The 72089-nt window shown below is 36.3% G+C and overlaps 4 protein-coding genes and 4 long non-coding RNA genes across 16 annotated transcripts in view; 1 reads left to right on the top strand and 7 right to left on the bottom strand.

Annotated features, from left to right (window-relative positions):
- Nucleotides 1-8527, bottom strand: part of LOC110805442 (putative protein FAR1-RELATED SEQUENCE 10) — a 10039-nt gene extending 1512 nt beyond the window's left edge. The window contains exons 1-5 of one of the 8 annotated variants that reach the window (XM_056837365.1): nt 8324-8525; nt 2079-2136; nt 1623-1909; nt 80-1534; nt 1-5 (exon numbers count right to left, since the gene is read on the bottom strand). The exon at nt 1-5 is cut by the window's left edge and continues 439 nt beyond it. In XM_056837365.1, the coding sequence (XP_056693343.1) occupies nt 1-5; nt 80-1096 (1022 nt within the window). In that variant the 5' untranslated portion in view covers nt 1097-1534; nt 1623-1909; nt 2079-2136; nt 8324-8525. Of the gene's footprint in view, nt 6-79; nt 1535-1622; nt 1910-2078; nt 2137-8323 lie in introns of all 8 variants that reach the window. The other 7 variants (XM_056837366.1, XM_022011044.2, XM_022011043.2 and 4 more) reach the window with 7 other exon arrangements.
- A 10156-nt stretch (nt 8528-18683) lies between these two features.
- Nucleotides 18684-22288, bottom strand: LOC130468024 (uncharacterized). Of its 2 annotated transcripts, XR_008928313.1 has the most exons (3): nt 21330-22288; nt 20820-20886; nt 18684-20387 (listed from the first exon to the last, which is right to left on the bottom strand). It is a non-coding gene; the product is annotated as an uncharacterized lncRNA (long non-coding RNA). The 2 variants fall into 2 exon arrangements; XR_008928312.1 differs by having other exon boundaries at nt 18684-20886.
- A 10370-nt stretch (nt 22289-32658) lies between these two features.
- On the top strand, nt 32659-38011 carry LOC110805447 (putative pentatricopeptide repeat-containing protein At5g09950). The gene is made up of 4 exons (XM_022011052.2): nt 32659-36180; nt 36298-36569; nt 36705-36742; nt 37591-38011. The coding sequence occupies exon 1, from the start codon at nt 32822-32824 to the stop codon at nt 35981-35983; it is 3162 nt and encodes a 1053-aa protein (XP_021866744.2). The 5' UTR covers nt 32659-32821; the 3' UTR covers nt 35984-36180; nt 36298-36569; nt 36705-36742; nt 37591-38011.
- Nucleotides 37102-41964, bottom strand: LOC110805445 (LRR receptor-like serine/threonine-protein kinase GSO1). The gene is made up of 2 exons (XM_022011051.2): nt 38244-41964; nt 37102-37929 (listed from the first exon to the last, which is right to left on the bottom strand). The coding sequence occupies exons 1-2, from the start codon at nt 41641-41643 to the stop codon at nt 37562-37564; spliced, it is 3768 nt and encodes a 1255-aa protein (XP_021866743.2). The 5' UTR covers nt 41644-41964; the 3' UTR covers nt 37102-37561.
- A 3687-nt stretch (nt 41965-45651) lies between these two features.
- On the bottom strand, nt 45652-47672 carry LOC110805451 (alpha-1,6-mannosyl-glycoprotein 2-beta-N-acetylglucosaminyltransferase). Its single transcript, XM_022011058.2, has one exon. The coding sequence runs from the start codon at nt 47218-47220 to the stop codon at nt 45919-45921; it is 1302 nt and encodes a 433-aa protein (XP_021866750.1). The 5' UTR covers nt 47221-47672; the 3' UTR covers nt 45652-45918.
- Nucleotides 47673-48463: 791 nt separating this feature from the next.
- Nucleotides 48464-49091, bottom strand: LOC130467097 (uncharacterized). The gene is made up of 3 exons (XR_008927266.1): nt 48952-49091; nt 48782-48839; nt 48464-48690 (listed from the first exon to the last, which is right to left on the bottom strand). It is a non-coding gene; the product is annotated as an uncharacterized lncRNA (long non-coding RNA).
- A 4487-nt stretch (nt 49092-53578) lies between these two features.
- Nucleotides 53579-55497, bottom strand: LOC130467096 (uncharacterized). Its single transcript, XR_008927265.1, has 4 exons — nt 55368-55497; nt 55216-55282; nt 55011-55118; nt 53579-54450 (listed from the first exon to the last, which is right to left on the bottom strand). It is a non-coding gene; the product is annotated as an uncharacterized lncRNA (long non-coding RNA).
- Nucleotides 55498-62820: 7323 nt separating this feature from the next.
- Nucleotides 62821-64739, bottom strand: LOC130467095 (uncharacterized). Its single transcript, XR_008927264.1, has 4 exons — nt 64610-64739; nt 64458-64524; nt 64253-64360; nt 62821-63692 (listed from the first exon to the last, which is right to left on the bottom strand). It is a non-coding gene; the product is annotated as an uncharacterized lncRNA (long non-coding RNA).
- Between the last annotated feature and the right edge of the window lie 7350 nt (nt 64740-72089).

Here is a 72089-nt window from a genome sequence, read left to right as displayed (position 1 = left end):
ACCGTCTGTTCAACAAATAAAGATTCAATGACAAAAGAAAAGGATGTTTAAGTAAAAAGAAAGAGAGATAGACATTAACCTGTATGGCCCACACAAATGCATGGGGATTTTCTTCCTGGACGAGAACACAGGCAAAGAAAATTGGCTTGCCATGATTATCTATACCAGAAAGTAAACCCAGAAGCATCCCATAAGTAGTGGACTGATAAGTAATGTCGAATTGAACAGCATCACCGAAGAGGTTAAAGGCACGAACAGAATCGCCATAAGACCATGCTATGTTTTCGACTTTGCCATTTGCATCTGTTAAAAAATCAAAGACAAAATCTACGTCCCTTTCCGACATGGCCTTGCAAGCTTCGAGCAGCTCCATCATATCAGTTACCCTTTTCTCAGTAAGAAGGGCATCATTTTCTTGAACAGTTTTCTTGCATGTTCGAAGAAAGTTTCTGATGTCTTTCTCTATGAATGGCAATTGTCCGGGTTGAACACCCTTTTCCAGTTCCAAGATATTGATTATCCTGTTGACAGGAAAACCAGCTCTTGAGAGTAAAACAATCCTTTCTTGATCAGCTTCTTGTATTTTCCGGTATGCAGGGAGAAGACGCACTTGATCATCTTCTAGTAATTCATGGTTATGTACATTGCTGAACTGGGAAACGTACCACTGAGTAACACCATTCACAATTTCCTTAGTCAAGTATAGTTTTGCATCACATCCACAACGTACTGATTTGCGGTCTCTGGGGTGCTCTACATTAACCTTTTTTCTTGGTTGATTGAATCCGGAACGATAACAAACAAAATCCCTTCTATAAACCCCTAGATTATGGCTTTCGGTAGATCGTGCTTTCCGGATCGAAAATCCGTTCCTACGAGCAAAGTTACTGTAGAACTCAAAAGCTTCATCATCACTTTTAAAAATCTGACCCACATAAGGTGCAAAGACAGCATCAGAAGAAGATGATGAAGAAATCCCATCTTTTGTTGGTTGACAAGCTTCACCTTGTTCTTCCACTTCATATTTGATAAAACACTTCCAGTCTCCACATGGGCATTGCTCCTTTTGAATCCAAATATTGTTTGCTGGTTTCATTGCCAATCTACGGGTAGGATGTGAATTTGCAAATCTCCATTCCCACCAGCATAAGAAATCCAAATCGATTTATCTGGTGCTAAAATCTTAGAAGTGTCCTCAAGACATAGTGGCCCAAGCTTATTCGCGTTCTTTATATGTTGACAAATGGCATAAACATGCAGTTCAACATCCAGTAGGCATACTCATACACCCCATAAACCATAAGACCCCATGAGTAGTTTTATAATCATCCAGGCTTCATCAATTCTCCCTCCAATTTGAATCAGTTACTTTCATTCCTGATCAGGGATTCAACCTAACATATTATTAAGATAAAGAGGAATATTTATTCTATATCAAAGAAATAGATCCATCAAAAAAGGACATAGAGTCCTCTTATGGGCCCAACAAAAAAAGTATGCATGCCTAAAGCAATGAAGATCAATTAAATTTCACCTGGAAATACAACCATAGAAAAATACCATGAGAAGCAAGAAACACAACTCTATCCCACAAAGACTTCCCAATGAGAAAATTAGCTTACTTTAATTCAGCCCCTGCTTTCCATCCACATCACTTAGGGATGCTGATCCCTTGTGAGTACAAAAGCATAGTGATATTGCTGAACATGCAAATGCTCCAACAAAGTTTATATAAGAAAACCTGTCTAATCCCAAAACTGCATATAACTTGTTCCAAGACACAAGATTCCACACTACAGAACAAAAGATTAGGATGTGGTCTTCAATGCTCATAGAAAGCATGATAAACTCTAGAAGAATCTCCTAACCAAGTTCTCTGATCCACAGACCCCTGAAAAAGGAGCGTCCTCTAACAAACAAAACAAATTTGTAAGTTCATCCAATTCTCAATCTACAGGATTTAACTAAAATGCAAATACCACAACGAACTGTACCCTCTAACTAAAGTTCAAAATCCGGAGCATTATGAAAAGTAAAGAGTTTATACAGATGAGGGAAGAAATTGAAAAGGCTATTACCAATATTTCTTATTTCCTCCCAAAACTTGATCTTATCCTGAACTCTCCAACTTTAGACCTGAACAGGAAAAGTGTGGATGAAAGTGTAAGAAAAAGCTTTTCATGGTATATAGCAGGAAGCATGTGTGCCAACAAGGGGCATACTATACACTCATCTGGACTCCATACTCACATCTGATAACTCAATGGCTCAATGCATAGTTAATCAAGTCCAAAGTTGGATAATCCATCAACCCAGTTCTTATGTGTTGAGAAGTAGCAATTTAAAGGGAAAATTGTTGTTTGTGCTGATCTTAGGTGGCAAGGTAGATTTGTTTTTAAAAGGTGTGGGTAATGTTGTTGCCGTGTGTCTAGGTATCAAGATATAATTAACAATGCCAAAAAAAATCCTAGACGCTAGAAAACCGGTTGTCTAGTAGCAAGAGTGATACTTCAGTAGGAACACTTGACAAGAGGGGGGGTGAATTGTTTCTTGGGAACTTGAGTAAGTTTCTTGCGGAATTTAAACAATAAAGAGACCGAGAATAATGAGCGAAGAAAGATATAAAACGGAGGAACCTTCTTGATCCTAATCAAGAAGAACCTCACTACTCTTTTGTATTAATGCAATAACTCTATTACAAATACACTCTTTAACTCGAGTTCCTCTCGAACACGAGTTCCCCACAGCAATCCCCTTCGATTATTGTGCTACTCTTACTCTCTCTGACTTAACTCTAAGTCGCTCCTTTTCTCTTTGACTTAACTCTAAGTCGCTCTTTTTCTCTTTGACTTAACTCTAAGTCACTTAATGATCACTAAACCCTTAAACCCAAAATACAATATGATATAAAACTCTAGTACGTAATAAAGCTTATAGCAATAAGGAACTCAAGGGACACTCTTTTGAAAACTGATTCTCTTTTAAAACGTTTAAGCTCTTAAGATATATTTTGCAAAGATCAGTTGTGTGTTATGAAAAGCAAAAACTCTTCTCCTTTTATAGAAGAGTTAGGAGAAGAGTTTTACCTAAGGTTGGATACCCATGTTCTCCTCAACTACCCACTAATTGTTACTGCTCAGTAACATGGGCATAGTTGGAGAGAAACAAGGGAGACCAAATCAAAACACTAAGTGCACGTTTAAACAGAAATACGTGGGAGAGTTTTAAGGATCATGGAAAATCTTTTGCTTGAGAAACAAGGAGAATGAAATCAGATTCCTATGTTTTTATTTATTAATTAAATTCATTTTATTTATTAAAAAGATTTTCTAAATTAAAACTCTTTTATTTATTTATCTTTTGCTTGCTTTTACAAGATGTTCATTGGTCAACACATCAATCTTAATTTGAGCAGTTGCCCGTTTCACATCCAAATCAAATCCCTCATTAGGAACTCCCAACAACTTCGCAATATAATTAGCATTAAACTCAAACGAAGTTCCATTCACACAACTAGAACATACACTTTATGGGATTTAAGTTGTATCAGATGGACGTCAAATGTGCTTTCTTAAATGGCTAATGTGAAGGTGGTTCCTAAGGTGTCTAAGGATGTTACTCGTGGTAAACGTAGGAGCATAAGGGTAGCTACTAGAGTTCCTAAGGTCCATGATCCTCCGGTGTTTGTTGATATATCATGTGACAATGAGGATGATGATGAGAAAGTTGAAGTATTGGAAAAAACTGTTGAAATTGAAAAGGAGGAGGAGGAACCTGCTATAATTGAAAAAATATCCACCCCTGTTCCTACACCAAAGGTGGATAACCCTGTTCCTCAACCAAGGTACATCTCTGTTCCTCCACTCCTACTGTTCCTTCCTCCTTTACTGACTTTGGTGGGTTTGCTGCTTTTGGTTCTTCGAGTTCCTTAGGATCTCATGATCCCAATAAGGAGGAACTCAAGGAACAAGTTCTCAAATTGAGAAAGGATATGGATAGTATGATACTGCTTCAAGAGTCCACAAATGATACGATACTACAACTACAGGATTAAGTTAAAGCACTATTGTCTGTAGTTCAACCTATGGATTCAAGTCCTTCCCATGTTTGAGGATCTCATTGCCAAATTCTAAACTTGTTCCATCCCATCTTCCCAGATCACAGTTTGTTTTTGTGTGTGTGCTACATTACGCTTTATGTTTATTTTGGAACTTTTTCTTTATTTTTTTTGGTTTGTACTCCTCTATTGGGCTACATTATAACTTTTTCTTTCCTTTTTTTTTAGTGGAACTCATACATAAACGTATCTCTAAAATCATGACTAGTTATTTATTATGTTTTATATTCAAATTTAGTACGTTGGACCTTCACTTTGAGGCTAACTTAGTTTGCCAACCGTTGATCGGAGGGCGCTCTAATCGGTATATATTAGTATTGTGTATTTCTACTTTTTGTTAATGCCAACAGGGGGAAATGAATGCAAACTTGCCTTAAATTGATCACTTAAGTCCGTCTCACTACTCTCGTCTCGATGTAAGTTTTAAAAATTTTGTTTTCCGTTTTAATTTAATTTCGTTTATTAAAATTAAAATTAATTTTCCCTTAAATTTATTTAGGAAGTTTAGATTAATTTTTAATAAACTACTTTATTTATTTTATTGCTTAATATTTATGCTAATTGATTATTGTTGCATTTAGTGAAAGTTTGCTTTTGTTGTCATCACCAAAAAGGGGAATATTGTTGACCCTAAAGTTTTGATGATGACAAAGCAAACTCCTGACTATTGGTTAAGTTATGTTGCATAATAGGTTCCGAGATCCTTAGAGGGATAATGTTAAGTTAAGGAGATCCTAAGTTGGATAAACTAAGCAACGTGGAATATAAGCAAGTAATTGATCAATGTCAGACACTATATTGAATAAATAATCATTAAACAAGTTTACAAAGGCGAGTTTCTAAGGCGAGATCCTCATATATTATGTGGATCCTCGATGTTCCAGAGAAGGAACAAATTGGGAAGTCTTCGAGTGAAACTTCTAAAGGTGCAACATGACGACTACAACATATGAGTTTATGTTTTAGGATTTATGTAAGCATTTAATAATGTTTATACGTAATTTGGAATGAAAGGGACATAAGTATTTTGGTACGTTTTAAATGAAATATATTAACTGTAATTATAAAAGAGTTTTAATTTAGAAAATCTTTTTAATAAATAAAATGAATTTAATTAATAAATGAAAACATACATAGGATTCTGATTTCATTCTCCTTGTTTCTCAAGCAAAAGATTTTCCATGATACTTAAAACTCTCCCACGTATTTCTATTTAAACGTGCACTGAGTGTTTTGATTTGGTCTCCCCTGTTTCTCTCCAACTATGCCCATGTCACTTAGTGTTCAGGCCGAGAAAGGAACACTTGACAAGAGGGGGGAACCAATGAGCGAAGAAAGATATAAAACGGAGGAACCTTCTTGATCCTAATCAAGAAGAACCTCACTACTCTTTTGTATTAATGCAATAACTCTATTACAAATACACTCTTTAACTCGAGTTCCTCTCGAACACGAGTTCCCCACAGCAATACTGTGCTACTCTTTCTCTCTCAGACTTAACTCTAAGTCGCTCCTTTTCTCTTTGACTTAACTTTAAGTCGCTCTTTTTCTCTTTGACTTAACTCTAAGTCGCTCTTTCTCTCTTTGACTTAACTCTAAGTCACTTAAGGATCACTCAACCCTTAAACCCAAAATACAATATGATATAAAACTCTAGTACGTAATAAAGCTTATAGCAATAAGGAACTCAAGGGACACTCTTTTGAAAACTGATTCTCTTTTAAAACGTTTAAGCTTTTAAGATATATTTTGCAAAGAAAAGCAAAAACTATTCTCCTTTTATAGAAGAGTTTTACCTAAGGTTGGATACCCATGTTCTCCTCAACTACCAACTAACTGTTACTGCTCAGTGACATGGGCATAGTTGGAGAGAAACAGGGGAGACCAAATCAAAACACTCAGTGCACGTTTAAATAGAAATACGTGGGAGAGTTTTAAGTATCATGGAAAATCTTTTGCTTGAGAAACAAGGAGAATGAAATCAGAATCCTATGTATGTTTTCATTTATTAATTAAAGGAAAATTTGGTAATATTAATCCAACCTTTGGCCGGTTTTCTTTTATTAATCCCACCTACGACATATTTTTTAATAATCCCACCTTTACTACCCAACGACTTTTATTGGGCTTAAGTGACCGATAACTGGTGAAAAAATCATCGAGATGGTGATGAATTGATGATGATGACTGAATACATCTAGAGAGAGTACTTCCACGTAGGGATATATTACCGCCGACAATAGGTTTATGACGTGTTGGGCCCAATAAAAGACGTTGGGCGGTAAAGGTGGGATTATTATAAAATATGTCGTAGGTGGGCTTAATAAAAGAAAATCGGCAAAAGGTTGGATTAATATTACCAAATTTTCCTTAATTAAATTCACTTTATTTATTAAAAAGATTTTCTAAATTAAAACTCTTTTATAATTACAGTTAATATATTTCATTTAAAACGTACCAAAATACTTATGTCCCTTTCATTCCAAATTACGTATAAACATTATTAAATGCTTACATAAATCCTAAAACATAAACTCATATGTTGTAGTCTTCATGTTGCACCTTTAGAAGCTTCACTCGAAGACTTCCCAATTTGTTCCTTCTCTGGAACATCGAGGATCCACATAATATATGAGGATCTCGCCTTAGGAACTCGCCTAAGGATCTCGCCTTTGTAAACTTGCTTAATGATTGTTTCTTCAATGTAGTGTCTGACATGGATCAATGGATCAATTACTTGCTTATATTCCACGTTGCTTAGTTTATCCAACTCAGGATCTCCTTAACTTAGCATTATCCCTCTAAGGATGTCGGAACCTATTATGCAACATAACTTAACCAATAGTCAGGAGTTTGCTTTGTCATCATCAAAACTTTAGGGTCAACAAAGAGAAAGGAGAAACTAATTAAACCATCAACTTCAATGATGACATATGGCAGCTGGCAGATGGGGGGTGGGTGGTGGGGAATAGACCCCAGTTCGTAGACCTTTAGAAGAGCTAAGCTCATATCGCGTTCATTATTGAACCCAACTCCACTCAACCTAAATCCTCATGAAGTATGGTATTAAGATAAATAAGGAGACGGTTATTAAAAAATCTCAAATGGGTTCTTCAATCACAAAACTACTTGCTAGTTGCTACAAGAATTATTTAAAACCACCTTTATTTAGCATTTCTGCAATGAAATGTCCACTCCATAGCACATCTTAAGTGTATTGCATATTTCAATATTTGCATTCAACTGGATATCCTAAAGTGTACTCCTTATTTGAAGTGCACAGCAAGAATTGAAGGGTGGATTTGTAGTTGAACACCACACATAGAGGTGGATTTTGGGTTAATAGTTTGCTTCAACCGTAATATGGTAATGTATTAATGTGTATATCGACTACAACAAATCTCTCTGATAAGCTTTTGACGACACAACTTAACCACGAAATTTCATTAAAAGCGAAAAACCAAAGAATAAAGAGCTCTTTCCAACTCCACTCTGTAAATATTCTCCGAGCACAATTTCCTTGCATATGACCATCAATGTATCCATAACAAATGAGATGAATGACCATATTTAGACGAGCCCTCTACTAACAAATTTTGCTAGCTTAAAGAAATGGGAGAGGGAACTCAAAGAGGCTTCTCTTACTATAACCAGTTAATGGTCACAATTGAAGCCATTCAAGCTCAGAAGTAAAAAAAACCAGACTATCCCCTTCAAATTAACTCCAAATTTACAAGACAAACATCGAAATCGACCCAATCTTCTCATACCCCTCTCCTTCCCCCACCTCCACCACTTCCCCCAACAAAAAAAAGGGCATACTTTTACAGAAGGTCCATAAAGATGATCAAAACACTAATAATTTCAATAATTAAGAACAAATAACATGTAGCCAAATCCAGTACTTAGCAACTAAATCCAGTAAATTAACATCAATAAAGAAAGCTAAACCCAGTTATACAAACCAAAAGCTCACTGGAAACAAAACATGTTCAATAATTTCAAAGAACAAACAAAAATCAGGAAAATAGCAAGAAGACAATTTTACAATGTGCATAATCAATTAAAATTACAGGGAGATAGTCTTGTATAGTTACTAGTAATTAAATGGTGTGGAAAACTTAAAATCTTACCAAGAAATTAACAGGAAATAACGAAACAAAAGGCAATTAAATTGGGGGGAAGCAACATTAACAAATAACGCACCTCGTTCAAAATGGGGAAGTGAGAGAAGTACATAAACCCCCAAAAATCCATTTGTTTTGGGTTTACATTTTACAGATATTAATCTCAATCTTCCATTCTTCCGGTGCACTGCAGAGATATGGCCGTCTTAATTTAACCAGAATTTGGTAAAGACTAGAGCTGGGCACGTGCCGTGCCGGGCCTTGTGCCTCATGCTCCAACAACCCATGCCTAGAATGGACAAAGAAAACGTAGGTTGGGCTTGTGCCATTCTTCTATAAACAGGGATCACCGAGTGTTGTGTCGAGTCGGGTGGTGTCATTTCTGTCAGTAATAAAACAATTGGAATAATTTATGTGGATGTTACGAATACAACCTGAACTAATATTGCGCCGTGGCCAGTGACTGAATCACTGCTTTAAAAGACAATTTCGTACTACCCCGGTGTAGTAGAACGCTTGCGGTTGTCCTTCGGGGTTAACATGACACCAAGGATTACACTCACAAGTCTTAATTAGAGACCATAATATTTGCCCAGAATAGAAGAGAGAATTTGAGAGAGAATGAGTTTCCAGTTTCTTTGTATGTGTTTATGAAAAACCAGAGAGAAAAAGAATACACAAGTCCACAAAACCCACCCCACGCCCCTGAACCGCATTCGCAAGAGCCCATGACCCACGGTCCACGGCCCGAGCCCGACCCAGACAGCCAGCCACGCACGCGCGTGTCTATGTTATGTGTCCACTCATACCACTCTCGCACTTTCTTAAACAAGTATTGCACTCAAGCCCCAAATATAAATAAGGAATAAAGTTGACATTTTATCAATGTTGACTTTTCCCTTTCGAATTTTTTCCACTCTCTTCTTTTGCACTTTTAACAAGAATTTTTAACAATTCCCCACAGGTTGCAGATGAGAAGAAAACAGAATGAAACAAAGGAATTGAATTTCTGAGGAAAACAAACAATTGAATAAGTATCAATGTCGTGCGACTTGAATTAACACTTAGTGACATTCAAGCTAGGATCTCTTTCCTACCAAGTGACTTTCGTTTTGAACTTAATATGAGGTTAGAAACCTATTACTCAATGCACACGATTGAACATGTATAGTATTCTGAATCTCCGCATATAAAAGTGATGCATTATACTAGTCATACGTCCATAACCTGGATGCTCATAGGTGCTCTATAGAATAGCCCATGCAATTTTCATAGGAAACGACCTCACTTCCACACCTAAGTAGGTGAATCCCATCAAGTGTGAATTACATCACGCCACCAAAAATATGGATATGGATTCATTAAGAGTCGTGTGCTTAACCTCGTTCCAAATAGTAGCAAGCACATAATGAATAAACGTTTAAGGGATGGACAAAACAAAAATTTGTGCTTCTGAATTATTACATGATGTTCCCCTTTGAACTCATAGTGAGTAGGAGTTCAGTATCTTACAATTCATAGTGAGTAGGAGTTCATTATCTTACAATTCATCCAATGGGCCTCAAGCCCATCCCCTCTGACGTTTTCAAAACTAGTTTTGTTTACATAGGCCTTTCGTTAATGGATCGGTGATGTTCCTTTCAGACTTAACATAGTCTAGTGATATCACTCCACTTGACAACAATTCTTTGGCAGCTTTGTGCCTCAACGAATATGTCTCTTCTTCCCATTGTAGGCATGGTTGTTTTCCACAGCAATAGCAGCTTGAGGATCACAATGAAGTGCAACTGAAGGAGCTAGCTTCCCCCATAGTGGAATATCTACCAGAACGTTTCCTAACCATTCTGCCTCATGACCTGCCAATTCGAGAGCAATAAACTCAGATTTCATAATAGACATAGTAGTACAAGATTGTTTACAAGATTTCCAAGAAACAGCTCCACCCCCTAGGGTGAAGACATAACCACTGGTGGAGTTGACCTCATCATTGTCAGATACCCAATTAGCATCACAAAATCCCTACACCACTCCAGGAAACTTGGAGTAATTCAATCCCCAATCCATAGTACCTCTTAGGTAACTAAGTAAACGCCTCAAAGCACCCCAATGCTCATTGCTTGGGTTGTGAGTGTACCTGCTCAACCTACTTACAGAATAAACAATGTCAGATCTAGTGTAATTCATAAGAAACATGACACTACCAATAATTTTAGCATACTCAGATTGACAGACAAGATCACCTTTATTTTTCTGTAAATGGATGCTTATATTATAGGGGTCTTGATTGAATCGACATTGAATGAATCAAACTTTTTAAGAATTTTTTCAACGTAGTGAGCATGAATAAGATATATGTCATTTGGAGTTCTAATAATTTTTACTCCCAAAATCACATCTGCCTCACCCATGTCTTTCATTTCAAATTTTGAACTCAAATATTCTTTTGTCTCATTTACTCGATCCAAATCAGTACAAAAAATTAGCATATCATCCACATAAAGATAAATAATCACACAACCAAATGAATCATGTTCACTACAAAAAAAAGCTCATATAGCGACGGACCAAATCCGTCTCTAAATTGGTCAAATCCGTCGCTATGTGTGCTTAGTGACGGATTTAGGGACGGAATACATCCGTTATTAAAAACCTTGTCGCTAATTCAATTTAGGGACCGATTCCATAAAATCCGTATCTAATATTTAGAGACGGATTTTTGAATCCGTCCCTAAATTTAGAGACGGATTTTTGAATCCGTCCCTAAGTTTAGGGACGGATTCAAAAATCCGTCTCTAAAATTAGCAAGTAAAAATAATTACTACCTATTGTTAGATGTTCGGTTCAACTCGGTCCCATTACCGGTTCGAAATCTCGCTTAGGTCAACCCGGTCCAGCTTTGCAAGGGGAAGGGATAAGGGGAATCGAACTTGTGACCTCAAAGTCACGAGGAGAAACTCTAACCAACCACACCAAATACAACTTGTATACTTCTATGTGTGAAATTGATAATAAATTAAAAGAAACATTAGAAACGGATCTAGAAAATCCGTCTCTAAACTAGGGACGGATTTAAGATTCCGTCTCTAAATTAGAGACGAATTTAAAATTCTGTCTCTAATTTAGAGAAATTGCTAAAACACATTAGGGACGGATTTTAAAATTCCGTCTCTAATTTAGAGAAATTGCTAGTGGACTTTACGTTTTGGAATTGGTAAAACACATTAGGGACGGATTTTGGAATCTGTCCCTAACTTAGAGACGGATATCAAAATCCGTCCCTAACTTAGAGACGGATTTGAAATCCGTCCCTAACTTAGAGACGGATTTTGAAATCCGTCCCTAAATTAGAGACGGATTTATAAATCCCTCGATAAAAGTATCGACGGATTTCCAATATCCGTCCCTAAATAAATTTAGAGACGGATGTTGAATATTCCGTCTCTAAATTAGAAACGGATATAAATCCGTCGCTATATATCCGTTGCTATACGAGATTTTTTTTGTAGTGGTTTAGAATAAACACAAGAGTCACCTTAATTTACATGATAGCCATTACCAGTCATTGTCTTGTCAAACTTGTCATGCCATTGCTTAGGAGTTTTCTTAAGCCCATACAATGACTTGACCAGTTTACATACTTTTTTCTCTTGATCTGCGACAACAAAAACTTCAGGTTGAACCATATAAATCACTTCATCCAAATCACCATTCAAAAATGCAGTTGTTACATCCATTTGGTGCACAACAAGATCATGGATGCAAGCTAGAGCAATTAAAGTTCTAATGGTTGCAATTATATTGACAGGAGAATAAATATCAAAATAAACAATGCCATGTTTTTGAGTAAAAAAAACCTACCACAATCCTGGCCTTATACTTGTCAATGGATCCACAAGATTTCAATTTTTTACTAAAGATCCACTTACAAGTAATGGGCCTGCAACCTCTAGGCAGATCAACCAATTCCCAAGTATTATTGCTTAGGATTGACTAAAGTTCACTATCATTAGCCTTTTTCCAGAAAACTGCATCAACTAACCTATTGCCTCTTCGTAGGTTCTACGGTCGTCTTCTAAAATAAAGACATACACAAAATCATCATTAATCAATAAAGGTCCAGTGATAAAAGAAGTAATAAGCTCATCACCATAGTTTGTTTCCTTTCTTGCCCTCTTGCTTCTCCTTGGCTCCAAATCAGAATCATTATTAGTAATGGAAGAAGGAGAAATAGGCAAAGAATTAGAAGTGCTAGAAGATGGTACATCATTACTGATGCAAGATATTTTCAAAGGAAAAGTATTTTCAAAAAACTGAGCATCTCTCGCTTCAATAATGTTACCACCTGTAAAAGAGTTGTTAGCACCCTTAAGAAGAAAACGATAAGAACCATTTTGATAAGCATAACCAATAAAGACATAATCAACTGTTTTGGACCAAACTTGTCCCTCTTGAAACTGAGTATGCCAACTTTTGCTATGCACCCCCACACTTTCAAGTATTTCAGGCTTGGTGTTCGACCTTTCCATAGCTCGTATGGAATCTTGTCTTTCTTCTTGTGAGGCATCCTGTTCTAAATATAACAAGCTGAAATAATAGCCTCCCCCCCACATATTATCACGAAGCCTAGAACTAATAAGCATTGAATTAATTATATTCTTTAAAGTCTTGTTCCTTTCAGAAATCCCATTTTGTTCGGGTGTGTAAGGAGTCGTTGTTTCGTGAACTATACCATTTTGTTCACAAAACTCCTTAAGAGTGTTAGGGTCATACTCACCAGCCATACCATTCCTAAGTCTATTGATTTTCATGTCTAGCTGTTTTTCAACTTCAGCCTTGTATTTGAGGAACATTTCCTTAGCATCTTTTCAATTCCATCGGTCTAGCATCAATGGGCTTAGTAAATATCAAGTTATGGCCCCAAAGTGGAGGTCTTTCCGTTTTGGCAAGCCCAAGTAAAATCCTTATAACTTATTTGTTTTAAATCGGATTTGGGCTTATGATAAGTCTAAGATGAAAAGCTTATTCTAAGGCCTATACAACCATGTAGTGTGGATAGTCCAAATCATAATTTATAATACTAACTTTTACTTTGTAAGGGCGTATCATTTCCTAACGAACTTATTCTAAGAACTCATGAGCATGTTTAAGTAACTTGGGTTAACATTTACATGTGTTGTGTCTAAGAACTCTGAGTTCGGTAAATGTTATTGTTCAATCTATGTTATTCTAGAGCCTGAAGGTAAACACAAGAACACTATGGCGCGTGCAGGTGAGCTGCACGCAGGCAATTACATTCATCTTTATAACGATGTGCAACGACGTATTAAGGCGTATCGGGATGCGAATGCGACTAAATACATGTACAGTCTATTTTAGGAAGCTTTATATTTTTGGAAGTTACGATATTAACATGTTCTGCTCCGGATTACCTCTTCAGTCAGTCGAGGATCGTTCTTTATCTAATTAGAGTGCATTGTTGACAAGTGGGTTATAGTTTCATTATTGAACCTCCCAATACGGTATGAGGGGCCAAATATAGGCGTTCACCAACCAACCTATAAAAATGAATTTCAGAGGAGTTGGGGAGTTACAAATAAGCTTCTTCCATGGGACTTTAGCAGAGTTGCCAAGAACATTATAGACCTCTTTTATGGAGAAATTGTCATTTGTGATTAGGTTAGTCCCATCCACTATATGATCAACATAAGAAATAGAGCCGAATATCTTCTTGATGACCCAAAAAGCTTGCGAATGCATAACACAATACTCCCTCCGTCCCGGAATACTTGACCTGTTTTCCTTATCGGGCCGTCCCTTAATACTTGACCTGTTTCTAAAAATGGAAATATTCTAACAATATTATATTATTTCTCACTCCACCCATATTAACCCACCTACCCCTACTTCATACAACAAATAATTAAAAATTCAACCCCTACTCTCCCCCAACCCCACCCCTTTACATATTTCCCACTAACTACAATAAAATAATACCCCACTATCAACTACTACCTATTAAATTAAATAAGTCAATTCAAATCCCTTAAACTCTGTGCCGGTCAAACCGGATCGAGTATTCCGGGACGGAGGGAGTAAGTCATTTGAACTTTTTGCTCATTTGAAATATTTTTTCCCTTTTGATTTTTTTTTTTTGATTTTTAATCAAATTTGTTAATTTGAACAAAATTAATTTTTGTGGACTTATGTGCAGGATATTGAGTTTAATGTATGAAGAAAACATAGTCATGTGAGATCTCATTAGATTCATTTTATTATATATTAAAAATATTAATTTTTTATAAATTTTATTTACTGATAGTTTAAAAAGATTAATGGTTGAAGTAGTGCATTGGCAAACATTATAATAATAACGTGTCAAATGAAAAAGAACAGAGAAACAATAGAGATAATTAAAGAATCCACTGAGTAACAAATATGATCATACCGCATAATAGGAAATGCACGTCTCTTTCATCATGAACAAGAATAATGGTTTTATTAACTTTTATTATTGGTATACTCGTGAAAATTTAACTTTTTTATATCAATAACAACAACAAATACCAGCTCCGCTACATACTCCAGGCTCGTAACCCATGTCAATGCACCCGCTATTGCACATATCTTGATTATGACAATGGATGCAAGGTGTTGTTTGAGGAACTTCAATACTAATGTCACCTGCTTACATAAAACAAAATATTACAAAGAATGAATATATGAATAGAAAATGAAATGCTACGAAATATAACTACAGGTTACAATTAGGCATTTTGGATCAGTAATTTTATCTAGTTTGTACTTTCACTTAACTATACAAAAATACAACAAAAATTAAAAGACATAAATTGCAAAAGTGGAATTTTTACTCACCACGAGACATATAAGTCATCATCATAAGAATTAGAAGGATATAAATAAAATATGTCTTTCCTGCCATGTTAATATTTTATACCACAATTAACTTTGGTTCCTCAAATTTTAGAAAATTTAAGATGTGTATGGACTTACTAACCACTTTGGTTCCTTATATACATTTGAAGGGCTTGTTTTTATTATGGTCGGATTTGATTTTTTTTTAATGAAATCTTTAGTTTTGGAGATGAATATGAATATGAATATGTGAAATTAATTACTATAGATTTAGTAAATTGAAGTATAACTGTAATTTTATTGATAATTCTATTTATTATGGTTAAGGAAAAAATATTTATTTTAATTTCATTTAGAAGATCCTTATAAAGAGAAGGTGATAAGTAATCCGAATCATTCACATGGATGATCAAGATTAAGTAAGATTTGCTCATTTGCATAATTTACTCATTTGTCCAAAATGAGAAACTTTTGTGGAGTTATTTCATAATGAAAATGTAGATTTCTTTTATTGAATTAAATATGTAGTTGATTATTTATTAGATTTTTTTGGAATATATTCTTTTAAAAAAATCAATTAGAATTAGATGACATGGATAATTGTTCTAAGTACAAATATTTGGTAAGAAGTTTGTGTTATACATATAAGACCTTCATATGTATATAAGTTTTTTGATACTTGTATTTACCTTTGACAAAAGCGTATAATTCGTTTGGATCTTATCGCCATTCAGTTAATATCGCTTATTAAACGAGACGATGAGAATTACTTAGTGTAGAAGAGTCTTTAAGAGAGAGAAAAAAACCCAAAGTGGAAATCCGAGCCGAATGTGCGATTAAGAAGTCAAAATAAATAATGACATTAATACTTTCTATCAAAAGAGACGTTAAGAATTTCTTGGTGTGGAAGAGTTTTTAGGATAGGAAAAAACCCGAGGTAGATTGCCGAGCAAAATGAGTGGTTAGGGAGTCAAAAGAAAACTATATTATTAAAGCAATGTTGTGCTGAACGAGAGGACTCCAAACACCAATCTTCAACCCACCCGATTCTCCAAAAAAGAAAACCTGATAAAAAATAATTAGGACATATCTTCAAAATAGGAAACTTAAATAATAAAGAATATAATTAAAAAAAGCTCAAAGAGATCTTCAAAACTGCTAAAAGTGTTTTGAAAAAATTTCATTCAATCCAATGTATTTAGGAAACTTTAGTCAAATAACTTAATTCGGAAAATCGTACCGTATATTCAAGTAAACTAAAATAAGAGTTATATTTACCCATCTTAGCTCCCCCCACCCCCAAAAAAATCAGCCTAAATAGCAATATTAGGACATCAATCACCGACAAGTAAATAAAAGTAATACTAAGTAATAACGTATCAATTTTATCAGTAACCAATATATATCATTTTTCAAAAGATATTATTTTGAGACACAAGCGAATGGTGCAATGGACTTAATTTTCTTTTACTGCTTGGATACATATCAATCAAAATTATTAATTTTCTAATTTGTTGAATTTGTGATGATTATTGATTTAGATTCTTGATAAAAGTTTCTCACAAAAAACGAAGGTAGTACTATGTATGATTAAAAAAAACTCTCATTTCAAAGTTTCTCAGACAAACTACACTAAAATAAGCAATTAAATTAAAATATAAGAAAAAATAATAAATAAATAAAAACATTGTGGAAAGCGGGAAAAAGAAGCAATTATTAAATCATTAAGTTAAAGGGAAAAAATAGTCTGCAAAAATGGTACTTGACCTCTGCATAAAAAAATCAAGAAAAATAATATATTGTTGGAGAAACTTTTAGCCAATTTCAAGATAAACTTCAACCTATTTTGATTATCTTTTCACATTATGAAGAGATATATAAATGGCAATATTTTATAGGGTATTATGGCAATCTTATACATTGTGGGTGATTTTTATTTTATTTTTCTTTTTGTAAAAAATAACTTTAGAAGTGTAAAGAGAAGGTAATTGACTTTCATTTTATATTTGGTGGCTTTTGATCATTCGTAGAATAATACTAGCCTTACATTATTAATTTGTACACCCACAAAGTTTGTGAATAATGTTTTGACACTATAAAATAACAATAAGGGTGTGTATAGAAATGAAAAAAGTAATTACGTTGCACTATTTGTGATTACATGATCTAAAATTCCTAGCATTTATGAAATAGGGAAAAAGTATTCCGCACTTATTGCATGTTAACTAAAAGAAAGAAAGGAATAACATGTCATCATAATATCCCATTTTATTACTTTAAAATAAAAAAACATAAGGAGCGATTATGCGAATCAACTAAAAGTTTAAAATTACTTCGTATATGAAAATACATTAATACTGTTATTTTTTATTGTAGAATCTAACATTTAATTTTAATAAATTCATAAATCGACGTGAACTCGATTTTTTCCATAATTTTCAATTAATAATAAAATTGTAACATTAATTAGAGAACTGTTAAATGTCACCATTACGTATGTGATATGAAAAAATTCTAGCATAATAGATATCCCGTGCATTAGCATGGGTATAAACTAGTATTAACATTAAAAATGGTCGATCGAATTGGTATTCTGACCTCTGTATAAAAAAAAATCATGAAAAACATTCAAATGTTTTTGCCACAGGTTTATAATAATTTTATTGTACTATACTATGTTAGAGTAACTTGTAACCAGCTTCAGAATAAACTAGTTTTAAGCCCGTGCGATGCACGGTGCGCTCTATTATTTCATAGTTTGAACAACAAACATCATAGTCTCAACGTAATATCAATTTAAATTTGAAAAAATAAAATCATTTTAGAAAAGTGTTTGTTTTATTTATTTTATATATATTTTATTGAATAATAGTTATGTGTTTTTCAATTTGAGATTTTTGCTGTAATTGATTTTGGGATATTTTTGTCATTTAACACCTTAAAAAAATCAATTTTTTTAAGTTAACAACTTATTTAATTTTTATTATATATTAACACCTTAAAAAACAAAAAAGTTTAAAAATGGAGACCATCCTTAACGTTTTCCTGCAAAAATTACCATGGAGGTCTTTGTTCAGAGCTATCATATTAACTGATGTTCAGAGCTATCATATTGACATTCAAAAGCTCAACTTCGTCCACTTCATAGTTAACAAAAGTGTAGTTTCCTGAAAATCCTTTATGTTAATGGGTCTTCACCTAGCAGAGTCGTCATATTTCAAAGCGTATCAACTTTAAGTCTTAAACTAACAAATAAGAATGCTAAAAGGAATCATCACGATACTTGTTGAGTTGCCGGCAGGCTGCAGTACAGATGTACATTATGTTTTGGCTCATATATGTATTAAGAAAATTACATACGGAGTAAAGGAAACATTAAGTGGTGACGATTTCTAAACTTTTTTATTTATTTTTAAGATGTTAAATTCCAAAGCCGAAGTCGAGAAATCGGAAAAAATGAACTCATAGAAAGACGATCGTGTTTTTTTTTTGAAAATTTTCAATTTATAGAATAATAATTTGTTGTATTTACATAGAAGTATTTAATATGTCTAATAGTTACTACATCTTAGTTAAATTCTTTGTACAATACATGATTAAAGTTTTAGTATTACATTCTTTAAAAGTTATTCCTAACATAATACGGAGTAGATAAAATCAAACAGATTAGTTACAATCAAAAAAACTATTCTTTAATATAAGAAAAATTATAATTGCGTTGTTGATGCCCTGCATTCCACACCAATGACCTATTCCTTTGCTATGTTGTCGATGCCGATGTTGTCGATGCCTCTTATTATTTTCCCTTTAATCTGCAAAGGAACGATATCAGTTATCAATTTGTTTTTATTTATAACTATTAAATAGGTAAGTCTTCTATAGGACCATCTTACACATTAAACCGCCAACGTCAGCATTAAAAAAAATATAATTGTACGATAACAAAATATAAGAAGTATATGACAAATAATAGTAATGCCACATTGTTATTATAAAGCATGCACTCTTAATTGAATTACACATCAATTAGTTCTCAATCATTTTAAAAAATGGGTACATTTTCTATAAGAACGCCTTACAAATTAGACCTTTATCAATATCAGCATTGAAAAACATAATTGTACGAACAAAACATATGACAAATAATCGCAGAGCCATATTGTTATCATAAAGCATGCACTCCTGACTCCTGACTCCTGCTTGAATTTCACATCAATTAGTTCTCAAGCAAATACTTCGTATTGATTTATAACGAATAAAATAATAATTCTTTTTGGCCGTACTTTCTGGTCTTTTTGCGTAAGAAGATGATCATTGATTTTATAGAAATTGGACTTGATTGTTCATCAGATTACATTTGGATCATGAAATATTGAAATATGTATAGGTGTTATACTGGTTTAAGCTCCCTAGTCAGGGACTTTCTAGCATAGGCCACTCATTCTAAGTTGCACAATAATTAAACAGAATGTGAACATGATATAAGCAAGCTAAACATAAAACATGCTATTTAATGAAGGGTAAAGAATCTTCATGCCTGACTCTTCTGTGTTATGTAGATCATTTCTCCCCTTAGGCCCTTATAGTGTTTGCATCAACAAAGGACCTGCTGAGTGCTGATGATTGGACAATAATCCCATCCCGAACAAAGGACCTGCTGATGGTTGGACAATAATCTCATCCCAAGGCTCAATTACAACATTAACAATTGCATATTATCTAATGCTAAGACAGTGACTCAAGTCTAAGATATGTCTTACTCTCACTTATCCTAACATTCCACTTACTGTCATACTGTATAATATAACGTGTAAACATTGAGAAATTAGTTGTTGGTCAATAAACACTGAGAGTTTGAGAGAAAGGAATAAGAGGCAGAGAATAAGTAAGGTGTTAAATTACAAAAGCTGAGGTCGAGAATATCTACTCTTAAGTTGAGCCAATCAATTTCTGTAAAGTGAGGGCGTATTAGACATAATCCATGTCATTATCATTATTATGCCAAGGGCTAGTGATGCAAATAATATTGAGGATAATTAGCATAATACCCTTCAAGTCGAAGGAGCCTCCCAAATTTTGTAAGCTGAGGTACGGCACAAAGTCGCCCATCTAATGCTCTTGAGGATCGAGCAGGCGAGTGAACACAATAACCCGAAGGACTACCAGATAAACCCTAAATAGAAATTTTCACCGATGTACAACAGCCCTGATGTCAAAACTACAATCTATCTATCTACAATTTACTGAAATTAGGAAGCAACTCACAACACCTGCAAAATCACGGTATATCAAAAATTCACAGCAAAACCATAACCCCCATTGAATAAACAACAAACAGTACCTAAATTCTAATGCTAGCAAACACATAATTGAATGACCCTTTTCAGTGTGGCATTTCGCCGAACATTTAACATGCATTAACAAAGAATCCCCATGGACTCAGTAACAAATAGTACCAAAATTCTAATATGCTAGCAGAGAAAGAAACACATAATTGAATGACCCCTTTCGGCGCGGCATTTCGTCGAACACTTAACATACATTAACAAAGAAACCACATTTAACGAAGATTCAATACCAATAATCCCACTAAACAAAGAGGGGTGATGGTGCATTATCAAGAATTATACACCCACAAATATGAACAGATAATTTATATCTCAATTGATTCAATTCAATACTTATACTAATGATCAACATACCGCCACACGCATTTGATTAAGTCCATCATTTCAGGACACCATAAGATAACCATTGTTCTTATGAACCCTGGAAAAAAAAAACAATTGCATTTTTTCATAATCAGCCTAATTAAACTTGCTTCCCAAAATACAACTAAATGCAATTTCAAAACAATCACATGATTAAACCAACAAAACTACCAAATTGCACAAAGTTAATCAAACGGTAATGACAACTGATATAAACCCCTGAAAAAAACAATTGCATTTTCACATAATCAGCCTAGTTAAACTAAGAAACCACGTATCCTATTTGTAACAACTTCTCATTAAAAAAAAGTGAAGAAAACTCTTATATCATTCTCGACAACTACTTCAAAAATGAATGAAATAGAAGAGATAAAGATATTCATCGCATTCCACACAAATTGAATTGGACTATAATACTTCAGAAACGAATGAAACAACATGGATATAATAATGTCCCGAAATGCCGAAAACAAAACCCAATCTTGAAATTAAAATACAAACCTTGTTCTGCATATATTTAGGGCTTGTCTTTAGTGTCATAATTTCCAATCTGGAAAATCATCTTCTTCTCTAGATCCTCTTGTCTTTGAATTTCCACCATAGAGAAAAATATTGATCACATTCCACACAATTAAATTGAATTGAACTATAATACTAATACTCTGTAGAAAAGGAGGAAAAGGCGAAAACATAGAGAAGGAAAACTCTTGAAAAGTGAATTTCAGATTTACTCACTTCCATGTTTTTGCAAAATAAAAACGTTTGAATTGAACTCGTACGAGAAGGAAGAGAATTATGAAAGATTAAAGAGTAGTTAGTTTACAGATGAATTTCATAGCGAAACGACGGGATGAAAGAACAGAAAAAGGTAGAGAATCCAAGGGTTTTTTATTTTTTATTTTTATATAATAAAATTTTGAAATTCTAGGAGAGTACCACATGGCTCTCCAACCTCCTGCTATTAAATATTAGAATAGATTTAACCTATACTTTTATGGGAAGGGGAGAAAGTAGGATTGTTTTCTAAATAAATAAATACAGAGTTATTAAACAAAACAAACCTTCTCCCTCTCCCTCTCCCTCTCCCTCTTCCTATCCCTCTCCTTGGTGTTCGGTTGCTCTCCACCCCCCCCTCAACGTCGGCGATGCCCTCCCCTCACCGCCACCACTATTCCCCCCTCCAATGGCTCCAAACCCAGAAAAATAAAAATAAAAAAATCATCAAGAAACCAACAAACCTAGAAAACCATAAAAATCATTAGCATATCAAAACCCAGAAAAATAAAATAAAAAAGAATCATAAAAAGCCATCTAGAAACCAACAAACCTAGAAAACCATAAAAATCATCAACAAATCGTAAAACCCAGAAAACTCAAAAAATAATAAAAAATTATCAACAAACGAATAAACTCAGAAACAAAAAATCATCAAAAATCACCAACAAACCATGCATAAAGTTATGACCGGTACCGGTTCTTGATTTCTTGGACCCGTTTCCTAGTGGGTACCCGATGGAACTGATTCCGGGAGTATACATAACGCGTTTTGAATAACAAAATCTCCTATAGCCATTTTACTTAAATGTTGAACTTATTTTTAGGTTACTTTAGCATAATAGGTATACAAGGTTGGCCTAATCCACTATCAAACCAACACTTATTCTGCCACACAAAGTTAAAACCCTAGATCTATCTTTCAATCTCTTTCTCACCTTCACCTTTAATCTCTCTCTCATGGTCGAAACTCTCATATGCTTAAATTCAAGATCCAACAAACAACAAGAAAAATTAATCCAAGTTCGTTCGATATGTTCTTTCTCATGTCATCTCCACCAAATCAATGTATTTTTTCGTAACTTATTTTGAATTGAAGCATCAAGGAACAAAAGAACTTAATCATGACTTTTTTGTTTGTAAAATTGAACACTTTATTGAAGCATCAAGGAAATAAAACTTATATGCATGAAATTTTATCATGAATCTTATGATATTATAGTTAATGTACCTAATCAAACTACTCTTAAGAATTTTATTATTTATTTATTTGAGAAACAAAGAAAAATACACTAATGAAAATCATTTGGACAACCAGTTATGGAACCGGTTCTGAAATTTTTTTACTCGGTTTAACCGGGACCCTTTCCAAAAATTATGGAACCGGTTGTTGAGAGTAGTGTTGCAGATGGTCCAAGCCCAAGTGTTAGAGTGGCCCAGTTCAAGGCTCCAACTTGTTGACTTCTTTTCTTTACTATCCTTTTCTTTTATTCTTTCATAAAGTTGCTAGCTATATAAGCTATGCACAGTTGTTCTATTAGTTAGTTTTTTTGATATACTCTGCTTGTATCAAACGCATACACAATTTTTCCTTATTGAATTAGTTTTAGTACCTGAGCTCAACATCTAAGGATGGAGCAGTGATGGTGGAAATCTGGTGTTCTTCTTTTTCCATTTTCACAAACTTTAACATGGTATCAGAGCGAGTGTTCTGCGCTTCCGCGATATTCGGTATTTGATCGGAGGTTCTAATTGCGATTCTTGAGTTCGTCAAGCTGTTCGAATTTTGGTTTGATTTCTTGATTTCCTCAATTGATTCTTGATTTCCTCAATTGATCTCTTGATTTCGTGATTTTGTGTTCGGTTTTTTTTTACTGATTTCGTTGACATATTTGGAGGATTTCGATTTCGGTGTTGTTGTTGAGGATATTTCTTTTGATTGCTTGAAGTTTTTTGGTGATTAGGTTGAATCCTATTTTTTTTTGGAGTATTTTCCCCAATATTAGGCATACTTTTTTTTTTCCAGCCCTAAAATTTTGGTCGTAATGGGGGACGAAGAAGTTGTTGATAATAGAGTTTTGGAACCAACACAAGACCCTAGTACAGTCTACTACATCCATCCTAGTGATAATAACAATCACAAGTTTATTTCTGAAATTTTTGATGGTGAGAATTACTCTTCTTGGAAGAGATCTATGATAATTGGATTGTCTACTAAGAATAAGATGAGCTTTGTTGATGGCACCTTGCCTATGCCTCTTACTACTGATGTTACTTACAAAGCATGGATTAGATGCAACAATCTCGTGATTGGATGGATTTTGGGAGTCTTAGGACCAATTACAAAGAAGAGTGTGTTCTTTTACAAGACTGCTAGGGAGATGTGGATGGATTTGGAAGAACGATATGGTCAAGTATCATCTACTGAATTGTATGGAATACAAGAGGAAATTAGTGCTGTGAATCAAGAAAATGAGGAGATAGCTGAATTTTTTGCAAGGATTAAGGTTCTTTGGGACCAACTTGACGACGTTAATCCAATTCCTGTTTGTACTTGTAGTGGTTGTGTGTGTAATGTGACTGGAAAGTTTGTTAAGATTCAGCAAGATTACAGACTTCTTCAGTTTTTGATGAAACTCAAAGATGAGTATAAGCAAGTTAGAAGCAATGTTTTGATGATGCAACCTCTGCCTACCTTGACTCTTGCATACAGAATGCTGCTACAAGAACAAAAACACAAGCAAATCAGTGAACAATCAACTGCTAATGAAACATTTGCCTTTGCTGCTGATAGAAGAAGATTATATGACAATAAACCTACTAAGAATTTCAATCAGATTGGTTTTCAGTCTCAGAATAACAAGGTTGGTTATCAAGGAGATAGAAATGGAGGAAAGCAAATGGTTGGTTATAAGAGAAATTTCAATAATCTGAACTGTGAGCATTGTAAGAAGTCTGGCCACACTATCGAGAGGTGCTACAAATTGCATGGTTATCCAGCTGACTTCACATTCAACAATCAGAGAAGATTTGCTAATTTTGTTCAAGGAGACAATTCTCGTGGGGATTTGGATAATGGTGGACATTATCAGGATGAAAATATTACTGCAACCTTTACAAGGGAACAATATACCAAGTTGATGAGTATTTTGGATGATTCAAAGGAAGTGGCAATGCCAAGTTCAACAGCTCAAATGAAGGCAGATGATAACAACACGAGTGGAGCATATTTTGCAGGTAAACTATGTCTTTTCTCTCTTTTTAAAACTGGTTGGATTGTTGATAGTGGTGCAACAGACCATATATGCCATGATTTGACTCTGTTTGACACTTACACTACACTAAATAGTGATGACAATACCATTACCGTCCCGGATGGTAGGAAAGTTCTGATTTCTCATATAGGCACTATCACACTAGAGAAAAATATCATCCTTAAAGATGTGTTGTATGTGCCTGACTTCCATTTTAATCTGATATATGTTCATAAGTTGTGTAAGGACATACATTGTTGTGTGAAATTCACCACTGATTCCTGCATTATACAGGGTCTCACCTTACACCGGGAAATTGTTCTTGGTAAGCTGAAATCTGGACTTTATCATGCCGATGACAGACTTTATGACAATAAGTTTGAAGAGAATACTCCTCACATAGTGAATGCTGTAAGTGGTGAAACAGCTTCTTATGCTTGTACAGTTAATAATAATGCTAGACTTTGGCATTTAAGGCTAGGGCATTTACCTTTTAGTCGAATAGGCCATGTAATCCCTGATGTAAAAAGTAAAGGCTTGTGTGATAATATGTGTCAAATCTGTCCTCAAGCTAGGCAATGTAGGATGCCCTTTCCTCGTAGTCAAATAAGAACGACTAAACCTTTTGACATGCTGCATGTAGATGTTTGGGGACCTCTAAGGTTCAAAACTCATAATGGTTGTTCAATGTTTCTGAGTATAATTGATGATTTCAGTAGATATACTTGGATTCACATGTTGCATTTCAAAACTGATTCTGTTCAGACTTTAGAAGATTTTGTTACATTTGCTGAGAAACAACATGATTGTGTTGTTAAATGCATAAGAACCGATAATGCAAAGGAACTTTGTGAAGGAAAGATTGTGGATTTTTATAGGAAAAAGGGAATAAACCATCAAACTAGTTGTAGTGGGACTCCTCAACAGAATGGTGTAGTTGAAAGAAAACACAAACACCTCTTAGAAACAGCTCGGGCTCTATATTTTCAGTCTAAACTTCCACAAAAATACTGGGGAGAGTGTGTGTTGTGTGCAACTCATTTAATTAATAGAATGCCTCTATCAGTGCTGAACAATGCCACACCCTATCAGAGACTTTACAATACTCTCCCAGATTTGAGTCACCTTAGGACATTTGGATGCCTTTGTCATGTGTCCACTTCTACAGTTGGTAGATCTAAGTTTGACCCTAGGGCAAATCCTTGTGTTTTTATCGGCTATTGCCCTACTCAAAAGGGATACAAAGTTCTTCACCTTAATGATAAGCATATTACCACCAGTAGAAATGTTCATTTTCATGAGCAATATTTCCCCTTCCATATTATTCATTCTGAGCCGAAACAGCCTTTTCAATTTTTTTTGCCTAATACAAATGACACACACATTTTCAATAATCCATTTGATGATTTCATAGATGGATATCCCTCTCCTACTCCAAACACTTCCTCTCTTCATCCATCCATATCTTCTTCAAATACTTCCTCCGTTCACCAAAACACAAATTCTGAACCTGACACTACTTCCCCTTCACACATTTCTTCTTCATCAGATATTTCTTCTTCCTTTTCTCCTTCTACTACTTCTCAAATTCACACTCTGGCTCCAACCGAAGTTGCTGATATTTTTTCTTCAACTAAGCCCGAACCAGGACCTAGGTTCTCTACTAGACCGAAGAAACCTCCAGCTTGGTTGGGTGATTATGTTTGCAAGACAGTAAAGAGAGCTGCTAATGGGTCTCATTGGTGTAACCTGGTCTGTTATAGCACTATTCCTCAGTCTTACAAAGCCCTGATTGCTCATTCTTCCACAATTTCGGAACCCAATTGTTACAGTGATGCTTCTAAGGATCCAGAGTGGGTCAATGCAATGCAAAAAGAGCTTGATGCCTTGATGAAAAACAATACTTGGGAAGTTGTTGATCTTCCTCCCGGGAAGAAAGCAATAGGATGTAAGTGGGTATTTAAGGTAAAACTAAAAGCTGATGGTACTATAGAAAGGTTCAAAGCTAGGTTAGTTGCTAAGGGTTATACTCAAAAGTATGGAATAGACTACGCAGAGACTTTCTCTCCTGTAGTGAAGATGGCAACTGTTAGGAGTGTTATCGCCTTAGCAGCCAGCAAAGGATGGGACATGTTCCAATTAGATGTTAATAATGCGTTCCTACATGGGGATCTTAATGAAGAAATATACATGAAGTTACCAGAAGGGTTACCGGCCTTGGGAGGGAAAGTATGCAAACTCAAGAAATCTTTGTACGGTCTTAAGCAAGCATCACGACAATGGTTTGCTAGGTTATATTCAGAATTATCTGCTCAAGGTTTTGATCAGTGCAAAAGTGATGCTTCTCTGTTTATAAAAAGGGTGAATGATGATATTACTATTGCTGCCGTTTATGTGGATGACATTATTTTGACCGGCAGTAATATTGACACAATCAACAGTCTCAAAACTCATCTAGACAAGACCGTTACCATAAAAGACTTAGGCAAACTCAGTTTTTTTTTTGGGTATTGAAGTCAGTTATTTGGATAGAGGAGTAGTCTTAACCCAAAAGAAATTTACCCGGGAGTTATTGGATGAATGTGGTATGCCTTTGGAAAAAGGTGCTGTGACCCCTCTCCCTCAAAATCTGAAACTTCAAACTGATAAGGGGTCGTTGCTACCTGATCCAACTCTTTACAGAAGTCTAGTAGGGAAGTTGAACTTTCTTACTCATACTAGACCTGATTTGGCTTTTACTGTCCAGTGTCTAAGTCAATTTATGCAAAGTCCCAGGACTTCTCATTTGGAAGCTTTACACCATACTTTAAGATATGTTGCACAGACAGCGGGGCAAGGAATTTTGTTGCAGGCATCAGACAAGTTGACTTTACAGGCTTTTAGTGATTCAGATTGGGCCTCTTGCCCTGATTCAAGAAGGAGTATAACCGGATATGTTCTGCAACTTGGAAGCTCCCCTATTAGTTGGAAGTCTAAGAAGCAACCCACTGTTTCAAAGTCTTCATCTGAATCTGAATACAGGGCCATGGCAAGTGCTGCAGCTGAAGTAACTTGGATGGTAAGGTTACTTAATGAACTTGGCCTTACTAATTTACAGCCTGTTACTTTACATTGTGATAACCAGTCTGCAATTCACATAGCCAAGAATCCTGTTTTTCATGAACGCACTAAACATATTGACATTGATTGTCACTTTACAAGGGAAAAGGTCCTGGAAGGTCTGATTCAACTTACTTATTTGCCTACTAAGTCTCAGTTAGCTGATGTTTTCACGAAGATTCTCCCTTCTGCTCAATTCAATGAGTTGTTGTCCAAGCTCGGTCTGTTCACACCACAGCCAAGCTTGAGGGGGGATGTTGAGAGTAGTGTTGCAGATGGTCCAAGCCCAAGTGTTAGAGTGGCCCAGTTCAAGGCTCCAACTTGTTGACTTCTTTTCTTTACTATCCTTTTCTTTTATTCTTTCATAAAGTTGCTAGCTATATAAGCTATGCACAGTTGTTCTATTAGTTAGTTTTTTTGATATACTCTGCTTGTATCAAACGCATACACAATTTTTCCTTATTGAATTAGTTTTAGTACCTGAGCTCAACATCTAAGGATGGAGCAGTGATGGTGGAAATCTGGTGTTCTTCTTTTTCCATTTTCACAAACTTTAACACCGGTTCTGGGTTTTTTGACCGAGTACCCTATTTATGCTAAAAATATGTAGTTTCCAATTTTAATACTCCATATGTGACATTTCACCTTGACATGTCATTGCGATACAAATAATTTGTTGCAAGTTGCGACCTTTATCACTTTACTTTTATTTTTTAGGTGGTAAAATTTAAAATTTAAATAAGTAAGTGGTAAAAAAAGCAAATTGGTTTATTTTGTAGGTGGTAATTTATCTTTGTTTATAACATCTTTTTAATCCAAAATATAAATCGTTATATAACGCATAAAGGTTTGTTAGATATATCTAACACAATGTTGCAATATCCACAACGTACATGATGACCAAAAAAAAAAGTCTTACACGACGATGAATAGAGACGGATTCTTGGTGGGTGGTTGAAGAAGAAGAGTCATTCAAGCTAATGACTTTGCTTGTTTTTGTGCAATCATTGTTGGGGGTTCTCAAAGATGAAGACGACGTCGAATAAACTACAAGGGAATTACTTTGCTTAAAATACCCTATTGTATTTACACTTAATTTCTCCATCACCTTTAAATTGATAATGATATTTAACGGACCTCTAAGTTAATAATCCTGATATAAAACCAATATAAATATCTGATCGACTTCAAACTTGTTACAAAACAAATAGTTTACTACTCCGTATGTATTAAAAAGTTTTTGTATTTAATCTTCCGTGAACCAATAAGTATTAAGAAAAGCAACTAACTAGTGATGTTGTCCAGGTTTTCCCGTTTTAATTTTTGGCCTTGGTGGTTTCCTTATTCTGAGTCCCCGCGTCGCATCTTCCCTAAGGACCTTGACCTGATCAATCAAAATTGTTATTAATTACATATTACTTTTAGGATAAATTGACTTTTATCGTTTAAAAAGAACACCAATTTTTTTTTTATCATATAGTAATTTCAAATTTTGATTTTATCACCTAAAACGGTAAATAAATAAATTATGCCACTACTAAACATATTCCGTATATAAAAACAATAGTGGGGGCCTACATCTTTGTTTATCCTTATAATTTCCATGATTTTTCTTCATTTCTCCCCTCTTTCACTACAATTCACTTTTTCTTAACATCAATTTACACAAAAAAATCAACCTCCCTTATTTCCTTTTATGCTTACTCTCACCTACCGCCTCGTGTTATATGAATGAAATCATAGAAATCTACAAGCAAATCCTAAAGTAGCCATTATAGTCAGTGGCGGATCTTGACCACTTTTCTTAGGGGGGCCGAGTCGGAAAATAAATCTCTATTTTATAAATTCAAGTCCATACAAATACCATATTTTAACTCTATTATGAACATGTAACACATTATTGTTAATGTAGGTTAAAGTAAAATATTATTAAATGAAACACTTCGTGTTACGGAAGTTCTCATATCACAAATTCACAATTTCTTTTTTTTTTGAAAGGGCACAAATTCACAATTTAGTTTTGGCTACTCAGTATTTTTTCTTTCTCTCTCTATATATTACTCTCTTTCTCTCTCTTCTACTCTCATTAGTCATTAGTTTCACAGTTTTACTGCTCCTTCTCTTTTTCCTCAGTTCATGTCTCTTTCTCCCCCTTTTACTGGCACCTTTATGCCTGGGACCCACCAAAATTTAGCACTTTTATTAAAGAATCAGACGTAAATACTCCGTATTGTTGGAACGCGCTACTGTTGCCAAGTTTTCGAGGGGCCAAATACCATGTGTTGGGCCTAATTTACTCATTTACTTGTTACTGTTTGGTTTGGGCCAAGATTTGAGGGGGGGGGGGGCAAGCCCTTGCCCGCCAGACAGAAGATCTGCCCCTGATTATAGTAGCCCCACAAACAATTCCGCCATTTTTTCTGTTAAAAGGTGGTATTTTTTTTTTAAAGGTGATAAAATTAAAAATTGACATTAGTAGGTGGTTAAAAATAAATTGATGTGTTTTTTGCAGGAGGTAAATGTCTAACTTATCCTTACTGATCATCTTTTTAATCCAAAACATAAGTCGTTATATAACATAAATGTTTGTCAGATATAGCTAACGTAATGTTGCTATAGCCACATTGTACAAGATGACAAAGAAAGATAAAAGAGTCTTACAGGACGATGAACAAAGACAGATTCTTGGTGGGTGGCCGAATTGAAGGAGGAGAGTCATTCGAGCTAATGACTTTGCTTCTTGTTGTGCGGTCATTGTTGGGGGTTCTCACTTCTCAGAGATGAAGATGACGTCGAGTAAACTACAAGGGAATTACTCTGCTTAAAATACCCTATTGTATTTACACTTAAATTCTTCATCACCTTTAAGTTGATCCTCATTCTTTCGTGAAGAAATTACCTTGTATCGCTTTTCGAGAGTGTTGATTAACTAAGAAGGTTGATCATGTTTCAAGTAGTTTGTTTAATTAAGTGGATGTCTTGGAGGGATATATAATATGGATTAATGGTGGAGTTGTTAGCATCCGACAATATTTAGCTCCTTAAACTATAAATACGAAGTACATAATTAGGTCAGTATCAGTAGGTGACCAACTGACCATATACATTGGAGCTTTTTGATTAAGGTTTTCCTTGTGGCTTATTAGGAAGTTTAACTCTACTTGTAGTTTTAGTAATTTACTAATACTCACACCTGTTTTCAGACATTGATTTTATTTTCTCACAAAAGTGATTTAGGGTTTTAATTTTCCAACTTTTTTCTAAAAGGTTTTTTCTCACAAATGTGACACCATAAAATGTCTTTACTAACAAATTCCAATAAAAGGGATTGAAATCGAAGGGGAAAGGGAGATTTTGGTTCCCTTGTTGTTTTAAGGTCACGAGACGTGCACGTGATGAGCTAACGCTGGAAAGTGATGGTCAATGGTCATTTTCAGACTTAGAGTCAAAGTCAACAACAATAAACTTAATTTAACGTTTCATTTTGCCACTTTGCTTATATAAGTTCCTTGCTCACAGAGACGATTTCATAAATGATCATTTCTATAAAAAAAATCCTAAAAATTACACACATGATTCATGGGTTGAAACATCGATTACTAAAGAAAAAAAGAATAGATTTCCCTATTTATTCGGTACGTTGGGTATCATGCACGCGATCGATTTAACAAACAATTAATGTGGATAATTTTTTTTACTTAAACAATGCAAATTATGTTTATTAATGTTAATATTTTCAGTTTTATTCAATATTTGATATTGGAATAGTGAGAAAGATTTAATGTTAAAATAGAAAAATATGAGAGGTTTAACGGCCCAAAGAATTTGATTGGTTTAGATAACCACTTGCCACCTTTTTTGACAGAATATTAGGAACTCTTATGTTAATATAAATGGAATATTCTAAATGTAAAGATAAAAATGGGACATCCAAAATGGAATATTTAAAAAAATAAAAAAGGACGGAGAGAGTATGTGTTCTTTTTTGATAAAAAAAAACTCATTTACAGTGTGTTTTTTCCAAAAACTTTTGGGGGAGGAAGTATTTTGCATAACACTTATTTAAAAGAAAAAACATAACATGACAATTCTATAAATACGTTGAACTTCCAATAGAATGAAAAATGAAAGCAATGGTATAAAAAAAAGAACAATGGTATAAAGAACAATGAGCGATTTCCGACAATATTGCTAAAAACATGTTAAAATTTCCAAAATACGCCCCATTTTCTAATGATTCTCAATCTACCGTCCACGTCATCAACAAAACCGATTTAATTTTTTTTACGAGTCAACGCTACATCGCCAATTGAATTAGTGATAGACCAGTAAATCGCCAATTCAAATGGCGATGTGTCACTTTTTATTGGTTTTAGTTACTCTTTCTCATCCTCCATTTGCAGAATCGTGAAAAATAATTTCGAAAAAAGGGGCAAAATCACCAATTCAAATGGAGATGTGCTCTAGAAACATTATTGGCGACTTTGCCTTATAAAGTTGTCAATTCAGTTGGCGATTTATCGCTGAACCGGGAAAAAAAAAAATCTTCATGTCAATGCTGACGTGGACATTAGATTGGGAATTAATAGAAAATGTAGCATATTTTTGAAAATTTGACGTCTTTAAGTATTATTGCCGGAAACCGCTCGAGAACAATGGCATTCAAAAAATGATATACGGTACCCCTGTTATATAATACAAAATTACCAACGTATCCCGTAGTATCACAGGATGCCGCCACTCCACCCCAAGGTTTTAAAGGCCCACTTTCAAAGAGAAACGTGGAGGTTGGTCCGGACTCCGGAGGTAGTTAAACTTTGGCGCGAATTAGAAGTATGAACCAATTGTCCACCAATTAAACGGTAAATGTCTCTCCGATTGCTCCTACGGAGTTTTATCACATGGCGCTCCTGTCGCTTCACTACACTAGCCGCCACCTCTTTGTGTCCCGGAAACAATTGCACCGCCGTTTTCGACCACCGTGATCCTTTTCTTTCTCTCTCCTCTAACCCGCCTCCGCAACCCACTTGTCGCTCTGAAATTCGGGACTTTTTCGTGTATCAGTACCAGCATTCTTGTTCCTCAGTTGAAGCTAACCACCTTCATCTTGGAATTTACAAACATGGGTTTGAAGCAGATTTGTTTCTTCTTAACACCCTTATCAATGTGTATTTAAGATTTGGTGATCTTGTTTCTGCACGCAAGGTGTTCGATGAAATGCCTGAAAGAAATTTGGTTACTTGGGCTTGCTTGATTTCGGGTTATGTTCAAAATGGTATGCCAGTTGCAGCATGTGCTACTTTCAGGGACATGGTTTCTGCGGGTTATGCCCCGAATAATTATGCATTTGGTAGTGTCTTGCGCGCTTGCCAAGAGTTGGGGCCCGATTATATGAAATTTGGTATGCAAATTCATGGTTTGATGTCGAAGACGAGCTTTGCTCAAGATGCGCTTGTCGGGAATGTGTTGATATCGATGTATGGAAGTTGTTGTCTGGAGTCGATGGATCATGCTAGGAGAGTGTTTGATGAAATAGATGGGAAGATCCCGGTATCATGGAATTCTATTATTTCAGTGTACTCTGGAAGAGGAGATGCAATAGGTGCTTTTGAGATGTTTGCAAGGATGCAACATGGTGGTTCAGGGTTCAATTTTAAGCCTAATGCTTACACATTGAGTAGCTTAATTGCTGTCGCGTCTTCGTCTGCACATTTTGGTACATTCTTACTTCAGCAAATGGCTTCAAGAGTGCAAAAATCTGGACTTTTGGATGATTTGTACGTAGGAAGTGCCTTAGTCAGTGGATTGGCCAAGTTTGGTTTAATTGATGATTCATGGAAGATTTTCGAGTGTATGAGTGCTAAAAATGCTGTCACTATGAATGGCTTAATGGTTGGGTTAGTAAATCAAAAGAGAGGAGAACAAGCTGTTGATGTTTTTAAACAGATGGAACATTTGGTTGAAGTCAATACAAACTCTTATATGGTCCTCTTAAGCGCTTGTGCTGAATTTAGTGAGTTGGAAGAAGGGAGAAGAAAGGGTAAAGAACTTCATGCATATGCAATCAGAAATGGCCTAAGGGATGCTAAGGTTGCAGTTTCGAACGCCATTATCAATATGTATGCAAAATGTGGGGCTATACATAGTGCTTGTGCAGTTTTTGAACAAATGGGTGAGAGAGACTTGGTTACGTGGAACTCACTGATAGCTGGTCTTGATCAAAATGAACGGTTTGAAGATGCTGTGTTTAATTTCTTCCGTATGAGGAGATCTGGGATGAGGCCCACGAATTTTGCATTGATAAGTTGTTTGAGCTCATGTGCTAGCTTGGGTTGGCTGAGGCAAGGGGTGCAGGTACATGCTGAAGCACTTAAACTTGGACTTGGTTCTGATGTCTCAGTTTCGAATGTACTTCTTTCAATGTATGCAGGTACAAGAAGTTTCAATGAATGCAAGAAACTGTTTTCTTTTATGCCAGAGCATGATCAAGTTTCTTGGAATTCTATTATTGGTGCATTGGCTGACTCAGAAACGTATGCATCTGAAGCTGTGATGTATATCCTTGAGATGATGAGACTAGGGTGGAGTCTTAATGGGGTGACCCTAGTGAATGTTCTTTCTGCAGTATCCTCTGACTCTCTTTCACTTTCTAAATTAGGTCCTCAGGTTCATGCGTTGGCATTCAAATATTGCTTCACAAATAACATAACAGTTGAAAATTCACTTATCTCTTGTTATGGAAAATGCAGCCGGATGGAAGACTGTGAATTAATATTTTCAAAAATGTCTAAGAGGGATGAAGTTAGTTGGAATGCCATGATATCTAGTTGCGTTCATAATGAGCAGTTATCCAAGGCTGTTGATCTTGTATGGTTCATGATGCAGAGTGGTCAGAGGTTAGACCACTACACCTTTGCCACTGTTCTTAGTGCATGTGCCTCAGTTGCTACTTTGGAGCGTGGGATGGAAGTCCATGCTTGTCAAATCAGGGCTCATCTAGAATCTGATGTTGTGGTGGGAAGTGCAATTGTTGACATGTATGCAAAATGCGGAAGGATAGACTATGCTGCAAGATTCTTTCAACTGATGCCGGTAAAAAATTTGTATTCTTGGAATACCATGATATCAGGATATGCACGTCATGGTTTTGCCAATAAAGCTTTAGAGATTTTTGAACAAATGAAGGAAGGAGGTCAACCACCAAATCATGTCACTTTTGTTGGAGTCCTATCAGCTTGTAGTCATGGCGGATTGGTTGAAAAAGGTTATAAGCATTTTGAGTCTATGAGCAGCGAATATGGATTGGCTCCTCAAATGGAGCATTTTTCATGTATGGTCGACATTCTTGGGCGATCAGGTAAGTTAGACAAAGTTGAAGATTTCATCAACAAAATGCCTATGAAGCCAAACAATCTTATTTGGAGAACAGTTCTGGGGTCTTGCTGTCGGACAAATGGGCGCGACAGTGAATTAGGTAAGCGAGCGGCAGAGATGCTTTTACAGCTGGAGCCAGAAAATGGAGGAAATTATGTACTACTTGCCAACATGTACGCTGGTGGAGCAAAGTGGGAAAAATTGGCCATTACTCGGTCTGCAATGAATTTAGCTGCAGCAAAGAAGCAAGCTGGGAGAAGTTGGGTCACTATGAAGGATGGCGTTCACGTGTTTGTTGCTGGAGACAAATCACACCCTGAGAAGGATGCAATATATGAAAAACTTGGAGAACTTATGAGAAAGATAAGGGAGGCTGGATATGTACCACAGACAAGCTTTGCTTTGTATGATCTTGAACCAGAGAGCAAAGAAGAACTCCTGAGTTATCACAGTGAGAAACTAGCCATTGCTTTTGTCCTTACTCGCAAATCAAATTCCACTATCAGGATAATGAAAAATCTCCGAGTATGTGGTGATTGCCACTCAGCTTTTCGATACATATCAAAGGTCATTGGTCGACAAATTGTGTTGCGAGACTCTAACAGATTCCATCATTTTTCTGATGGCATGTGCTCATGTGGAGATTATTGGTGATATTTTGTCCACAAAATGTTGACTTCTTCAAGCCTTTCAAGTTTTCAAACATGAGATGGAAGTGGAAATAATAATGCTGTCTCTGGATTCGTATTACTTCATATGCTTTGAGCTTAGGAAGCACTAAAATGATGAGTTGTGGGTGACGCAGATTAATCTTATAATCTTGTTTCACGGACTGCACTTGAACTATGCAGGTAAATCATAAGCATCAAAGCTTTTTTTTTTCCTGGTACAACATTAACGAAGCATGGAAATGATTTAGATAACAAATGAACTTTAAAACAATGTTCAACATTTCTTGTGCGAAGTAGGTTTTCACCGGAACCAAGAAGAATCAACTAGCAAATCAATTGCATTACTCCTTGAGCCTAACAACAAATGAAGCCAGCCAAGAGAGTTTGTGGTAAGTTGAAACATGATTCTTGGAGTATGATGTTAAACAAGAGAAAAACGAGAACACCATTTTTACAGGTTTCGCAAAGCATACTATCAAACCCATGTCTGGATTTGCAAGAGTAGGGAGCACTATTTCTTGTCAATCATGCTCCAGGCCAAGATTTTGTTGCTTCACTTATGCTATAAGGTCAGCTGTTGGACTCAACTGCTCTTTCTTTATCTTTAGCGCAACCAGTGGAAATTGCTTTTTCCATAGAAGTGCCTAATGTTTAATCAATTTTCGATGATGCATCTACTTATCATGCTTCTTTTACATGAACAGATTGGCCATTGAAAGCTCAATTGCCTATTCCTCACCAGGTGATGTTTTTAATAGCCTGTTCAGGCATTTCTCAGGTTGTTTTGTTGTCCATTTTGAATTTTTGATTTTGTGGTCTTGGCACCATTCTTCTCAACTTTAAAAAAAATACAATATTTATCAGCAGTTCTATTAGTAAATAGTGTTCTTAATAGCTTTCAAATCGTCCTACTTTACCCAATGGCAATAAGCATGCTCTCTTAGTTCTAACTCCTGGATTTCCATTTCTTATAAGGTTGCATAACGGGACATAGAAATAGTTAAAACCTTGAGAAGAAAAAAAAAAACAAAATAAAATCACCTTGGTTACTTCAATGAACAGAATCAAGAATCACCCGTAATCAAGAAATTGGCCATTTTGCCATGCCTACCAAAAATAATTGACTAACAAATGTTACACAACTGCAATCAAATTCATAGGGGAAAGAAAGTGTTTCCATAATAGGAGAGAAGAAGGGGAATTAGAACAAGGGATGGAAAAGCTGAAAATTTTAGATTTCTAAAGAGGTTCACTTCAACCTAAATCAGCAACCCAGTTCTGAACTTTAAAGGCAGACAAATCAGAATCCCATTTTCTCAAACTAAAGTTAAACCTAAATTAGAAAGCCACGTGTCCCTCTATGCATGAACTTTTTTTTGTTTATTTTAAAAAATATGAAACACGTGGTTTTCTAAATTTCTCAAAGTAAATTTTTTTATTTACATCATAATAGCTGCAGCCTGCAAGCAGATTACAATAATAAAATCATCATCTAATCAGTCTGTTAGAACAAAATACTCTTCTTTGAAATGTACCAAGGAACACTGATCCAGCTCGATTTTCACACTAAGACATTATCTCTGTTTGCAGAACCAACTTTCCTGTTTCTGTGAATTTGGAGAAGTTGGTCACAGATTTGGCGTGAAGATGGTCTTTCTGCCGGGTGTGTCTTAGTGCACTGGAGTGCAATTTCAAGAACTTGGAGAGATGCATATTCTTCATTGGCGGAAAGAGGCTTCAAATTCAGGTCAAACAGCTTTTCTCGCTCTGTTCCTTCCATCTCAATATGTGTTTCTACCCATCTAACCATGTCTATATCTGTACCTAAACTTGAATCTGTTGGCATTCTTCCGCTTACAAGCTCCATTAGTACAATTCCCATGCTGTAAACATCACTCTTTTCTGTTGCCTTCAATGAGTACGCGTACTCTGCCAAATACAGAAAAACCAAAAATCTTCAAATACTATGAATTGAATAGACATCTTCTTAACAGTGGCTAACTGCATCACATATTTTTGGTTTGCTGCAGCTTTATGCGTTTCTTTTGCAGTTTTAGTAATTAATAAGCTCCATTATTTTTTATTTCTGTGGAGAAAGTTTCCCAAATTGATTGTTTATACGTATACAAATCCAAGTATGTGCGTAGTGTTTGGTGACATATATCATAGAAATTAATAAAATTTAAGCTGAAGAGAGAAATACCCATCAAGCAGATTGATGAGAATTGGGTTCCAAATAATACCTGGGGCGATGTATCCATAAGATCCAGCAAACCAAATACTGGATTCTGTTTCATTAATAGATTCATAATTGGCATGAATCTGCTTTGCCAATCCAAAATCTCCCAAATGAGCCTCCATGTTTGAATCCAACAGCAGATTACTTGATTTAATGTCCCTGTGAACGATCTTCGGAACACAATCATGGTGCAAATATTCCACACCTTGAGCTAACCCGACAGCTATTCTTAACCTCGTCTCCCAATCGAGTCCCTTTGATCCTCCCTTCTCGCTCCTACTTTCTTGTCCATGGAGCCAGTCCCACAAACTCCCATTCTCCATGTAATCATATATCAACAAATTCGAGCCTGCTCCTTTGTTACTGCAATACCCAATGAGCTTCACCAAATGCCTGTGCCTTATTCTCCCAAGTGTTTTTATCTCTCTTGCAAAGCTCTTATCCAACAAGAGATCATCTTTTCGTGGTATCTTCTTCACTGCGACTGTCTCTCCGCATGCTAAGTCAGCCTTGTATATAGTACCAGAACCACCCGAACCAATTATAAAAGCATCACTTAGATTCTTTGTTGCTTTCATAATGTCATCCCACGTATACTCTGATTGCCTCGTGGGGGATTTGGGATTGAGCAAACGACGGTTCGTGTTGGATCCCGAACTGTTTGAGAATGTGCTTCCTGCTTCCCGAGATCTCTTCATCATTTCTCTCTTCCGTTTGATGCAGATGGTTACTCCAAGTACTAAGACTACAGCAGCAATAACAGCAAGTAATAAACAGAGAACTAATGCTTCCAATGTATGCTTATGGTTGCTTGGGTTGTCTGCACTGCATTGTTCAAGAGGCTTCCCGCATAGGAGGTTATTCCCCACAAAAACATCAGCTGGCCATTTTGAGAGCTGTTTACCAACTTTTCCTTCAAGGTGGTTGTATGAAAGGTTAAGAGTGCTCAAGCTGCTCATTTCACCAATCTGAGGAGGAACCTCACCAATAAGCTGATTATGAGATAAACTGAGAGCTTCAAGCTTAGAAAGCGATCCGATTTGCGGTGGAATTTTTCCAGTAAGATTGTTGTAACTGAGATCAAGCATGATTTGGAGATTCCGGAGTAAAGAGATCTCAATTGGTATATCACCATTTAAGAGGTTATAAGATAGTCTGAGCTCATAGAGCTTGCTTAGTTTACCAATCAATGGCGGGATAGAACCAGAAATTTGGTTTTTACTGAGCTTAAGAACATTGAGAGCAATAAGATCACCAATTTCTGTTGGCAGGGTACCATTCAACTGATTGTCCTCCAGAGAAAGGACAAGGAGTTTAGAACAATTGAATAATTGAGGTGGTAAAGGACCAAAAAATAAATTTGAGGACAGTTTAAGCTCACCCAACTGTGGCAAACTCCCAAACCATGTTGGGATTTTGCCTGTGAGATGGTTTCCATTTAGATCAAGATGAGAAAGTTTCTTGCAAAATGAAAGTTCAAAGGGTATAAAACCCGAAAGAAAATTCCCTGAAAGATCTAACAACGATAATTCGCGTATGAGTCCGAATGTTCTAGGAATTTCCCTGGTAAAACGGTTGCTTCCTAGCCTTAGCCTTTCAAGCAAAGGTGAATTCCCCAGCTGGGGTGGAATGTCATGATCAAATTCATTGTTAGTCACATCAAAAGAAAGCAAAGAAGTTGAACTACATAAAGGAGCAATGCTACCATTCAGTTTGTTATTTGAAAGATTCACTCTTGTCAGATTAGACAGGCTTTTCAGTTCATTAGGGATATTACCTCCAATGGAGTTGTTGTACAGCATAAGCTGCTGGAGAGACTTTAGATTGCCCAATGTCGCTGGAATACCACCTGAAAGGCGATTATCGGCCAAGTCCAGAATTGTCAGCTGTTGGCAGTTCCCCAAAGTGAGTGGAATATCACCCATCAGATCATTCTGTCTGAGATGCAGGAAATTCAATTTCTTAAGTAACCCCATTGTAGAAGGTAACATTCCAGTGAATTGATTCCCATAAAAATCAATCATTTGCAAGTTTGAGCAGTTGCCAATTTCCAAAGGAATATCACCAGATAATTGATTGTTATAGATGAAAATCACCTCAAGACTTCCCAACGTACCAATCTCTTTAGGCAAACTTCCCCCTAGTCTGTTCAGGTAGATTGCCAAAGTCTGCAAATCGCTGAGATTTCCAATGGCAGGAGATATTGAACCAGTTAAGCTGTTGTTATACAGATACAGATCAGTCAGATTAACCAGACCATATAACTCGACCGGTATTGATCCATTGAGTGTATTGTTGGATAAATCAAGGGTTCTCAGTGACTGACATCTCCCGATTTCTGGTGGGATTTCACCAGAAAGTCTAGTATTTGAAAGATACAAGCTTTGCAGGTTAGTTGTATTTGAACAAATACTGGGTGGTAAAACACCAGGAAAACTGTTGCCTGACAAACCCAAGGTTACTAACTGCTTCATTTGGCCAAATCTTTCAGGAATAATTCCAGTGAGCTTGTTCATTGACAAATCAAGGGTTAGGAGATTACCCAATTTAGTTAGCGATCTTGGGATGGGACCCACAAGCTCATTTCCCAATAAAGAAAGATAATTAAGCTTACCCAAATCACCAAATTCTTCAGGAATTTCCCCAGAAATGCTGTTATTTGCAAGGTTTAAAGTATGAAGATTCTGAAGCTGACCGAGTTGCGGAGGGATGGTACCATTCAACATATTTCCAGCAGATGCAAAAACTGCAAGACTTGTGCAATTCCCAAGTTCAGCTGGTATAGGACCCACCAAAAAATTATCCAGCAAAGCTAAGGTCTCAAGTTTGGTTAACTTTCCTAATTGGGAAGGTATGAAGCCAGAAAGTCTACATGATGCTAAACCAAGAGTGACCAAATTAGAAAGTTGACCAAATGAAGGTGGGATTGGACCAGTGAGTTCATTGTCACCTATTCTCATAACACGCAAACTCGTGAGTGAGCCGAGTTGAGTAGGGATGGGCCCACTGAGTTGGTTAGAGAACAGAAGCAAAGATACTAAGGTGGAAAGGTTTGAGAGAGCAGTTGGGATTGGCCCACTGAGTTGGTTCATAGATAGGTCAAGGTGGATTAGGTGCTGTAAACCACCGAGTGAAGGTGAAATTGACCCACTGAGTTGTGACTTGGAAAGGTTAAGACTCACTACGTGTCGTGCCGAGTTACATGTGATTCCTTCCCATTTGCAGAAATCTGGGTTTGTTTCTGACCAGGTGTTCAATACACCATTTGGGTCTTCAGAAAATGATTCCTTCACCTTCAAGAGTGTCTCTAGAGTGGACTCAGCGGAGCACGAAACATATCCAAAATAGAAAGTTACCAAAAACAGAGTGAAAAAGAAACTGAAAACAAACCTTAAAACTGCCATTTCTATCAATATTGATGGAGAAAGCTCAAAGGGTTATTTTTGTGGTGAAACTTTTGATTATTTAGTAGAGTGAAGAAAAAAATAAGGATTGATTTCTTTCTTCGAAGCTCTGTTTGTATTACCTTCAGGCTCTGTTTGAGTTAATGCAGTCTGCAACTGGAAATGTTGGGGTAATGGAAAATTTTAGTAGGGAATTGACAGGTAGGGTGATATGGGTGAGAAGGAAATTTATTTACATGCAGATCATAAATGAGCGCCGAACTAGTGTTCCATTCATCGATGGAGAGAGAAAGAGAGAAAAAGGAGAGAGAATTTCACAAGTCAGAGTTATGGAAAAAGGTTGATGACTGTGTTCTGTGTTGTGTATTGCATTAAAAAACCAGTTGACTTTTTCCATGTAACTGTAACTGCTAAATTACGTATTCAACATCCTCTGTTTTCTTTTTAGATGTACCTAAAACACTCGTGCTGATTTTTACCTCTATTTTCGAGTGGGATTGATTTTTTACTATTCCCTTCGTCCGGCCATTTGACCAAATTGGTAAAAAAAAAAGTGGACGTTAAGCGACTAATTGGTAAAAAAAAGTGTCTCAGGCGACAATTTGGTAAATTTAAATCACAACGGTGACGAATAAGTCATAAAACTTGTCGGAATTTGAAAAACCTAACACGCTCATAATATTGTTTTTTTTCAATTTTTTTTTCTTTCATTTTTCTCCAATTTAATTTTATGATTAATATTCCAAATTACCAACTTCATTTTTATTATCTTTCCCTATTCTTCTTCTCCTCCATTTTCCTGCCACTGTCAAACCTAACTTCTTTCAGAGATGATAATTGTTTAATAAGGTTCATGAAATGTGGGAAAGTTAAAAAGGTTTGATGTAAGGCCCTGTTCTTTTGGACTTTTTTGCAGTTTCATTCAGTTCAGTTCAGTTCAGTCCAGCTCCATTAAGTTCAGTTCAGTTCAGTTCAGCTTCATTCAGTTTAATTCAGTTCAGTTCAAAAGAACGGATTCATCTTTCTTTGTAATTATTTTTATTCTTGATATTGCAATTAAAATTGACATTTATTACTTATATATAACTAGACTATGTAAAGTCTGAAATGAACATTGCAGATCCGTTAACGCCTGTGTAGAAAACTAGTTTTGGAAACAAGGGGAGGGGTGGGCTTGAAGCCCGTTGAATGAATTGTAAAATAATGAACTCCTACTCACAGAATTCAAAGGACGACATTATGTTATACTTCGGAAGCGCAAAATTTTATTTTTTGTCCATCCCTTAGATGTTATTATGTGCTTGCTACAATCGGAAAGAGGTTGAGCATATGGCTCTTAATGAACCCATACCATATGTTTGGTGGTGTGAAGGTGAACACTTGATGGGATTCACCTATGTAGGTGTGGAAGTGTGGCCGCTTCCTTTGAAAATTGTGATGTGAGCTATTCTCTAGAGCACCTATGAGCATATCCAGGTCGGACGTATGGCTAGTATAAGGCGTCACTTTATTCGCAGAGTCAGAATGTCATACATATTCAGTTGCGTGGTTTAAGTGACGGGTTTCTAACTCCCTATCAAGTTCAATACGAAAGTCACTTGGTAGGAAAGAGATCATAGCTTAAATGTCACTAAGGATTAATTCAAGTCGAAAGACATTGACATCTATTCAATTGTTTTGTTTTGCCCAAAACCAATATCCTTCTCTTTCTTCTTTTTTTTCCACATATTCGAACCTGTGGGGGATTGTTGGAAATTCTCATTGGGAAACACAAAGAAAAAAAGAGAGTGAAAAATAGGAGTCCCACATTGAAAAAACTATCCATATTCTCCTTGTTTATTAATTGGGGAATGGGTGTAACTCTTGTTTAAGAAAGTGTGAGAGTGGTATGGGTGGACACATAACACACACACGAGCGCCGGGCTCGGTACTTGGGCCTTGGGAATGCGATTCGCGGGCGTGTGGTGGGTTTTGTGGGTCAACCCTATTCTTTTTTGTAACCGGACTGTTTTGGTTAAGTCACTGTTACGGGAATCCGTATTGATTACGTAACCGTTGGATTAATTACCATTAATTACGTCTGTTACATCATTCATCATTTCTGACTGTTTTTTGCTGTTACAAGCCTTATTGCTTCTGACCTTTTTTCTGTTGGCTTTCCTTAATTCTGATTAATTAATCAGAATTTTGGATTCATTCCAAAACACAGAAATCATTCAAACACTTTTCCACAAATCTAAAACACATTCGTTTCTCTCACACAAATTGCTCTAGTTTTGGGCATATGTTCTAACTACATCCGGTTTTGTGAGTGCACACAAAGTCGGAGTTGCGCTAATCTTGGAGGGTGACCGCTTCTGTTCTACTGCACCGGGAGGTAGCGCGGAATCATCTTTTAGGACAGTGGGTGTCCACGATGCAACAATAGTTCTTCATTCAGTTCATCAAATCAGATAAGTTTGTTCTAATTTTGGTTTAATCGCAACAACTCGTACAAGTAGGCTGTCTGTACCAATACCACCTGCAAATTCAAATGCACTTGGGTATGGAGCTTTCATCGGCCTCTACACAAACATGCGGTATCAGTTGTTATATGGGATGGACAAACTGCTATACGGCAATTTCAATGTGGTTAGGGTTTCACTATTTTTCACAGCAGCTTTCAGAGCAATGTACATTGAGGCTTTTGGTGTGGCTCTCCAAGTAGCTCTTCAAATAGCTCTCCAACAAGAATTATCTATTTGCCAACATTGGGGCTCTTGAGTGGTTCTTGAGGGACTCTTGAGTAGCTTTTCATGGAGAGCTACTTACGGTAGCTCTTGCCCAAGAGCCCTTAAAGAGTTGATTCTTGTTGAAAAGTGGAGAGTAATTTTAAAAATTGAATAGTAACTTTGGTTAAAAAGACAATTAATTGTGGACCACCAAATGGTAAAAATGATAATGGAGAGCTCATTTAAGGAACCAACCAATGTTAGGTGTTTTTAAGAATGAATTCTTGAGTGTGTCTTGTAGAGAGATAGTGGTAGAGAGATAGGGGAGAGTCCTCCAAGAGCTATTTTGAAAGCCAACCAATGTACATGCTCTCAGGTTCATTTTAATCAGCACTTTCTCCTCTGCTCTCCTCTCCCTCTTTATATATTTACAAATTTGCAAGTGCTAGGGGAGATTTCAAGGACGGTATGGCTCGACACAGAGAACTTTGCATCAGTGCCTCCTAGAGCACAGAGTGACAAGTCTCAGAAAGAAAAAGAGAGTTATAACAAGGAAAGTACCATAGTCACCGTTTTTTATTGGCAACATTCTCGCCAACATTTGTCATTACAAGAAAGAATATACGACCTGAAGATTCTTAAGCTTGTCAAATTGTGGATAAGCGGTAACGTTGATCTCTTATGTAAATCCGCCATTTTCAACGCAAAGTTGATATCACAATAGAAGCGTACTCTGTACAGGCTTGCCTGCCATTTCACTACTGCAATAAAAAGAAAACACAAAGATACTAACCTATAATACCAACAATCAATTTGTTCAAGGAAATTGCCTGAGCTGGATGAAGTGAGCATTCGGAAATTATCAAGGCTCCAGATTCTAGATGTTGATTGTAAAAGTTCTAGCAAAATATTTCAGAACAGAAATTCTAAATTCATATAACAAGCACCCAAATCCATCTGGTTTTGATTCTAGATGTGTGTGCATCAGATTGATTGTCTCATAAGCTGGTGAGACATGCTTATTATTCAGGATTAAGAACATCTAACAGTTAAGTACATCCTCATAAATCAATAGATTAACGTGCCAACAAAATCTGGCCATAATAAATTAATAATAGTAACGCAAATTTGGTTAAGAGACATCCCGCCAGAGATGGACGGGGATAATTAAAAAAAAAAAAAAAAACCATGCCATGCTTTTTCTGAATAAAAAACAGGAGGTGTGATTTTTGAACTGAGAATGATATGCAGAGTAAAGTATGATGTGGCGTGGAAGCTATGATAAGGGCGGAACTCGTGAGAGAAGCCAACAAGAATAATGTGGTCAAATGAGTTTTAAAACAAAATCCTCTCTACTCATGAATATTTGCAAGTGTAAGAAGAAATAAAATCTACATACACGGCATTCTAAGCAATACCAAAAACCTAAAACTACCCAAAAGAATACGCCGTAAAAGAACACAAGAAATACTCTTACAGTGTCACAACTCAAAACCTAGGATCCCCGACTAAATCAGCAGACAGCAGACAGCAGACAGCAGACATCAATATGGGTGTAGCAACACTAAGTTGGTAGTGATTGATGATACATGGAGGCAAAATCCAGGCACAGCTGATGGTCTCTTTCATCTCCCCATCCTCCCCATCCTTTGAATCCAGCTTTATACCCTGCTTGATGGTCATAAAAAAACACGTCCCACTTCGGGCTAATGTTGACAACTCTGTCATCATTCTGTACTTCAATGTTGATAGAACTATCGTCTAAACAAGCATCTTTATCCCCTTGTCCTTGATGCAAACCACATTTCCCAAAGTGAACAGCACTACTTCTAGGTCCTCTTAGTGTATATACAGGACTACCAAATGAAGGATACACCTGAGACCACATTGTTATATCCCAATTGTATTCATCAAAATAACAAAATCCTTTTGCCTTGTTGTGAATCTTTTTCCATACCATCCGATCAAACGAATAACCAACATTCCCCATTCTCTCTGCAACCAATTGAGAAATACCTTCTCCTCTAGATTTTACATCCCAGGGAGCCAAATTAACAGCAAAACAGCTCGAACACTTTTCAGGTTTCAACTTTATAAGAAGCTGCAGATTCCTATAAGCATTGGGAAATATAAAGTGGTCTTCTTCAATGAAAAGTATATGACCTAAGAGATCCTTAGTCTCATCCAATCCATCCCACACCGTATTCATCATCCACCACCAATGATGCTTCAAAGAGACAATCTTCGGGGATCGATGATTCCCATACTGATCAGGGTTTCCTTTACACTTCTTTTCACTTGCATTGTCCTTATCCCTACAGTCTTCTGGAGATACACCAGGGAAGCTATCATTAAAGATATGTGGAGAATACGGAGCGAAGATTTGCTTAACCCTGCAGAATTTAACCCCTTCCACAATCTTATTCATCTCTTTGAAATAACCATCATGGCTAACTATAAGCAGTGTCTCATTAATCCCTTCTACACGAGATAAACTATCAATCACAACTTTGAGATATTGTGGCCTATTATGAACATACAACACAATCACAACATGATCCTTAGGCAAACTAGGATACAGATCCAAGTTCCGAGGAGGCAAACCGTTCCGCTCCTCCAACGATTTCGACAATACATTCTGTTCCGGCAACTTAACTCTTCGGTTATGAAAATTAGCCGAATGTATTGGCCCATTTATACTCTCATTAGACTCACTTGCATAATTTGATGCAGAATTAGTTCTAATTAATGACACAGACAATAAAATCAATGAAGTTACAATCACTGAAACTAGGACGAATCGTCCGAAACTGCCAACTTTAACCTGCGATTTTCGGCCGGGAACCATGCCGGCCGAAACAGACATTGCTTTGTACAACTTCCGAAATTATCCAATTTCACTAAGCTTAAATCACAAACTACTAAAAATTGAACTTAATTGGCAATACAATAAAAGAGGAAGAAGAAATTGTAACCTCGTAGTTGAATCTTTCAGAAGCCTTTCTATGATGAAATCCAATGAACTCCTTCATGGATTCAATCAGCAAATCCAAGTGAGAAATTTAAGAACCCTAAATTTAAGAAGGATATGAAATTGGAAGTTTGTAGGTGGGTTTTTGCAGAATTTGAGAGATTTTGATGGAGAAACCGATATTGAATAGGAAAAGGTTGGTGGAAGATTGATGGACTAATGAGAGAAGAAGAACAGACGAGAGACGACTTTGAAGTGAAGTCTTGCGGTGAGAATAGACTTTTCTTGGGTGTTTTCCGTAGATCTTTGTCTTAGGAGGGAGAAAATGAGGAAAATGTTTGTTATTGGAAAATCGATAATCAATACTTGCGACTAAGTATTTGTGAATAATGCAAATGACATGACATTTTCGTAATTAAATCGAAAAATAAAAAAATGTTGAAATAAATAAATAAAGTTTTTACTTAAAATGTATGTGAGATTAAATTAATAAAAGTTAAGTTTAAATGAATATATTAAAATTTCTACTTCGTATTTATTTACAACTAGTTTTGAAGCCCGTGTGATGCACGGGTTTCGTTTTATTTGTTCTTTTTTAGTAACGGTTTTGTATTTATGTTATTAGGTTTTGTTACGGTGAATGGATGGTATTTTTTTTTTGGAAGACAATCATCTTTAACGACAATCTAATTACGACGGGTCAAAAATCCCGTCGCAAAAGCCTTTTGCGACGGGGCTAACAAGCAAACAATGACGGGAATAACCGTCGCAAATGTCTTTTACGACGGATTTACGACAGGATTTCTATTAACGACGGCCCCCTTTTATGACGGGTTCGCGACAGAAAATTCCGTCGTTAATCAACGATTATTGGCCTTTCGCGACGGGATTTCCCGTCGTTAATAGTACAATTTCTTGTAGTGGGATCAGTAACTATTAACAATAATAATAATTAAGTTCATTTGGAAGATAAAAATGACACACATGCATTAAGTAGATCTAAATTCATTTTAACTTAATTTATTTCCTATGTTTGGTTTAGTGGCAATAGATTAAATTAAAATAAATTTGTCCATAATTGGATTAATGGGTTAAATGAAATGGTGCATAATAACTGAGCAAAAGTGAACCTATTACGACAACTAAATAATTGAGCAAAAGTCTAGTCTAGACTAAACTAAAGTACTTGTTATTTTTTTAAGTGTGATAAAGACTTCAGCAACTTCCGATCTATTTCTCCACAATCAAAATGTAGTCGTCTCTATCTCTTCAATCATCTTCCCCAATCACAACCAGATCAAATCTCACCTTCGATTTCCCATCAGTTTCAGCTAGACCTCTCAATCTCAATGTCAATGTTGTCCCCTGCAATAATTTAGATAAGAAAACTAAATAAATAATAACATCATAAATAATATATTTAATTAACTCTACAGAAGAAGGAAAAAATATGTACCATTGGTCTTCTATTTCGATAGAATCTCCAACTTCATTCACAACCATACCAACGACATCTAAAAAGAGAAAAAAAACAACAAAGGAAAAAAAGACAAAGTATTTGGCAAAATTATTTGACAATAACTCAAATAAACTTTAGTACGGAATAAATAAGAAAATCATACATACCAGGAAGTGAGTAGTTTTTAACAAACTTATTCAAGTGTACTGTAATTGTACACAATCAAATCGATGCATTGGCAACGGCCCTAACAACAGTATTTTGAAAAAATTGTATCATTATCTTGTTGTCGCCAACAATACGGTATTGTTCCTTATTAGGTTGGACCGAAAAATATCTGATTGTATAGATTTTTCCCTCATAATTTTGGACAGAAGCTAGTGATGGACAAAATTGGATTTAATAGAGGCATGCACATAATCACCCTGCAGTTAAATTATAACAGTTAATTTAAAAAGTGCGTTGTAAAATCATAAAGTAAATATTAGAAGAATTATATACCTCTTCGTCGATGAGGACCATGTCCAATTAATTAAACTATTTTGTTTGCGGAAGTTCACCACATCAATCAAGCGCGAAACACGAACTTTAATTTTCCAGTCGTTCCTATTGGAATTTAAATCATGGATCAAAGAAGTAGCCATTGATAACCAAACTTAAAAGTGAAAGATGTGATTGTGTATGAGTTATGAATTGAACAATACGACCAATTTATAGGATTTCATCAATTATAAATTTGAATATGATTAGAACTTCCAATTTATATCTTAAAGAATTGTAGTGTATTAGTATACGTTTATCTACGTTTATCTTAAACGTTTAGGTTATATCTAAGGTTTTTTTTTTTTTTTTAATTATTAAAACTTAGATATATATTGAGTAGGATTATTAGGAATTTTTGTTTTTTGAACTCTTCCCATCAAACGTTTATCTACATTTATCTAATACTAAGTTGTTTTTTTTTTTTTTTTAATTAAAACTTAGATTGAGTAGGATTATTAGGAATTTTTGTTTTTTGGACTCTTCCCATCAAACGTTTATCTACGTTTATCAAATACGTTTAACGTTTTTTTTAAAAAAAAATTAAAACTTAGATATATATCCACGTGGCATCTACTTAATTATATACGTGGCACTTGAATTTTTTAATTCAAAAATAAATAAGAAATCTTCTTTTTCATTGGCCGAGAGCATTACTAATCCTACGTGGCGCTCTAATATCTCAGCAAAAGTGCCTCCTTTATATATGTATATTAGATTATTCTTTGTGATTTGTAATATATATCAATAACCGTTATTGATTTGGAATCACCCTTTGTTATTTTACTTGCCATGCAAATTTACGCCACCTTATATAAAGACCTTGGTACTGTAAATCGCGTGCATGATACAACAGAAAATCGCCAATTCACTCGGTGATGTACTTATAAAAGACTAAAAGAATAGGTCGCATCACACTCATTACATCGTCTTCTTCTATCTTCCCATACAAGCCAATGAAAAAACCAGAAAGCAAGTCCTTCCTCCTACCTTCAAGAATTTTCAATCCCTCCCACTTCTTGCTCACTGTAGGGGTTCTTTCTGTTAGGTTATGATACATATGACATTACATAGATCATGCGGAAACAACCATTAACCCAGGACAACATATTATTTACACATAATCATATAGCATAATTTAGATGCATACTCTTTGTTGCGTGCCCTCCCTAGCTGCGCCCGAACCGAACAAGAACAAGTCTTTAGGACTCCAAGTGTCGTCCCTCCGTAGATAGTCCACAGCACGTCCGGATCCGCCTTAAGATTGACCAACTAGAATCGCCCTTAAGGTACTAGAAAATTTCGGCACTTTTATGAGCAAGATGTGTGTTTTAATTTTCTCTCAAAAAAAAACTCACTTTTGAATACTTTTTAAACTTCTTATAAATTGTGAGCCCTAGCCTCATATTTATAGGGGTATGGAAAAGGAATCGAAATCCTATTCAGATACAAATTAATTAAACCTAGAATCCTACAAGAACTCTAATTTAATTAATTTATCAAATAGAATTAGGAATTTAATCATTAACCGAACTCTGCATGTTTTAGGAAACGTGCACGAACACAAACACTTGCACACACACGCACGGCTGCCACGATGGGCCCCATGCGTGCGCGCGAGCAGCAGCCCACGCAGCGCCCGCGCGCGCTGCGCGCTGCGCGTGCTGTGCGCGCTGCGCAGCCTGCTGGGCCTGGCCTTGCGCTGGGCCTGGCGTGGCTGTTTGTGCGGCGCGCTTGGCTTGCTGGGCGATGGCCTGGCTTCGTGCTGGGCCTCGTCCGGCAGGCCTCGTCCGATGCTTATTCGTACGATGCGCTTCCGATTAAATTTTCCGGTTCTGGAATTCATTTCCGATACGAACAATATTTAATATTTCCGATTCCGGAATTAATTTCCGTTTCGAACAAATATTTAATATTTCCGTTTCCGGAATTATTTTCCGATTCCGGTAATATTTCCGATTCTGACAATATTTCCGTTTCCGGCAATATTTCCGATTCTGGCAATATTTCCATTTCCGATAATATTTTCCGATACGTACCATGTTTCCGTTTCCGGCAACATCTACGACTTGGATAATATTTATATTTCCGATACGATCCATATTTCTGTTTCCGGCAATATCATCGTTTCCGGAGTATTCATTTCTTGCCTGTGACGATCTTAGCTCCCACTGAAACCAAGATCCGTCGGTTCCGAATATTCATAGATGGAGTATTTAATGCCATTAAATACTTGATCCGTTTACGTACTATTTGTGTGACCCTACGGGTTCAGTCAAGAGTAAGCTGTGGATTAATATCATTAATTCCACTTGAACTGAAGCGGCCTCTAGCTAGGCATTCAGCTCACTTGATCTCACTGAATTATTAACTTGTTAATTAATACTGAACCGCATTTATTAGACTTTAACATAGAATGCATACTTGGACCAAGGGCATTATTTCCTTCAGTCTCCCACTTGTCCTTAGGGACAAGTGTGCATTTCCTAATTCCTTTGTCGCTCGATGCTTGCTCTTGAACATAAGGTAAGAGTTGTCATCCTTATTATGTCCAGAGGTGTTCCTCGGTTTCAGAGTTCAACTGATCAAATAAACAGATAATCATAGCCTATGATTCATCCGAGCACGGCCATGCATTTCACAGTTTCTAGCTCTCCGAGTGGCCTTGTACAACTTTTAAGCATCTCATCCCGATTTATGGGAGGACAATCCCAATCTTGCGATCTTGAGATTAGACTTCGTTTGATAGGTGATTACCTGAGCGTTGCCTTTATAGCCTCCTTTTACGGTGCGACGGTTGGTCAACGTCAAAGCAACCAGTTCTCAAACAAGTAATCTCAAATCACTCAGGTATTGAGGATTTAGTGTCTAATAATTTAATGAAATTTACTTATGACAGATTTTCATCTCTTACAGTAAAGTTTCATAGGTCTTGTCCGATACTAGTCTTCCCAAAGTAAGTATCTATGCAAATGATTATGACATTGCCATGTCCACATAGTTCAAGAAACAGAACTACTAGTCATCTTGCATTCTAATCGTCTAACGTTTTCTATGCGTCCAATTTTACAGAAAACTCCGACTAGGGACCATTTTCAACCTTTGACATTCAAGTTCACTTGATAGACATTTCTTAGTCACAGGACTGGTCCTGACAGTCTATCTTGAATATATCGTCAAATTGAAGGGACTCATCATTTAATACTAAACCAAGATTAAATGGAATATGAAAATACATTTCATATATGATAAATGTTCAACCCAAATGTTTTATAACCATGGGCCTCAAACCCATCTTCTAAAACAATTCATGGAATTCAAAGCTATGCTTGATTTCCAGTGCTACAACGTGAGTGTTGCTTCTCACTTGTTGCATAGGTTTAGTTATCATGCTTTGCCAATCTTAATATCCTTTTCATCGAATGTTCTTCGAGATATGATGATAAGATCTTTTCGAGTTTGTTTATTATGTGATCTAGTCTTTCTTACTTCGATGGTGGTTTTACTCATTTTGCAATGAAGAACCATCAAGTTAGCAGACGTTTTTCTTGCTTCAAGAGTGGTTCTACGCATTTTTCAATGAAGAACCATCAAGCCAGCAGATAGGTGATCTACCCAAGTTCAGTGAAGAACTTTAAACAACCCTGTTTTATTGCTTCTTAGGCAATAATCACTTTTACTTCAACTGTATAGGTTGCTAGTGATGCTTTGTTTGGATTTACCTATCCAAGCATGTAACACCCCGACAATTCCCATTTTCTAAAATAACCCCTTTTTAAATATAACTGTAGGGAATTATCAAAGTATTATCGCCCGTGTGAAAACGTTACGGCTTATTCAGAATTTTGCAGCGGAAAACATAAACTAACTTTTAGGTTCATAAATAAGCTATTACATATTAGGTCCAAACCGATTAACTGAATTAAGGAAATACGAATAGTACGACAAATTTCAAATCCAAGTTAACAAATTAAATCACTTAATTAACCGAATAGAACTACAAGCTCTCTAATCCCGATCCCAATGATGCATCATCTTCAAACCTGTAGATGGGCAACGCTTATTGATCCTTAGAGACTGCTCACCAGAGATGGGTCATCACAGGATCAATAAGGCATAGCCATGATCAACACACACAAACAAAGCACGTAATCAGCAAAGCTGAGTACTACATACTAAAACAACAACAATCCTAGCATGATACTATCAAACCAACAACCCTAACATGATACTACTAAGTATAAGTAAGGGCAAACAAAGCATGATAATCTAACGACCATACCTAACTAGACTAAGCTAGACTGGACTAGACTTTTTATAACAATAACATTATTTTAATTTAAATAGGCAATGGACCGAGTTTTCTAGCTAGGCGAGGTACGGGCGCGACTCCGTAACCTCAGTGACCTGCGATATCGAGGAACGTTTGACTGAAAATAGGACGCGGTGATCAATCCGGTCCGAATGAAAGGCCATGGGCTACCACCATGAACCCCAACTCCTGTTTGTCCGTCACTTTAGACGTGCACAGTCTAAAGCTATTGCTACTCAGTTTCACTTTACATGATTTACAAATTGACACCCTGTTATGACTCAACAATCACATAAGGCATGCAACTCACATTTATTTATAACTGTTTTTATCTTGGAATTGAGTAAGTGATCACAAAGGCATCTAACAAGACTCATTCCAATTAACTCCAATCTTTTCTTTAATACTAATTAACCCCTGAATATGGGTATAAGGTTTCAACTTACTAAATGAGGTCCTCCGCCCTCATAAAGTAGTGAAAAGCTAAAAAGGGAACAACAATTAACTGATCTGAATTATATACTAAACAATCTAGTGTTCCCAATCAAACATGTTTGCATCAATCTTCCATACTAACATGTTATAATCCTCAAAATGCAATAAAGGTTTAATATGTTCATCCAACAGTATCAAACATGCAGTTTCAACCCGACTAAGTTCATCAACAACATTAACATAACCAGGTTCATCAATAATACACATGGTTTCAACAATTAGCACACATTCCAAGCACACAGGTATGTACGTACCTTGTGTAAACAAACTGATAGGCCACTTTAACACTTTCAAAAGTCGCCTAAAGAGAATTCTCCGCCTAAAACAACCAATAAATAATCTCAATCAATTTCTGATCATTGACAACCATAATAAAGCATTCTAATTGCATCCTAAGCATATTTAGAACTTTCCCCAATATCAAAACTTAAACATTTGATTTCCTAGAATCATAATTGTTGAATTAGTTATTGAAATTCGTTGAAAACTTTTGCAAACATCGTACTTTAAATTTTCCGCACTATAGATTCATTTAAAAGCTTCACCATGGTTAATCTACGTCCCTAGTACATTGAAACAACAAATTTAATAATCCATACTCGACCTACCATGATTTACAATCATAAAAACCTTGAATTTCATACTTTAATCAATCAAAAAACTAATATTTCAATGCATTTATATAATCTGAAAATAAAATAATATTGTTTAAATTATAATATACGAATCTGAAAATTAATAATTCAATTACGCACGTGTAAAAATCTGAAATTTGCAAATTAAACCATGAGACTTATAATCTAAATTCAAGAATCATAATTTAAGCTAAAAATATATACAATTAAGACATTCAATTAGTCTAGGGTTTAAGGGTTTAACCGAATAAGGGAAGGGGGAGAACTGCCGGCGACGAGGAAGGCTGGGCGGCACGCGGCGGTGCGGCGAGGAAGGCTGGGCGGCACGCGGCGGTGCGGCGAGGTGGTGTTGCTGGCAAAACAATCAAGGCATGGTTTGAGAGCCATGAAAAGGAAACGAAAGAAAGGAAAACACGACGGGAGAACGGAAATAAGGAGGAGGAATCTACCGTGCAAGGGTGGACGACGAGGACGGCGGTTATTGCCGAACCACGAGCGCTCAGCGTGGTGGTGGTGCTGTGCGAGAACAAGAACCGGTTGAGGAGGAGATCAAGAAAACGAACAAGAGAAAGAGAACGACAAGAGAGAAGGTGAGCGTTACCAGTGGCGACGGGATGCCGGTGACGTGCTGGTGGGTCCGGCGGCGTGAGCAGCGGCAGCAAGGAGGAGGGTGTTGAGGGTTTGGTGCTTGTTACGTGAACAGTGAAGGAGCAAGAGGAGGGTTTTTTTTTGTGTTTCTTTGGGTTCACGTGCATTAGAAAAGGGGAGGGAGTATTTTTATTGGTTTGGGCTTTTACCCAATTGGGCTAGGAGTAGGGTTTAGGTTATTGAATCCGAAATGGTTAGGGTTGCTTGCTAATTTCAATCGAACGTGATTTCGAAATTCGAATTCGTTTTAACGTAAAATTCAAAAATACATTTTGATTTCATAAATCATTAAAATTATTCAAAATGAAATAAAATAATTATATTTTAATTACACATTCATTTCCGAAATCCGTAAATTATATTTAAATGTATTAATATACGTTAAAATATATAAACAAAATATATAAAATTACGGGGGATTACAATCTACCCCTCTTAAAAGAAGTTTCGTCCCGAAACTTGACACGAAAATTCACATATCTTTCCAAACTTTTCAACTTATTCTTATTGTAGAAGCACTTTGTGCCACTCTTGTTCACTCTTTTGCCAACAAAGAGTTACTTGCAATATTCAAGAACACATTTTCTTATGCGGAGAATCTATTTACTTGCATCAACATGTAGAAGTGGCTAAAAATAAGCATAAAATGCATAAAAATACCATAAAAATAGGTAAAAAGCGCGAATTTCTATCGCATTCTACCCCCCTTAAAGAAAACGAGTTACGCCCTCGTAACTCACCTCAGGAAATAACTCTGGATACTTGATCTTCATTTCAGCTTCGGCTTCCCACGTTGCCTCTTCGTACTCGTGGTTTGACCAAAGCACTTTCACTATGCTGACGTCCTTATTGCGTGTACTACGCACTTTTCTATCAAGGATTTTCACAGGCCTTTCTTCGTATGTGAGGCTACTATCAATCTGAATTCTCTCAGGCTCTAAGATATGACGCTCATCAGGGATATAGCGCTTTAGTTGGGAAATGTGAAACACGTCGTGCATCTTTTCGAACTCCATTGGCAAGGCTAACTTGTATGCTACTTTCCCTATTCGTTGCAGAATTTCATATGGGCCTACATACTTGGCACTTAGCTTGCCCTTCTTCCCAAATCTCATCACACCCTTGGTTGGTGATACTTTCAAGAACACTTTATCACCTACTGCAAATTCATCATCTCTTCTTTTCAAATCAGCATAACTCTTTTGCCTATCCTGGGCAGCTTGAATTCTAGCCTGAATTATTTTCACATTCTTGACAGTTTCTTCAATGAATTCCGTTCCCAAGACTATATTTTCACTGAAATCATTCCAGCAGGTGGGACTTCTACATTTTCTCCCATATAGTGCCTCAAAAGGTGCCATCTTAATGCTTGCGTGGTAGCTATTGTTGTATGAAAATTCGATCAAGTCTAGATGGTCTTCCCAACTACCCTTAAAGTCAATTGCACAAGCCCTCAACATATCTTCCATAGTTTGGTTAGTTCTCTCAGTCTGACCATCGGTTGCAGGGTGGAAAGCAGTGCTCATTTTCAAAGTTGTCCCAAGGTTCAACTGGACTTTTTGCCAAAATTTCGAGAGGAATCTTGAATCACGGTCTGAGATAATATCGGTTGGGACCCCATGCAACCTCACTACATGCTTAATGTATGTCCTTGCAAGCTGTTTCTTTTTCCAAGTCTCTTTAATCGGAATAAACACGGCTGATTTTGTTAGACGATCCACAATCACCCAAATGGTATCATTTCCGTTCTTTGATCTAGGCAAGGCAGTAACAAAATCCATAGAAATGGAATCCCACTTCCATCCAGGCACTTCTAAAGGTTGAACTTTCCCCATGGGTCTTTTGTGGTCTATTTTTACTTTCTGACAGGTTAGGCATCTAGACACAAACTCAGCAACTTCCCGTTTCATATTAGGCCACCAATAGATTTGTTTCAGGTCTTTGTACAATTTGTCACCCCCAGGGTGCACAGAATATGGAGTATTATGCCCCTCATCCATAAGACGTCTCTTGAGTTCTTCACACTTCTGTGGTACACACCATCTCCCTTTGAACCTCAAACTACCATCCTCATGAATCTTGAAATCTACTTCTTTCCCTTGACCCATCTTTTCTTTGATTCTCTCTAGGCACTCATCCCCGGCTTGACTTTCTCTAATCTCCTCGAATATAGACAACCCCAATGATAATGCGCTCAGTTTTGCTTTGGTTTCCCCAGGGTTTACTATTTCCAGGCTAAGTCTCTGCATGTCTCGACACAACTCTTCAGGCACTACCAAGACATTCATACTATGGCTAGATTTTCTACTCAATGCATCGGCAACTACGTTTGCTTTCCCCTCATGGTACTGGATGTTCAAATCATAGTCTTTGATCAACTCTAACCATCTTCTTTGTCTCATGTTGAGATCTTTCTGGGTGAAAATGTATTTTAGGCTTTTGTGGTCTGTGAAGATCTTACATGTTGCCCCATAGAGGTAATGTCTCCAAATTTTCAAAGCGAAAACAATCGCAGCTAGCTCTAGATCGTGGGTAGGGTAATTAGCCTCATATGGTTTTAATTGACGCGACGCATACGCAATCACCTTCCCATTTTGCTGTAATACACACCCCAACCCATTCTTCGACGCATCACTATACACCTCAAACCCTTCATTCCCATCAGGCAAGGTTAAAACAGGTGCTGAGGTTAAACGCTCTTTGAGAGTTTGGAAGGCTTCCTCACATTTTTCGCTCCACTCAAATTTTGATTCTTTCTTCATCAAGTTGGTTATGGGTCTTGCTATCTTTGAGAAATCTCTCACAAATCTCCTATAATACCCAGCTAGACCTAAGAAACTCCGAATATCAGACACATTCTTCGGGGTAGGCCACTCACTCACAGCTTGAATCTTGGCAGGATCCACAGAGACTCCTTCCTTTGACACATAATGTCCCAAAAATGCTACCTTTTCCAGGCGGAATTCACACTTAGAGAACTTTGCATACAACTGGTTCTTCCTAAGCGTCTCCAAGATAACCCTCAAATGATCATCGTGTTCCTTTTCACTCCTCGAATAGATCAGAATATCATCAATGAATACCACCACAAACTTATCTAGGAACTCATGGAAAATCCTATTCATCAGATCCATAAAGATGGCGGGTGCATTGGTTAACCCAAAAGACATTACTGTAAACTCGTAATGACCATAACGAGTCCTAAATGCAGTCTTAGGAATGTCTTTTTCAGCTACCCTCAATTGGTGATATCCCGAACGCAAATCAATCTTTGAGAATACACTTGCCCCGCTCAACTGGTCAAACAGGTCATCTATCCTAGGCAAAGGATATTTGTTTTTGATTGTTACGTTGTTCAACTCCCTATAATCAATACATAGCCGCATACTCCCATCTTTCTTTTTGACAAACAATACTGGAGCTCCCCACGGTGATGCACTAGGCCTAATGTACCCCTTGTCGAACAAGTCCTGCAATTGTATTTTTAACTCACTCATTTCTGGGGGTGCCATCCTATAAGGTGCTTTGGATATAGGTGCAGTTCCGGGATTTAACTCTATGGTAAATTCAAGGGTTCTAGCCGGTGGCATACCCGGAATCTCATCCGGAAATACATCTACAAATTCTCTTACGATTGGGACATCCCCTATCTCTACCCCAACTTTCTTACTCACATCTTGGACACTACAGAAAAATAGTTCACACCCTTTATTGACCAGTTTCCTCACTTGTAATGCGGAGATCACCCCAAAGTTCCCAGACTTCCCAAAACGTCTATATGATATTGATTTCCCAGTAGGGTTCTTTAGGCTTACTTTCTGAATCTCGCAGTCTATCCTGGCCTTGTATAAGCTTAGCCAATCCATCCCCAGAATCACATCTAGGTCCCCCAAACTAAATTCTATCAAATTAGATGGAAAAGTGCAATCTTTTATTTTCAAAGGCAAGTTCTTAAATAATTTCGTACACCTTATTGTTGCACCATTAGGCATACTAACAGGTGAATCAATTGCCTCAAAATCTACTAACTTCAAATTTTTAACAATAGAGGTCGAAATAAAAGAATATGTTGCCCCTGAATCAAACAATGTTTTAACAGGTAAGGAGTTGATAGAGAAAGTACCCGAAACTACGTCTGCAGAACGTTCAGCTTCATTTCTACTCATTACGAACAGCTTTCCGGGAGCCTTGATGTTATTGTTGTTTCCATTGGCAGGTTTGTTTTGGTTTCCCTGGTTGTTTGGTGCCCCAGCAGGCTTCGAACCTTGGTTCCCCGAATGGTTAAACCCTGGTTTCCCTTGGTTACTACTCCCACTACCATTCTGCTCTCTCTTCTGCTTTGTAAAGCACTCATACTCTCTATGCCCCTTCTTACGACAGTAGTTGCAAGTCACCAATTCCCCCTTACAGTCCTTCCCAGGGTGATTGTTGTTGCACATCTTACAGTGATGCACTCTGTTAGGCTGGTTTTTGTTGGTGTAGTTATTCCCCTGGTTATTCCTTCCCTGAAAGTTGCCATTACCATTACCATCCCCATTTCCATTTCTATTCCTTTTGAAGTTCCCCTGACTTCCCCCAGCATTAAACTCTTTCCTTTTATCCCCAACAACAATGTTCTTTTTGTCCCTCCTGGTCTGCAGGCCATAAATATGGGCAGCTCTCCCATACACAATGTCTAAGGACGTAAAGGTTTCCCCGCCTAATCCCAGTTGGATTTCATCGGTTAACCCCTGTTCAAACCTCTGAGCCTTTAGTTCCTCAGTAGCTACCACCTCAGGTGCAAACCTCGACAAAGCTATAAACTTACTGTAGTATTCAGCGATGGTCATATTCCCCATCCTAAGGTTGATAAATTCCTGGGCTTTCTGCTTCCTCATAAAAGGAGGATAGAACTTCCCCCTCAAGGCAACAATAAAAGAATCCCAATTGAATCCCTCAGCAGCGCTTAGTCTAGTGCCATTTTCCCTCCACCAAAGGTCGGCCTCATCTTTCAGGTAGAGGACAGCTTGGCCTACTTTCATATGCTCAGGACAGTTTACCGCCCCAAATAGTTTCTCAAATTCCCTGATCCAGTTTTCAAGGAAGGTGGGGTCTGCCTGCCCCTTAAAGTATGGTGGCTTAACTTTCGCAAGCCTTTCAAACATGTCCCCTGCAGAATCGGGACGCTCAGTTCTTTCCTGGGTTAGTTTTTCCGCCAAGAGGCGAATAGCAGCAGCTAGGTCACTATTATTGGCCATCCTAGAGCGCGACCTGAAATTTATATGCTCTAATTCAGGTTCAAAACTTTACTTACATTATCCTCTAGCAATGCAATATCACATTAACATTCAAAATGCACACGAAATGAACAATCATGCAAAACATTCAACTGAGAGACAAGGAATGACTTCAATCATCACGAATAATAAGTTAGAATAAAAAAGAAAACATTCCCCTTGCGTGCCCGTAAAACTCTGATCTTTTAGATAGTCAATCATCTAGCTTTTATTCCTCAGAAGAATGTCAATAACAATCCTAAATATTAACACACACCTGTTCTCAAAATAAAGTAAAAAGGTTCTACGATATAAACATAAACTATGGTTGGGCGGATTGACCAACATTTTTCTCACACACAACTAAATATGTAAGCAAAGCTAAAGGGAAACGTCATCAGACTTGTCCTTTGATTCGCTATAACCTTCTAGGGTGAATAACTCATATTTAAGTTCATCATCGTCATCCATATCAAAATAATAAGCTTCTTTTCTTGGCCTAGAGGATCTTCGTAGACCTTGAAGTTGATGATTAGCTTCCTCAGGCTCAGGCTCAGGTTCAGGTTCATGTTCGGGCTCAAACTCAAACTCAGGTTCAACCTCCAATTCATGTTCGAATTCAAACTCAAATTCTTGTTCGAACTCAAACCCAAATTCATGCTCAAACTCAGGCTCCGAATCGCTTTCAGGTCTCAAAACAGCTTGATAAATATCGACTCTAGTTTGCCCTCTAGCACGATCAAATTCACGAAGGGCTTCATCATCACTATCAGGTTCTCCTGCTCTTAAAACTCGACGCAAAACAAGTTCATGGCTGGTGTAACTGTTAATGTCAGACTCGTAATCCATTTCATTTTCATCATCGCTTAGAACAATAGGGTTAGAATTGCTCCCTATTCTATTTCCTTGTATGCCAGACATGATTAGTGATCTATAACAATTAAACATAGTTTCTATGTTAGTAATTAGTACTCTCACTTACCGTATGATCCCACAACACACAATAAGTAAGAATATATATATCAATCGCAATGCATAGGGAAGACACGACAGTTAGCAGGTAGAGAAATTACAATCATGTTGACATAATGCATGCACAATGCTTCTATTCTATATGCCTTTTCCTATACTACCCAACTCTCAAAATAATCATAGTATATGAAACATTGAAGTATAAAAGGATAAACAAGAATGATTTATAAGAATTAGATTGATTAAAAGAATAATTATTAAACGATAAATAATTAAATAATTTTTTTTTTTTTTTTTTTTTTTTTTTTTTTTTTTTTTTTTTTTTTTTTACGGTACTGTAGCAGCAGCAGCAGTAAAAATTTTTTTTTTTTTTTTTTTTTGTTTTTTTTTTTTTTTTTTTTTTTTTTTTTTTTTTTTTTTTGAAATATTAATTTAAATTTCAAAAGAATCGAAATACATTTATTCGCATAAAAACGTATTTCAAAGCACGATTCAAGAGTCAATATTAAAATAAATTCAAACATTTCTAGCTAATAACTTTAAATTTATTCACTAGTGTGAAATTACTTTTACATAACTAATTAGTTGGTTAGGCGCCTAAGATATAAAAGGTAGACACGAAATGTCAGTAAAAACCTTTAGCTCAAAAATACCACTTTGTAACACCCCGACAATTCCCATTTTCTAAAATAACCCCTTTTTAAATATAACTGTAGGGAATTATCAAAGTATTATCGCCCGTGTGAAAACGTTACGGCTTATTCAGAATTTTGCAGCGGAAAACATAAACTAACTTTTAGGTTCATAAATAAGCTATTACATATTAGGTCCAAACCGATTAACTGAATTAAGGAAATACGAATAGTACGACAAATTTCAAATCCAAGTTAACAAATTAAATCACTTAATTAACCGAATAGAACTACAAGCTCTCTAATCCCGATCCCAATGATGCATCATCTTCAAACCTGTAGATGGGCAACGCTTATTGATCCTTAGAGACTGCTCACCAGAGATGGGTCATCACAGGATCAATAAGGCATAGCCATGATCAACACACACAAACAAAGCACGTAATCAGCAAAGCTGAGTACTACATACTAAAACAACAACAATCCTAGCATGATACTATCAAACCAACAACCCTAACATGATACTACTAAGTATAAGTAAGGGCAAACAAAGCATGATAATCTAACGACCATACCTAACTAGACTAAGCTAGACTGGACTAGACTTTTTATAACAATAACATTATTTTAATTTAAATAGGCAATGGACCGAGTTTTCTAGCTAGGCGAGGTACGGGCGCGACTCCGTAACCTCAGTGACCTGCGATATCGAGGAACGTTTGACTGAAAATAGGACGCGGTGATCAATCCGGTCCGAATGAAAGGCCATGGGCTACCACCATGAACCCCAACTCCTGTTTGTCCGTCACTTTAGACGTGCACAGTCTAAAGCTATTGCTACTCAGTTTCACTTTACATGATTTACAAATTGACACCCTGTTATGACTCAACAATCACATAAGGCATGCAACTCACATTTATTTATAACTGTTTTTATCTTGGAATTGAGTAAGTGATCACAAAGGCATCTAACAAGACTCATTCCAATTAACTCCAATCTTTTCTTTAATACTAATTAACCCCTGAATATGGGTATAAGGTTTCAACTTACTAAATGAGGTCCTCCGCCCTCATAAAGTAGTGAAAAGCTAAAAAGGGAACAACAATTAACTGATCTGAATTATATACTAAACAATCTAGTGTTCCCAATCAAACATGTTTGCATCAATCTTCCATACTAACATGTTATAATCCTCAAAATGCAATAAAGGTTTAATATGTTCATCCAACAGTATCAAACATGCAGTTTCAACCCGACTAAGTTCATCAACAACATTAACATAACCAGGTTCATCAATAATACACATGGTTTCAACAATTAGCACACATTCCAAGCACACAGGTATGTACGTACCTTGTGTAAACAAACTGATAGGCCACTTTAACACTTTCAAAAGTCGCCTAAAGAGAATTCTCCGCCTAAAACAACCAATAAATAATCTCAATCAATTTCTGATCATTGACAACCATAATAAAGCATTCTAATTGCATCCTAAGCATATTTAGAACTTTCCCCAATATCAAAACTTAAACATTTGATTTCCTAGAATCATAATTGTTGAATTAGTTATTGAAATTCGTTGAAAACTTTTGCAAACATCGTACTTTAAATTTTCCGCACTATAGATTCATTTAAAAGCTTCACCATGGTTAATCTACGTCCCTAGTACATTGAAACAACAAATTTAATAATCCATACTCGACCTACCATGATTTACAATCATAAAAACCTTGAATTTCATACTTTAATCAATCAAAAAACTAATATTTCAATGCATTTATATAATCTGAAAATAAAATAATATTGTTTAAATTATAATATACGAATCTGAAAATTAATAATTCAATTACGCACGTGTAAAAATCTGAAATTTGCAAATTAAACCATGAGACTTATAATCTAAATTCAAGAATCATAATTTAAGCTAAAAATATATACAATTAAGACATTCAATTAGTCTAGGGTTTAAGGGTTTAACCGAATAAGGGAAGGGGGAGAACTGCCGGCGACGAGGAAGGCTGGGCGGCACGCGGCGGTGCGGCGAGGAAGGCTGGGCGGCACGCGGCGGTGCGGCGAGGTGGTGTTGCTGGCAAAACAATCAAGGCATGGTTTGAGAGCCATGAAAAGGAAACGAAAGAAAGGAAAACACGACGGGAGAACGGAAATAAGGAGGAGGAATCTACCGTGCAAGGGTGGACGACGAGGACGGCGGTTATTGCCGAACCACGAGCGCTCAGCGTGGTGGTGGTGCTGTGCGAGAACAAGAACCGGTTGAGGAGGAGATCAAGAAAACGAACAAGAGAAAGAGAACGACAAGAGAGAAGGTGAGCGTTACCAGTGGCGACGGGATGCCGGTGACGTGCTGGTGGGTCCGGCGGCGTGAGCAGCGGCAGCAAGGAGGAGGGTGTTGAGGGTTTGGTGCTTGTTACGTGAACAGTGAAGGAGCAAGAGGAGGGTTTTTTTTTGTGTTTCTTTGGGTTCACGTGCATTAGAAAAGGGGAGGGAGTATTTTTATTGGTTTGGGCTTTTACCCAATTGGGCTAGGAGTAGGGTTTAGGTTATTGAATCCGAAATGGTTAGGGTTGCTTGCTAATTTCAATCGAACGTGATTTCGAAATTCGAATTCGTTTTAACGTAAAATTCAAAAATACATTTTGATTTCATAAATCATTAAAATTATTCAAAATGAAATAAAATAATTATATTTTAATTACACATTCATTTCCGAAATCCGTAAATTATATTTAAATGTATTAATATACGTTAAAATATATAAACAAAATATATAAAATTACGGGGGATTACAAAGCAGTTCATAGATATGTGGAAGACTCTCCAACTATATCTTAGAACATAGAAATTATTATTTTAATTTCCCACGCAACAACTCATGGTCTCCAATCCATGTTGCCATTTCAAAACACGATGCTCTATAGCTCGTCCTTATCAATGGTTAACTCCAAAGGGTCTTGCTTGATCCTTTGCCAGTGTTTATGCGTGTAGCATCAATATTTAGCATATCTTTATTTCCTTGAATCAAGAACTATTCCTATGTACCTTTTCAAGTACCATAAGTATTCTTGATCTCAATCTAGTTGATCTTTACTTAGATCAATAGAGATTGGTATATGTTCGTCATGGCTAAAGTCATACGATACGTTTTTGGCGATCCTCATATTATATCATACATGATAAATTCTTTTGCAGAATAATTCCCAATTGAATTCTATTCTTGTAACTTTAGCTCATCTAGTTTCAGTAGATACTAAATCCAGCTAAATTCTTTGACATATAATATAGGTTTAAGAATCTTACTTAGATTCTTTGATGTTTAACTTAGTAAATGCTTATACATAGTTCAAACATCCTTTACTTAGATTTATTCACATGGGTCGAATATCTCCAATGGAGACTTTCGTGTTTGATTTAGTAAATGCCATTACTTAATCCAAAACAATATCATAAGATCTTTGTAAATAGATCTTAATACCCAGTATGTACTAAGTTTCGCCATGGTCCATCATTGATGAATAATTTCAAATCTAAGTCATTACCATTTGAATGTTATTTCACAATAGAGAGATATGTGTGTGATACACACAGGACCAATTAAGTTTTACGTACTCCCACTAAACTTCTTATATATCTATAAAAATCATGTACATTTTATGAAACTAAAATACTTATTAGCTTCACTAAAATACATTTCTAATTCCCAATTGCTTGCTTAAATCTGTACTTAGATTTTATAAACTAGCTTTTCTTTCAAGCATTTATTTGGATCCACAATTCCTATGACATACCATGTACATAGTTTATTCCAACATTTGATTGAGGAATACGTTTTGTCATCCAATTGCTATATGTACCAATATGCAATCATTGCTTGAATTATAGACTTGAGCATTACGATTATGCATGAGGTTTCAACACAATCCACATCGTGAATTTGCTTGTAACCTTTAGCAACTAATCTAGCTTTGTGTGTGAACACAATTTCATGTTTGATGGTTTTCAAACTTTGCAATCAATAGGTGTGAAACTATTCTTGCAAATCAACAAAATTTCAATTTTGTCATCAAAACATTGAGTATGTTTTATGGCCTCTAACCATTTAAAACATTTGAGTCTATATATGGCCTCTAACCATTTTAGGGAATCTAGGTTTCGTCATAGCTTTCTTACAAGTCACAAACTCATTAATCTACATGATAATAGTTTGACTGCAAGTTGTAGGTTTCTTCACTATCTAATGGAAGAATCGCATATCTTCAATGACCTGAACTCCATGTTTCTTCACTATCTAATAGAAGAATCTCATAGTTCCAGTGACTTGAACTCTATGCCTACTAGGGTATAGAACATCAAACAATAGAATATCAATAGCCACTTGAAAGTCCTTTGAATATTCTGTTCTCCTTGAAGCACTTGTAAAGTCTTCTAAGAGATGTCTATTCTTTAAAGCCACTTCTAAAGTCCTTAAAGAATAAGTTCGGATTTTCTGAAGCACTTCGAAAAGCCTCCGGAATGTCCGTTTATGTTTGTTGTTCGCCTCGAAAACTTTCGAGGTCTATTTTCTCCCACTTGTCATTTTGGAAACGAATTTCCAAAAAGGACATTATTTCGAGCAAACAAACATTATGTTCTCAAAAATTTGTGGTAGAAACAATACCCTTGTGTTTCATCATAATGAAACATATATCTATACTTGAGCCTTAGTTTGTCGAATGACAAACACTAAGCTCCCACTGAGTTTTGCAACTCTCTAGATATATTTTGAAAAGATATTCTGAAATTACTTTTCAATAGCATTGACGAATTTGGTTTAGTTTGGTGGTAGTTGAGCATTTTGTTTTAGAAATTATAGGAAAAGTCTTTATGATTCATCATTGATCGAATCAAGTATTAATTGACTTCGATCATTCCAACGTAGATATGCCATATCTTATGGAGCTAGATTGTGAAATTACAACACACAATCATTGATGATCATATTTGGTCTTAAGTAATCATCAACATGATCTAACCTAGATCTTTATGATTTCTTGCTTTTTATACTTCTGAATCTTTGAACTAGCCAAACAGATTCAACTTATATCACATTTGAGTAAATAAACCTATATTCACTCAAATCTGTGTGAAATAATAAAGTCATAAAACCTTTCTTTAGCTTTGAACTCTATCATCTAGGCGTTCTAACAATAGTTCATATTCTTTGTTACTTTCAACAAGTAAGACTAGCTTGTCTTAAGTTGATATAGAAATCAACCAACTTTCAAAAGGTCCATCAAAATAGAGCTTATGAATGTTAACTTGTTGATATGGTCTAAGCAACAATGCCAAAGATTAATGGAACTCAAATCAAGGGTTTGATTTGAACCTAGTAAAGTTCTTTAAAGAGTTGTTTGTTTTAATCAAGCATATTGACTCAACCTGTAATTGACCATTTCATTCAAATAAACAAACAAACAAGCATTGTTTTTGTTCTTCTGAATGTGAGTCTTTCTGTCTTTGAAGCAGAAATTTAGGTATGCTGATTATGGAACAAAATAGCCATTTAGTTCCAGCCTTTGAAAGGACTTAAAACAAACTAGATGACCCTACAACTAATGTAGCATTGCCATGCTTCATTTCCCACTTGTAGGTCATTAGTGTATCCTAGCTTCCATTGTTTGAGTTATTATCGAAGTAAGAACCTCAAGCGGTATATGATACCAAGGAAGTTTGATTGCTAGGTCACTTCTCTTTAAACATAAACTTATAGGTAGAAACGAAATCGTAAATTCCTTTCATTTGTTCCTCGTTTTCCTATTTCTTGTACCTTTTCTTATAGTCTTAAGAATTGAATTCTTTAGTGTTGACTTTTATACTTTGTTAGACATGTCCAATGTCACCAACAAGGTTCTTTACCATTTTAATTTATGTTGAATATTTTGTTTCAACTAGATGATCTTACCAGAAGCTTCTAAAGTTCTCTAAGCATCGATCTATTCGAATGTCTAGGGACTAGACTCATTCGAGAATTAAATGGACAAAGATATTAGGTTGTTAACCATTGGTAAAGCTGAGCGTATTAAACTCAATGCTTTATGATCTCAAAACTACAGTGTATTTTGAATTCACAAGCACCAATTGGTTTGCCATTCGATTTTGACGTTCGAAAACAACCATAAAAGTCGCTATAAGAAACGTACATTTTAAATTGCTCACTTTCTCTCATTTCCGTGAATCGTTCTTGGATTCACTACCAATCGAGGAAATTTACTGTTACCTTTCTAAAAGGATTTATTGCAGTGCAAGATATTTAATTATAAACAATAATTAAAACATACATTGAAGCATGCAAAGTCTAAACATTTATCATGAATAATAACTTGAAATTAAAGCAACCATGCAATTCAAACAAGTTATTAGCATTTTATTCGAATTTATTGTTCCGGCAGGTGTGAATAAAATGATTCCAAGATCCTAAAATCATTGAAGAACTAAGCACAGTTTGTCGACTTAATCCTAAAACATCTTAGGTAAGCAAAAGCCTTTTGCTAATAGTCTAGAAACTATTCTTGGTTGATAGGTACGTCTAAGAACTTATTAGGTAAACCTATCGATTTTGCCACGACATAAAAGGACTCCTTACTTATATCGTTGAGTTTCACCAAAACTAACATGTACTCACAATTATTTGTGTACCTTGCCCCTTTAGGACCAATAAGTAACACCTCGCTGAGCGAAAACTATTACTAGATTGATGTAAAGGATATCCAAGCAAGTGTATATTTTGGCATGGCACCTTTTAACTCAATTTTTAAGTTTGGAACTTAAGGCTCTTACTATGTTGGTTAGATTTTAAGTGAACTAAAATCCTTAATCATGCAACATAATCAAGCTTTTGATCTCATGCATTTTAAGACATATTTAAAAGCAATAAATAACTTAAAACATGCATAAGATATTTGTGATCTAGTATGGCCCGACTTCATCTTGAAGCTTTAACTTCAAAGTCCGTCTTGAAAATCTCCGTGGGAGGCACCATTTTCTTCAAATAGGATAAGCTATAACTAATTACAACTATTTGATGGTACGCAGACCATATTTGAATTGAAAAATAACTTTGGTACTTTAGACCAATTACATTCAAATTAATGGTACGCAGACCATATTTTCTATCCTATTTGGGCCATACTAGTCACTTCATAACCTGCAAAACAGTACATATACAATATATACCATTCACCCATTCATTATCATGAATGGCCCACTTAGCTGGTTAGTAAAACACATTATGCATCACGTAAATATTTGCAGTAATTAATCAAGGGCACCAATAATCTACCAATTATTCAGTCCTTATTAATTCTAATCAAGTTGTTTTAACCTTAAGGATTTGTAGACCTAATCAAGAGTTTATGACTAAAAAGCGCTCCCACTTAAACCAATAAATTTATATGCTTTACTAATTTTAAACATAAAAATGTATTTCTAGTCCAACCGGAAACATACAAATTTAATTAAAATTTAAAGCTCATATCAATTTATAGTTGAATCCAAAAGTTTAATTTAATTTCAGTCGTATTTAAATTAATTCATGATTTTAATTTTAGTAAAATAATTAGAATAAATAAAATTTATTATAATTACAATATTCAAAATTAAAATCCAAGAAAATAATTTAAATTATTAATTTTAAAATTAATTAAAATTACGTGAACTGAAATTTTCAAGTTAAACATTCAAAACGATCTTTAATCGTAACGCAAACACCCTACGCGTTGCACGCCCATGGGCCGCACGCACACAGCCATTGCTGGCCATGTGCGCGCAGCCCATGCGCTCGTCGCATAGCTGCTGCATCCCCATCGCAAGCCTCCGCACGCATTGGTGCTCGCTGCGCGCGCCAGCGCTCATCGCACGCGAGCTATCACTCGCAGTGCGCGCGCGACATCGCTCGCTGGGCGCGCGACATCGCTCGCTGGGCGCGCGGGCCATCGCTCGCTGGGCGCGCGACATCGCTCGCTGGGCGGGCGACATCGCTCGCTGTGCGCGCGAGCAATGCTGGCTGTGCGCGCGAGCAATGCTGGGCGCAGCGCTCGTGGCACGCGAGCTTGCGCTCGCTGCGCGCGAAGCTGCGCGCTCTTGTGCGAGGCAGCGCGCTTTGTGGCGCAGCTTGCTTGCTGCCCACACGCGACTGCCTTGGCTCGCCCTTCGCCCATGCCCATTCGTCCATTGCTCGTGGCATACGACACAAGGCAGGGCTGCTGCCTTGTGCTCGTGCACTACGCCCTTGCTCATTGCATTCGTGCCGCACGGGCGACGAGCTCCCTTGCTCGTCGTCGCATGCCCGCATTATACAACACCCCTTAAGGGTAACACGAAGCGTCCATTGCTTCGTGCGTGCAAGTTTTATGAACGAATCGCATAAAAATTTAAAATTTATATTTAAAATTAATGACAAATTAATAAATAATATTAATTTCATAATTTTAGGGCGAAAAATCGAAAATTTATTATCCAATTGATTTCCGATTGTTATGGATTCAAGTCTAGGTCATAAAAATTTAAAATTTATCATAAATTTACAATTTTTATGGTGGTTTTTAATCATAGGTTTCTAATTAAATTACAATTAATTATGAAAATCAAATTAATTCTAAATTATTCTAATTTTCAACAAATTAATCATAATTACAAATTAGATTGCATAATTAACAAGACTAGGCATTAAAACTTGTTAAACATATGCAGTAGGTCAATCAAAAATTCAAGATTTATCAACAAGAATCGCAAATATTTAATTTAACATCTTAAATTTACGAAATTTTGCATTCGAAAAACTAAAACCTTCGAAAAGTCATAGTTAGGCTTCGAATTTGAGAATTCTGGGTTCGGCGGAATTGACAAATTAATCAAAATTTTAGAATGACTTTTACATGCGGAATTGACACAAAAATCACTCAATTCGGATGAGTAACGAAGAAACTGCCGAAAAACTGCGTACGTATAATTAAATAAACGCAATTTGCAATTAATTAACAATTACGAAAATTAATCACCCCTTTTAATTCTTGCAAATTTGTAATATTTAACCATGTTCATGCAATTTAGATTATGAAAATAATAAGGGGCTCGTGATACCACTGTTAGGTTATGATACATATGACATTACATAGATCATGCGGAAACAACCATTAACCCAGGACAACATATTATTTACACATAATCATATAGCATAATTTAGATGCATACTCTTTGTTGCGTGCCCTCCCTAGCTGCGCCCGAACCGAACAAGAACAAGTCTTTAGGACTCCAAGTGTCGTCCCTCCGTAGATAGTCCACAGCACGTCCGGATCCGCCTTAAGATTGACCAACTAGAATCGCCCTTAAGGTACTAGAAAATTTCGGCACTTTTATGAGCAAGATGTGTGTTTTAATTTTCTCTCAAAAAAAAACTCACTTTTGAATACTTTTTAAACTTCTTATAAATTGTGAGCCCTAGCCTCATATTTATAGGGGTATGGAAAAGGAATCGAAATCCTATTCAGATACAAATTAATTAAACCTAGAATCCTACAAGAACTCTAATTTAATTAATTTATCAAATAGAATTAGGAATTTAATCATTAACCGAACTCTGCATGTTTTAGGAAACGTGCACGAACACAAACACTTGCACACACACGCACGGCTTCCACGATGGGCACCATGCGTGCGCGCGAGCAGCAGCCCACGCAGCGCCCGCGCGCGCTGCGCGCTGCGCGTGCTGTGCGCGCTGTGCGCGCTGCGCAGCCTGCTGGGCCTGGCCTTGCGCTGGGCCTGGC

Source organism: Spinacia oleracea, chromosome 2 (genome assembly GCF_020520425.1).
Source record: "Spinacia oleracea cultivar Varoflay chromosome 2, BTI_SOV_V1, whole genome shotgun sequence".
Classification (NCBI taxonomy): Eukaryota; Viridiplantae; Streptophyta; class Magnoliopsida; order Caryophyllales; family Amaranthaceae; genus Spinacia; species Spinacia oleracea.
Note: the sequence above shows the minus strand (reverse complement) of the source record. Positions and strands in the feature narration are given on the sequence as shown.

Coding starts and splice junctions, on each gene's coding strand:
- LOC110805447 (XM_022011052.2), top strand. CDS start 32,822: ATGTCTCTCCGATTGCTCCTACGGAGTTTTATCACATGGCGCTCCTGT.
- LOC110805445 (XM_022011051.2), bottom strand. CDS start 41,643: ATGGCAGTTTTAAGGTTTGTTTTCAGTTTCTTTTTCACTCTGTTTTTG. Junction 37,930..38,243: donor TTATGGATACATCGCCCCAG/GTATTATTTGGA, acceptor TGTATTTGGCAG/AGTACGCGTACTCATTGAAG.
- LOC110805451 (XM_022011058.2), bottom strand. CDS start 47,220: ATGTCTGTTTCGGCCGGCATGGTTCCCGGCCGAAAATCGCAGGTTAAA.